The sequence below is a fragment of the Lacerta agilis genome, chromosome 8 (assembly GCF_009819535.1).
Source record: "Lacerta agilis isolate rLacAgi1 chromosome 8, rLacAgi1.pri, whole genome shotgun sequence".
In the NCBI taxonomy this organism is placed as follows: domain Eukaryota; kingdom Metazoa; phylum Chordata; class Lepidosauria; order Squamata; family Lacertidae; genus Lacerta; species Lacerta agilis.
This window is the reverse complement of record NC_046319.1, coordinates 77,752,694-77,820,805: the sequence shown is the minus strand read 5'-3', so window position 1 is coordinate 77,820,805 and position 68,112 is coordinate 77,752,694. Positions and strand designations below refer to the sequence as shown.

Sequence of the window (68,112 nt, the reverse complement as noted above, 5' to 3'; positions counted from 1 at the left end):
GATCAGTCCCAGCTCACGGGAGAAAATTTAAATTTGCCATGGGATGTGCCCCTGCCTGCTTTGCTTGCCACCCCCACCCCCTTACCAAAGCCACTAACATAGAACCAAAAAACTCAGGCGAAGATGATGGAATATGCGGAAATGGCTAAACTGACTTGCAGAATCCGAGACCAAGATGATTCGAAATTCCAGAGAGATTGGAGTAAAATTATTGTTTATTTAAAGGATAATTGTAAGAATTTGAAGACACCAGCAGGATTGAAATAAATCCTACAATGTGGACTATAGGTAAAGGTAAAGGGAGCCCTGACAATTAGGTCCAGTCGTGTCCGACTCTGGGGTTGCGGCGCTCATCTCCTGTTACCGGCCGAGGGAGCCGGCGTACAGTTTCCGGTTCATGTGGCCAGCATGACAAAGCCACTTCGGGCGAACCAGAGCAGTGTCACGGAAACGCCGTTTACCTTCCCGCCGGAGCGGTACCTATTTATCTACTTGCACTTTTGACGTGCTTTCGAACTGCTAGGTGGGCAGGAGCAGGGACCGAGCAACAGGAGCTCACCCCATCATGGGGATTTGAACCGCCGACCTTGATCAGCAAGCCCTAGGCTCTGTGGTTTAACCCACAGCACCACCCGCATCCCCGTGGACTATAGATAAAGATTAATGTGGACTATAGATAAAGATTAAATATTGCGCGATTGGATTGAAATAAATTACCTGTTGGGGGGGGTGGAGGGAAGTCAAAAGTTTGGCAGAGCTAATTGCTATATTGTTGGGCGTTGTTTGTTGAATGATGTAAAAGGAAGAAAATAATAAAAAATTATATATATATTAAAAAAAGAACCATAAAACTACAGAGCTGGAAGGGAGCCATCTAGGCCAACCCCCCTGCAAGGCAGGAAACACAGCCAGTTTTCTACCATTTAGGAATGAAGGAGAGCCGAAGGTGCCAAAAGCCACCCTCCCCCCCCCTTGACTTCATCAATCATCCACTCACTGGCCAGGGCTGCCTGTCCTGTCTCCGGTTCTCTTCTCCTATATAGCCTAGCAGCTGGGAGAGCCCAGCTTGCCATCACATTTCAGTTCACAGCACCATCTGCTGGCAGCCACAAAAACTGCATCATGGCGACTTCCTTAGGAATGTATGTACTGGGAGAGATATAAAGGTATCTTGCAGGGTGGAATAAACTAATAGGAGAGGCCTCCAGACTGTCAGTGTTTTGCAGGAGGGGTTCAAATGCATACAGGGTCTTTGGCTTTGCAAATTTAAGGTGGGTTGATGGGCACCCTGGAGCAACAAATCCACTTTTTTAAAAAAGCACTTTTGTGATTTGGAAGTGAAGGGTAAATACACCGAGAAGTATGGGATGAAACAAAGAATGATCAACAAAATGTAATTTGGTATAGGCTGGACATACAGCACATATATTTAAAGCACATCTCCCCCACCCCCAGAAAAAGAATCATGGGAACTGTAGTTGTTTTTTTTCTTTATATGGTGAGAGATGGTGAACGGAGTCCTAAAGAACAGGAGGGGGGGTGCCTTCACCCTCACCACCCCGACAAACAGTCTCCTTTGTTATGGAAATTACAATTAAATAGCCCACAAGGACTATAGCTGGAGACTGTAGAGACAGACAGCCGAGATGACTTCTGTAAATCCGAGACTGTCCCTGGAAAATAGGGACACTGGGGGGGGGCAGGGGGCGGTTCTGAGCTTGTTCTGGGATGCTGCCACGTTATTGCTGTCCGGAGAGGCCATAGCACAACGACAGCAGGACAAAAATAAACCGGAACGTTTGCGGTGTAAGACCTTGCGGAGTTTCGGGAGGAAGCTATGGGATATGCACCAACTGGGCATGTGGCAGTGGGAGTGCCCCAAAATGTTTGGAGGCACGAACAAGGTTGAAGGTGGGATTCCCACCCCAATAGCGCCGTGAGCATCAATAATCATGAATGCACAATAAAAGGGGTAATCTGGAGGCGAGACCTCCTCAGTATAAGGCAGCTTCCTATGTTCCTATAAAAGGCTAACGTTATTTACAGGCAGCCTCAAAATATCCTTAAGGGAAGGAGCTCCAACATATGGGCACACAGTTCCACGCTGCATCTTTCACCTCAGCTGTTTATGAAGTCCACACTTCCATAAAGTTCGCTCCAAAGATTCTAACTTTTAATGTGCGCAGGAGGTCGCAAACCACGTGTGTACAGTAGCACAGAACATGGCGGCTTCTCAACAGTATCTGGGCCCAGGCAAACGCCCAATCCTGCCTACCGCTGATGCCAGGTTTCGAGATAGTAGATTGCATTTGGGAAACTGTGTGCTGCTGCACCCGAGGAGTTGCAAGCGTTCTTGCCTGATGGCACTCTCCAGATTCGAGGCCAGAGTTTTCAGAGGGCCTTTCCCTCGCTACAGAGGAAAAAACACAACTAGACAATTGTTGATCCGGGACTGAGCGGCTAAGGCTTATCAGAGAAGCACACAACCAGGGAATAGATTCCTGGGAGTTGGGATGGCTCTCGGAGGGTCTTATAATCTACCCCCAGTCTGCAGTGCAATGACAGGTGACCATGAGCCCCTGTCTAAAGATCTCCAGTGAACAACAGTCTACTACCTCCCAAGGTCTGAAAGAATTGGCCCTCCTCTCTCTTTGGTCACAGCAGCAGTACCCAGAGGTAGACTACCTCTGCATGTGGAGGTTTGATTTCATTCTCATGGCTTGTAAGCATCGACACATCTCTCTTCGCCACATCTCTCCTCCCAGTTTGGGAATTTGAAGTTTGCGGCTCTGCTAAAAGGTCATCGGCACACCCGGTGGATGCAGCACAAGACATGAAGAGGGGGAACACACACACACAGCAGATCTTACCTTGCAGTGATGGGTGGGCAGCTTTAAGTTCCCTGTGCAGTGGGCCTCAGGTGGAGCAACAAGGGGGCAGACGAGGAACGTAGGCAGGCAGTGAGCGATGGAGGACTGCAGGCCCAGGAGACAAAGGCAGGGATGTGGTTTACACCTCCGTCAGCTGCCTTCACGTGGTCTCGGGGACCGATTGTTCACTTCAGAAGAAAAAAGTGTGCAAATACGAAAGCAAAAATGGGGCATAGAGAGAGGTGCACATTCCAGGTTCCAAGCACCAGGGTAGCTGCCTACAGATTCAGTAACTTGAATTTCAGGTTTGAAAAGCTTTTTTTTTTTTTTAATTGCACAAAGCAATTTAGAGCCAGGAGATTAAAAACATTTTTTCTCCTATTGACGCTACACACCCACGCCTCTGCACCGACAAAAGTGTGGCATGTCCTCTTCTAAGAGATGTTCTTTGCAGATGATGCAATTTTGGCAGCAAACTCCGAGGAAGCTGTAGAGAGGCTCATCAACCATTTTGCCTGCGGGGAGTTCAGCCTTACCATCACCTGACGAAGACAAACATCCTGGGGTCAGGGCGTCACCACGCTCCAAACATCAGCACTGGTAATCACACGCTTGAGATGATTTTGTCTGCCTGGGTTCCACCATAACCAGCAACCTCCCCATCGACCCCGAGCTGGACAAACGTACTGGTAAGGCAGCTACGGCCGTGGCTCACCTCTCACAAAGGGTATGGAAGAATGTGATGCTAACATCCGATCCAGAGATGAAGGTCTACCAGGCTGGTGTGTTGAGCACACCGCTTTATGGCAGTGAGTCATGGGCAACTTACAACCACCAAGAGCAATGCCCCCATGCCTTCCACATTAAACCTAAAAGACCCAAGCCCACAAAGGGCACGTCCAAATACGGTTTCATACAACTTTCAAAATAGATCCATTTGTATTTATTTCAATTGCGGGCTTCTGTTCTAGGACATGAAATTGCGATTGGGGAAGCGTCAGAGCTCAGTAGAAAGCCAGGTGGACTCTGTACAAGGGAGCTTCCTATGTTACCCAATTAATGGTTCTGTTTAATTTTTTTCTATAAACTGATTTGGGAAGCTGCTTATATCTGAAAGTGCTAAATGCTTATAAAACAAAATAGCGGCTTCTTAGCCTTTTTCAGGGGTGGGGAGAGGCATCTTGTTCTTGTCATGTGAAGAGGAAGGATGGAGGCCACACAAAGGTGATTAAGATCAGAAAGTGGAGCAGTAAACACCTGGGAACGGGCGAGGAGGAGGGGGTAGAAAGGAAACCAAGCACAGGTAGAAATTCCACCACCTTTGCAGTTTTATCTACTCCGCTTTCTGTTGCATGAACATTTGCTCAAAATTCTCTCTGCAACAGTTCCGGAGAGTCGTTCTTGCTTCTCAGGTGTCTGGACCCAACAACTTCCAACCAGATTTCTATTTTCCCAACCCTACACCATTCCAAAACATACCTATCTGTATCTCCAGATCTGGTCTCCTGGGGTCCCACACAGATCTGCCTACTTCGTGGCAGCTGAATGCCTGTTTAAATAACTTCAGACAAGTCTGCTCAATCAGGCCAAAGGGGACCCGTTTAGGCCAGCTTCCTGTTCTCATAGCAGCCGACCAGATGCCTAGAAGCCTGCAAGCCGGACATGGGCACAGCAGTGCTCTGCCCACCTGTGGCTCCCTGCACCTAGTATTCAGAGGCATAATGTTTTGTGTACGTTGCCACCCAAGAGATGCCAGCCCTTGAGCACGCAAGTCACTTCCTGCTCTTAAAGTTGTTCTTTGGCCCAACACAATACCACAAGCGCTTCTTACAGGGATTAAGAGGTCCTGAATGCAAAGAACAGGAAGGTGCTCGATTCTAAAAAATGAGGCGGGGATATGCCTACAGTGGAAAACACCAAACGGCCTTGGCTGTTCTTTTTGTTACATTTTTCATGTTTCCTAAGCACAGGAATAGGGATGCGGGTGGCGCTGTGGTCTAAACCACAGAGCCTAGGGCTTGCCGATCAGGTTGGCAGTTCAAATCCCCGTGATGGGGTGAGCTCCCGTTGCTTGGTCCCTGCTCCTGCCAACCTAGCAGTTCAAAAGCATGTCAAAGTGCAAGTAGATAAATAGGTACCGCTCTGGCAGGAAGGTAAACGGCATTTCCGTGCGCTGTTCTGGTTTGCCAGAAGCGGCTTAATCATGCTGGCCACATGACCCGGAAGCTGTCTGCAGACAAATGCCAGCTTCCTCGGCCTGTAAAGCGAGATGAGCGCTGCAACCCCAGAGTCGTCCGTGACTGGACTTAATGGTCAGGGGTCCCTTTACCTTTAAGCACAGGAATAATGGAGGGGTAGCAAGGTGGGAGTTGGAAGTAGGACGTTAAAGCTGGTTTTCACAGCCTCTGTCACATCACTGAATACCACTCTCTTCACATTTTGCACCAGAAGTCAGTTGGTAAAATTAAAGCTATACAAGGGAGCAGGTTTAATAGAACTTATTAAGAACATGAAAAGCCTGAAACACATACAGGTATCTCCTGGTTCCTGGCTTCTCTACAAGCACATCTGAGAAAGATACCTTCCATTTGTTCCCCCACCCACCCACCCAAACCTCTGGCAGGAGAACAGAGCAAGGGCAAGCAACCTTCGGGTGCTTAGCTTCTGGTTGACATCCGTTTGCCTTAGGAGACAAAGGAAGAGAGCACCTTCGGGGGGGGGGGTGAAGTCAAACTGCTGGAGTTACAGCGCCTGCTGTGGCTGTAGAGACTGATGCAGGAGAGACATGGGCAGATGAAGGTGTCCGCTTGTGCTGCTGGCATTTCTTCATTCTGCTCTCTCTCCCCCAGTGGTCATTCCTCCTCTGTTCACTGCTATGGATGCACGACCTGACTGACTGCCTCCAGGCACTGCGGTTGCCTGCAAAAGATTCCCAACATGGCGGGGTTGATGTTGCCAGCCTTCATGCCATTGTTGGCAGACATCTTTGTAATGCACATTTGGTCTGCTGGAAGCCAGCTCCCCACAGAGCGCCTCCTTGAGGATCCTGCCATCTTACATGCTGTAGATATGACCAAGCCAGCCTAGACGTCGCTGTAGGATTTGCGAATGTGAGTGGATTCCCATGAGAGATCAGAAAAAAAATCAGGGACTACAATACTGAGAACAAGGTATCGGAAGTTCTAAATCGATTCCTTAAATGTTTTGGAAGGAGAGGAGTTGAAGGGCTGCAAGTCTCTCCCCAGAGGGGTTCCTGTGAGCCGCAAACATAGTTGTTCCTAAGCTCCTTTTATTGTGGCAGTTTCACCTATACTGAATGTTTCTAAACCCCACCCCCGTTGTGTTGCTTTGTGCCGACTCTCCGTTTTAATGGTTTCATTGGGTGGTCGTACTCTATGTTACTATCTTTGTTGCTCAATTTATGATTTCAATGGATCTTCTGGCAAATAAATCACAGGTGTCTTTCAAGGAGGTTCTCACGTGGATCCTCAACACTGCAAGGATGCTGCCACTTTCACTGTAGGGGGAGCTGTTTCATCAGGGATACATCTCCACCCAGAAAGGATTTATGAAGCTGCAACATAGCACAAGGCATCTGACAATGGAAGCAGCCTCTGGCTCATTCATCACCTCATTGCGAGTCCTGCAAACCCTGCTCCCTGCCTTGCCTGGCCTATTTCCACCTGGCCTGGGAGGGCAGAGGCCTTGACTGACTCCAGCCACAAAGGCTGCTGCTTTTGCTGCTCACGATGCCTGGAGACTGTCAGGGTGGAGCCTTGTTCAGCGGTCACTGCTGGGAACAAGGCTTTGTTTTTGAGATGCATCATTTTTGCTACAGGTGGGTAGCCGTGTTGGTCTGCCATAGTCGAAACAAAATAGAAAATTCTTTCCAGTAGCACCTTAGAGACCAACTGAGTTTGTTCTTGGTATGAGCTTTTGTGTGCATGCACACTTCTTCAGATACACTGAAACAGAAGTCACCAGATCCTTAAATATAGAGAGGGAGTGGGAGTCATTTTTGCTGTTATCTGGATTATGTTCTTGAATTTTTATTGCTGGACCTTATTAAGAATTGATACTACTGTGATACTACTGTATATTTACTAACAAAAGATATTTTCATTAGCTTACTGTTTGTAACTATCTAAATTTTGTTATGTCCCGTAACTAAGCAAATTATGTAAACCTTCTGGTGTGGTGAGTTGCCTGGAGTATGGTCTGCTATGGAAAGGTGGCGTACAAATAAACAGCGATAATGGGGTCTATGCCAATACGCACCTTTGTTACCATCTGTGCCAAGGCTGTCCAGCAGGAAAAGGGAATGTTCTCCATAAGGAGTACTGGAAACTCAAGCATCTTTTGGAAATTATGGGCTGGGTCCTGTAAAGGGCTAGGATGGGTTTTTTTTAACATCACTCAGACATTTATCTTATTTTAATCCAATTTTAAATGGGCAATTTAATATTTGTTTTTTAATCTGCTGAGACCTACTCTAATTTTCCTTTGGAAAAGTTATATAACAAAAAGCAACCAAAGACACTTACAATCCAACAGCCCAACCAGAAAAGGCCCTGCATGTGAGGAAGTGCTTGAAGGAGCAGAGCAAAGAGACACAATATCCTGTCCTTAGATCAAGGTGCTTGAATTTAATTGCCACTTATAATAGCTTAATGCAAAACAATCAAGGCAAAAGCTTAAAAGTACTCTTGCAAAATTGCAACCTTCCAAAGGTCAAGAGGGTTATCAGATAACCCCCTTGGGACACCCACTCTCCCCAACTGCCTTTCTTGGCCACACTGGTGCCAAAGAAAGAATCTGTTCTCCAGGAAAAAAGAGAAAGAGGGCAGAGTTAAGACCAAGGCTGGTTTTGTTCACTCCCTCCATTGGCCTTCAGACATAGCACAGGTTAGTTGGAAGTTAACAAATGAAACAGAAGCATAAATGAATGGAATTCAACCCCAAAGAAATATTAATATTGCTAATTCAAGAATTCATCTTCTCGCTCATGATTTCAGCAATTTAGGGCTTCAATCAAACACCCCCAAAGTCAGCAGAAAGACTTTGTGCGTTGCTACCTGGGCATCTCCTCACTTCCATTCCACAACCCAGCTTGGATTCCCCACTGCATTATCTCCCAAGAAGAATATTTCTGTTGATCCCGGGCTTCCACATCCCTTAAACAAGTCAGGCAAGTCAACAAGCCACAAGGATCACTCAGCCTGTGGTCATGTTGATTTTTAATTCCTCCACAGCAAACGTCTCTCCTGTCCTGTCAAACCTCTTCACTCTTTGCTGCCAGGGGGCTTTTCCTTCTTTGGGGATGGCTTTTCCTTCTGCTCCTTGGTTAGAGGGTGGGAGGCACTCGCCCCGCCTGACTTGGCATCTATGGCGGCGTGCTCCTTTTCCACCAGTTCCTCCAGCTCCGTCTGAAAGAAAAGAAATCAAGCTAGGAATCTCACTGAGAGACAAGGTAGAACGGAGCTGCTGTAAGGATGGCAAGTCTAGGTAGGATATGAGACAAAACCCAAATGCAACCTGTTTATGCTTGATCTGGGCTGCACCCCAGTGGTCCCTTATCAGGATAGGTACCTTCCATCCCAGCAGCTCGGCCAAAGCCAGACAGCCCTCGTCACAGTCTCCAAGCCAGGCAACATCCCTACAAGAGAAGATGGGAGGCCCCCCACAAAAGAATTATGCTTTAGTGAACAACATACGGTGCTCTCCAAACACTCAAAACAGTACATTCTTTCAGGGTTCCTTGCAAGGTCAGTGTTATCAAGGAGTAAAAGAGAGTGTGGCCACCGGTGAGCTCAGCACCTGTGCCTCTAGGCCAGTGTTTTTCAACCTTTTTTGGGCAAAGGCACACTTGTTTCATGAAAAAAATCACGAGGCACACCACCATTAGAAAATGTTAAAAAATGTTAAAAAATTTAACTCTGTGCCTATATTGACTATATATAAAGTAATTTTTCAATTTTTCCCACGGCACACCAGGCAACATCTCGCGGCACACTAGTGTGCCGCGGAACAGTGGTTGAAAAACACTGCTCTAGGCTACTGTACTCATCTCACAAAGCATTAACAGTACAGATTCAAGAGAGGTACAACCCAAACACCATGTCCTCTTGCTAACTGCTCTGTTCTGAGCACCACACCATTAAACACCCTGGGCCCCACCATCCAGGGATAGCACCATCGGCTTGGCTTATGTTCCCAGCCCAGTCCCAAAGGTCACGTGCCTGTATGCCTTCTCTGAATCAAAGTCCATTCCACAGCCGTAGCCCATCAGGGACATGAAAGGATCACTCTGCAAAGAGACAGAAAGCATAAAAAGAGTCTCTCAATGGCTCCAAGATGGTACCTATCATTTGGAGGGAGAGGGAATGGCTGTTTCATGGATTCTTCACTGTCCTTATCGGTATCATCACACTGATTAAGTCCTAAGGTCAACTGTCTTCATGGAAGACTCCAATTCTGCCCCTACATATCACTTGCTCAAGAGACACTGTTGTTGATATCATGGGCAAGTTTTTGTGCAACTGTAAACAAGGTCCCAATTAGCACTCAACTATGAAAATAACGGTTACTGGAAACTTGCTGGACTTGCTGTGGTTCAGTGCTGTCCCAAATAAAGCACAGAGAGTTGATTTCATTAAAACCACAGCCTCTAAACCTTGCCTGCATGTCCCACCCTTCCTAATGAGAGCAGAGTAGAAGTTGGTGTCAGGAAAATGTTCTTCCTGCTCCAATTACAATAACAAAAGCAATTACTTCCGGTACCTGAGAAGCTTTTCAACCCAGAATACCAAATCACAGAGGGCCATTGTCTGTACCACACCTGATCTTACCTCTCCAGTCTTCTCCTTATTGATCAGGAGCCGTGGTGTGTTTGTTGGTACCCTTGAAAGGAGAAAGGAAAAAAATGGCTATGGTAGTGTTGCTTTAACAAGCAATAGTCACCCCTCAGCCACAGTGCCTACATGGCAGAAGTTCACCTACCTGCTGACGAGAGAGGCAAAGGGCTGGACCTGCAGGGAGGTGCCCATGATAATAAGCAAGTCCACGTTATGGAAATCCTGCAAGCAGGAGGGAAGGGGGGGCTGCTGTGAAGGATTGTGAGCACCATAGAAATACCGCCACGCACCGCAGGCTCTCTAGCCATGTTTCAATACCTCCCCTCTCCTCTCCAAAACCACAAGGAAGCTATTTGCACCCTTTGGGTGCATTGCCCTGAACCCAGTTATCGTCTACTCTTTGGGCTAGACAAGCCACACAATTCGAACATACAGTCATACCCCGGGTTGCGGCCGTTCCGAGTTAAGAACGCCCGCAACCCGGAAGCGTTTCCGGAGCGCGCGCGACCCGCAGAAGTGCTCAAATCATGCTACTTCCGGGTTTCAGGGGGGGGGGTTGGCGTTCCAGTTAGGCACGCCCGTGTTACGTAGCACGATCCGGAACAGATCGCATGTGTAACACGGGGTACCACTGTAGTTACATTCGTTCACGGGAGAACTCTGTGGTTCAAAGCCCATGAGGGTATAGGCAATTGCAGCTCTTCAGCAGAGAAGAAAACCACCGACTCCTGGAATGCATGAGCATTAAATGCTGGCATGCTGCACGCAGAGTGATTTCAGGCCACAAACTGAAGAGTGCTGAGCTAACAAGCCCACAGTGAACAATGTAAGAGTCGGTTATAACCTATTTACAGGGCTGCTCTGAATGCATTAATTCCTCACAAGCATCTTTGGTGCAGGGTTTTCCTTAACCCCCTCCATGAATACTTCTCATTTGTACCTATTTATTGCCCAATCTGCTGTTTCCATTTTCCCTACCCCTTGATAAATGTTTTACTAATCCTAGCCATCTTGAATGGTATAGTAGGCCTATCATAGCATTACACAGCCTACAGATTTGGCTCTGTGACAGCTTCACTGAGATCCAGCTGAGAGCAAGGACAACGCTTCCCGGGGTAGTCACTAAGGGGACTCCAAGCACTGAGATCACTGACTCTCCTCTCACTCCAAAGTGACTGAGCTGGTGACTGTGCACCTCTATGCACAGCTCTATGCTGCAGGCCTCCCCCATGCGAATTATGGAGGGCTGCAGTTCTGAAGCTACTCTGCACATTCACAAGGTGCACTGTGCTCCCATTTCTGGTCAACACTTCTTTTTTTTAAAAAATCCACATGTTCCCTCTTTACATAAACCCTGGGAGGCTTACAATATAGTAAACTCCTTCTAGTAGCACCTTAGAGACCAACCAAGTTTGTTCTTGGTATGAGCTTTCGTGTGCATGCACACTTCTTCAGATAAGAAGTATCGGATAAGAAGTATCTGAAGAAGTGTGCATGCACACGAAAGCTTATACCAAGAACAAACTTGGTTGGTCTCTAAGGTGCTACTGGAAGGAATTTTTTTTATTTTTTATTATGATTTGACTATGGCAGACCAACACGGCTACCTACCTGTAATATAGTAAACATAACCCAATCAAAATACATTTTAAAAGCCACAAAATTTACCACCGATTCAATATCTAGTGCATTTGTGCAAATTTCAGCAGTTAAGGATCCAGAGGTCATGGGGCTTTGCAGATCTGTGAATATGGGGCTACAAGAATCCTGACTCTGAGGGAAAAGCAACCAGGACACTTACTGACTGCATCAGAGAGAAGAAACGAGAGGGTAAGTTCTCCCCAAAGAACACGATATCTGAGTAGAGAAGGGGGAAAAGTCAGGACTGCATGAGTGGAGAGATTCTGTGAGAGAATAGACTGCAGCTCCTTGATAATCTCAGTTTTCATTAGAAACAAAAAACAGCTGCAGCAAATTTCTAACCCCTCTGCCCTTGTGTTTGAATCAAATCTACAACAAAGGATTTTGAGATGTGTTGGGGGGAGGTGACTTGGGATGGGACATTTCAGAAAATAAGCTCACCTGGCTTCACAACACTTTGGCATTTCTCACACTTTGGAATGAGAGATGAGAAGATCTTTTCTGAAAGGAAACAGACAGAGGTCTGTAACTGGACGCAGCCCACGGGCAGTAAGCCCATTTCCTGACACACCCACACCTGCCTCCATACTGGGCAAACAAGCAGCTACTCTTTTATACCTTGGGTGACCGAGTTGGCACGCTGAAATCACAGGCAGCAGTGGCTCCTTCAGCAGCAGCATTCACAGTTTGGAAACCACGGTTATCTCACCACCAAGAAGTGGCAACCTATCACACATTGCTTCCTCTCTACCAAAAGGTATCAAAGACATGTCCAAAAGATTTGGCAGGATTTCCCCAAAGGAAGTTCTATTTCTATTGTATACCCCTTCAGTCCTCCCTCTAGGACCCCATGATTGCCCTCCCCCCCCACCCCCGCAACACACACACACACACACACACACACACACACACACACACACTATGGAGCATCACCTTTCATCCACTCCAAGGTGTATGCCTTTTTGCAGCCAGAATGGATGCAGTGGGAAGTGAAGAAGGTGCCGTGAGCTTCCACGAGGTCATCTTGACCCAGGCCGGCCACCCGCTCCAAGGTGTCTATGTTCTGAGAAAGACAGAGAAAGTGTCCAGGACAAGTGAGCGGGAGAAATTCTCTAAGCTCAAATGGCTGCCCATATAAGAGCTAAAGCTGACTAGGGGCAGCAAGCAACAAGGAGCGCAATTCTAAGAGATGCTCCTCATGTGTCAAAGGCTCCTGCTCTGTAATAGGGCAAAGAACTGCAATGCCCATGCCCATGGGAACAGAGGTCAAACTACTGACTGAGGCAGGTGGTTCTGGCATTGGGGCTGCACATCCTTCCTGCTCACTGCATCCACAGCCTGAAGCATTTTTATTATTTGTATGCCATGCAATGAAGAAAGAACCAGGAATGGCTACAGGGCTGGTGGTCAGCTCTGCTTCCATGAGTTCTGGGATGCTGACCTCCAGTCTTCCCTTTTATCCATCTAGAGTGACTTCTGATGTTTCCAACATTTTAAGATAAAAAAACCCATAAGTCCTCTAGGCTGAAAGATTCACTTGCCCTCTTTTGTGATCCACGAGAAGGTTGGTTTTACCCACCTGTGTGTAGCAGCGCAAGAGCATCCCTTTCTCCTTCAGGAGGCGCATGAAGTAGTGGCAGACTGTGGGCTGAAAAAGAGCAGAGCCCCAGGCTAAGCAACTATTCTTGGAAACAGGTGTGGTGGGTGGTGGTTTACTGGAACTCAAGGAACAGGGCTGGCAACAGGATAGACATTGGCAGGCACTCCTGCAAGGGCCACACTGCTACTCTCTAGAGCTTCCTGGTCCTGCTGCTCCTGCTCTTTCCTGTTGCTGCCTATTTGCATGCAGGCAACAACAAGAGAAAGCAAATGGGGCAGCATTCTTCACTTCCCCCCGTGCTATCCCTATGAGACCCAGAGGTTATGGGCAAATGGGCAGCAGTGCCTTATAGAGGTAGAGGTGCGGGGGCTCAGAGAGAGGGGTCCTCCACTCCCCAAACCAAGAGCTAGTACTGCATAGCAGGGAACGAGGATTAATCAGAGAGTGGCAAAACAGACCCAGAATTCCAGGCCTCTTCCCACCAACAGGAGTCCTCTTCTGGATTCAACATCCACATCCCCTCAACTCATTTGAACTGGGAAGAAAACCCTGGAGAAATCAGCTCCCATCTTGCTCCACAAACCAGAGCTGCAAACAGCTTTACATGGCTTTGACACAAAGCTTCCTCCTACATATGCTTGAAAATGAGGAGGAGACAGTTTTCCATCTAGTTTTCCCTTCTTTAAATCCATGGCACCAAGTCCAAAAGAAGTGAACGCTTCCCTCAACAGTTAAAAGGGAACTGCTGGGGGGGGGGAAATCAAAATGTCTCAAACATCCCAAGAGACTTTAAAACATCAAGAAAATCCACAAACAAGTTAGAAGTTACAGTCCTGGCTGAAATCTGGGGACAGAACCTGGGAGTCCTGACCTCCCTAACGCCAAACCGTCCCAAAACATATGATATCCAATCCCCAATCCCTCAGCCATGTTTTAACTCAAAATTAGGGACAATGCAAAAGAAAGCTTACCTTGAATTGCCCTGGGTACAGTTCTCGCGCCAAGGCAAAGAATGGCTCCGGGTGTTGCTAAATCAAGGCAGAGAAATACAATCAGTTGCACAAAGAGAAAACAATAAAACATGGTGTTTTCAGCAGATGCCAGCTTGTAGGCAGATGACTAAGTGTGGTACCTTGAAATAGCTGATCTCAAAGATGGCTTCAGGGTATGGCAGGTTGTACTGCTGCAAGTTGGCGTAGAGCCCCGTGCCTGGTGAGCGGAAATCGGGGATCCCTGCAGCTGAGAGGCACAAAGTCACTTCGTTAAGAAATTCAGTAGTTGAAAAATTGTACCAGAGACTTGCCCTACCCCCTGGCCCCTGGTTAAGATTCATCTGATGTGCGCATGTATTGACAGCAGCATTAGTTAAGCTGGGAAGTGAGTTTGCTGCTTTATTGGTTCCAACCCCAGTTCACTTCACAGTACAACAGAAGAAGAAACTATGGATAGTTCAGTTGTTAGAGCATGAGACTCTTAATCTTGGGGCCGTGAGTTTGAGCCTCACATTGGGCAGAAGGTTTTTTGCACTGCAGGGGGTTGGCCCTTGGGGTCCCTTCCAACCCTATGATTCTATGATTCAGAGAACACAAGAAGAGCCCTGCTGGATCAGTCCAGCTTAATAATAGATAATAATAAACCGGTTATTTTGAAAGAATCACCATGAAGAACACTTTCTACATTGTCTTGTCTGTCAAGAAAATTCCTCGCGTTACAGAGGGTTCTGAGACAGGTTTCAACGTGTGCACATCTCACAGAGGACAATCAACAGACCTGTTGGGTTTCAGCATTGCCCTTGAATACACCTGATTCTTCCCTGGTAGGTGCACATTGGCGGGGAAGGTCAGGAAACTGCCTGGAAGGCTTTTTAAACAGGCAGCTTAAAAAGAGGCCAGACTGGTCACAAACAATATTTCAGGCAAGGGATATCTGTATCTAAAGTGCTGATCCAATTTAATAGACTTGATTATGAATACTGGGTAATGATTCATTGACATCAGAAAAATAGATATATCCACCCTCAATACTACAGAGTTTTAAAATATACATATGCTAGGTGTGCATCCTTTAGCTACTTTATCCTGGGAGGGGCCATGGCTCAGTAGCAGAACACATGATATGCATGCAGAATCTTTCAGGTACAATCACATCTCTTAGTTTATAAAACAAATGTCTGCCTTTGCTTAAGACCTTGGATAGCTGGTACTAGGCTGCAAGTGAACCAACAGACTCAGCAGAAGGCAACTCATTCTACGCTGACCCTCATCTCTGGAAAGACAGGTGAATGTTTCTATTTAAGAAGTGTCAGCGCCCCCATAGGTGGGATTATATATCACTGTTGTGACTAGAGAGGCCTCTGACACAAACACACACCTCATAGGCAAGTAAAAGATAGAAAAATGATGAAATACCTACGAAAGAACAATGGCAAGAAAAACTGATGGAATATGCTGAAATGGCGAAGCTAACTGGAAGACTTAAAGATAAGGACAATAGAGACTTTTTAAATGATTGGGAACCTTTTATGTTATATCTACAGAAACAATGTAAGGGTTTGATTAAACACTAATTACAATTAGTAAAACAAATAGCGAAAACATAAAAATGAGATTAAAATGTTAAGAACAAAATAAGACAATAAGCAAGAGAAATGAGTGTGTAAATAACCAGGAAGGAAGTTGGGGGAAGTCATGGGGAGCGGGTAATCAAGAATTTATTTTGGGTTTATATTGTTAGTTGTGATTATGTTAAGAAAGATGTAAAAACCAATAAAAATTATTAAAACACACACGTGCGCGTGCACACACACACACTTCATGCTGGCCAGAAACACATCCTGTTCTATTCCTTCCTTTTGACACAACCAATAATAATAAAAAAGCGCATGCTCAAAAAAGCCCTTGTGAAACTCACCAGTTGAGATTCCTGCTCCCACCATACATACTACCTTCTTGCCTACAACAGAAAAAGAGGGAAGCGCTTTTTAAATCTCCATTGTTTTGATGATAACAATCTTACACCTATCCCCAGCCCTGTAGCACCACTATGGGCTCCTCCATGTAGCATAGGTCTGTGGTTACTATGTGTGGTCTTTATTGACAATTTGTTTCAACTGGTTTACATGGCAGTTGTGGATGCTTTAGCTGAGATTCCTGCATTGCAGGGGGTTGGATTAAATGAACCTTCAGGTATCTTCCAACAGTACAATTCTATGATTTTATCTGTAAGCCACCTAGAGTCAGGGAAAGGGTAGGGTATAAAGAAATATATAATAATTATTAGTCTCTTTAGAAATGAACAGATGCTGAGCTTTGGCCTGGATTAATTTTTTAAAAGTAAGAAGTCTGTTTCAGCTTTATCTTAGCACTGCTTCATCTCAGTGTTTTTTGGTAGCTTGGCAAAGAGTGTTCAACCAAGAGGCTGCCAGAATTCCACCCAGCTCCAAGCCCACCTGAAAAGGAGTGCTGGCTTACATTTTTCAGACAGCATGAACCTGCTCACACCATCCAACGTCAGCTCATCCAGCACCTTCTCAGGCTTCTCACTGCCTAAGCCCAGTGTTCGGGACAAGAGGTTTCGTAGAAAATCCACTGGCAAGAGAAAGAGAGATCCATGAAGTTAGACACAATGAATCTCAAATGTCCAGAACCTTTTCAGCTTGCCTGCAGAAAAAAATTGTGTTGCTCAAAAGCCTGCTATTATGCACTGCTAATGATCTGCAGTCAAAACTAAACCTTTCATAACAACAGAAAGAGATACTGTAGAAGGAATCTGAGGGGCAAGGGGAAAGACCCGTGTTAGAAACTGGTTCTTCCCAATAACGGCTTTATTTTTCAACACAAAAGATCAATAATGGATGTGAGACTGCAGCTTCTCCACCCAGAGACTGACAAAAACATTTTGGCGACAAAGACAAAATTTTAAAAGTAGTAAAAATAGTAAAAAAAATGACCAATTTTCTGCCCAAGGTTGCCCAATGATTGCTTAATCATAGGGTCAGCCCCACAGCTTTTTGAAAAAAAGGTTTAAATACAGAAGGATTTTTAGGAACTTGAAAGGGTCTCCTTGGTAGCTGATTTAATTCATGAGTTATCAGATACGGGTAGGAATGTGCACTGCTAACCTGACGGCTGAAATTCCAAGTGCCTAAAAATACATTGCTCCCAGTCTGCAACCATAGTCAAAAGAATGAACCACTGGCTGCTCTGCAGGAAAAACTCATGTACTTAAGAAAAAATAGATATTACAGCACAACCCTAGTCAGGTCTACTCAGATGTAAGTGCTACTGAAGTCAATGGGGCTTACTCCCAGATAAGTAGGGTTAGACTGAAAGTTACACAAATCAAGTTACATTTTCATATTTATGCAGGTATCTGTGGCCTTTATTTTGTATACGTTGAGGTCAACTGCATCAGTGATTTAAACTTCCACCCGCACAGGCCCAAACCCATACGTAGGAACCCCTCAAACGGGACACCTACTTTCAGTTTCACCAGAAGCTCCGGCTTCGTTGTCAGAATCTGAATCCTGTATAAAAAATAGGAAGGAAAGGTGAATGAAGTTGGAAAAGGTTGTTTCTAAGCTACTGCGAAGTTAGTTTTACTGTTTAACCTAAATCTACCATTGCATAACTGAACCTCACTACTTATTGCTCCTCCACGGCAATTAACAGTTCACTTGCTCATTTCTTTCTGACACATGAAATCTCTTCACCATGGATCTACAGAGAGAACACAGTGGCCACAGACACCGAACAGTAATTAAAATTCTGTAAGGTGAAATTATGAGGACTTATCCACACCTGCCTTTCCTCCAATCTTTCCAGGCATGATCCTCTGTGCTTTAAATTTCTGTGTCCAAGTGCTTTTTTTCTTTTTCGCTCTGGCGCTTTCCCCGTGAAAACCCACTCTTTAAAACTGAATCAGAGCAAACAGTGACCTGCTGGAAACCCCAACTGACGTTTCCTCCGACCGAGCGCTGAAGAGAGGGCTTGGAGCCGTCTCCCTCAAGGAGGATGTGAATTCTCCTACCTTGGAGGTTTTTAAGCAGAGGTTGGGTGGCATCTGCCATGGATGCTTTAGCTGAGATTCCTGCATTGCAGGGGACTGGACAAGATGACCCTTGGTGATACCTTCCCAGCTCTTACAATTCTACGATTCCTTCCCCTACAATGTCATATATTAAATTTACAAACCAGACGTTCCTTCTTGGGATCTCCAACAGTCGAGGCATAACCCATCTTGGCTATGTAATTCTTAAAATGTGAACTGAATAAAGCAGAAAGCGTTGTGCTGGATCAAACCAAGTTCTTTCTTAGGGAAGTTTGTTTAGGGAAGCTTTTAATGTTTGATGTTTTGTCGTGTTTTTAGTATTCTGTTGGGAGCCGCCCAGAGTGGCCGGGGTCCCATCAACCGGCAGGTGCTCACCAGCTCACCATTGGCCCAGCTGTGGGAAAAGGCCTCCCTTGCACAACCCTAGATGACCCTTCCAACTCTATGAGTCTGAGTAATAATAATAGTAATTTTATTATTTATACTTCCACACACACCCATCTGGCTGGGTTTCCCCAGCCACTCTGGGCGTAACCAAAATTACCAAATGTCAAACATTTTAAAGCTTCCTGATATGGGGCTGCCTTCGAATGCCTCCTGGAAAATGCGTGGTTCTTTTGATCATCTTCAAAGTGCAGAAAAAGAGGGGCCAAAAAGAGACTTTGCCCCTCCCCCTCTTGCCTTGACAAGAGGCTTTGCCTGTTGAACTTCTGCCTGGCAGGCCCAGGGGGAGGGGGCAGCCCAGACCTTCCCACCACCAACACCCATGGGAGATACGAGAAGGGGGCCCCACCCCACCCCACCCCCCACCCAATTCCGTTTTCTTTTGCCAGCTTCTCACCGACGAGGCAGGGCCCTTCTCGGCCTCGACCTCTTTCTCGTCGTCCCCGGCGGCGGCGGAGGCGGCTCCGGGCTCTGTGACAAAAAAAGACACAACAAAGGGGGAGTGTGAGGAGGCGGCGGCGGTTACTTCAGCGGTGCGGGGCTCCGTCTCCCGCACCCCAATAAACCCCCTCACAACAGGCTACCTTCCGGGCTGGCCATGGAGCCGCTGTCTGGTCCCCTGACAGGAAAACTGCAACCCCCAGGAAACACCGCGGCACGGCAGCCAATCGCCAGCCAGGCTCCCAGCATGCACCGGGAAAGGGTGGTTGGTGTTTGTTTTTTTCAACCCGTCGCTGCCGAGGAGCGAGAGGTGGGGATCCCGGCATGCCTTGCGGCGCGGGCGAGTAACGTTAAAAATGTGTCGGGGGGAGGGATTGCTTTTTTGCGTCTTCAAACAACCACCCCGCGAATAGTGTCCTTGTGTGAAAGGGAAGAAGAATAGGAGGTTAAAAACAAAGCAAAGGAAGAGAAACTGCCCGTGGGAACTACCGCTCCCGACGTGCCTTGCGAGCGAGCCAACATGGTAGCCGGGCTCTTTGAATTGGGAGGAGTTACCCGGATGCTGAGAGGCCGGGACCACAGCTCCCGGCATGCTTCGCGGGAAGGGGAAAGAACTACGGCTCCCGGCATGCCTCTCTGCGACTGCGCCGTCCAGACGCCAGTCTGGGGATTCCCCAGGCCGCTGAAATCCCCCGTCTGAGGCAGGAGCAACGGCGGGGCACCGGGTCGCTCTGCCCGGACTCTCCCTATGGCCCTGCGGCCCTTCAAGCCTTTCCTGTAGGGTCTCTCCCCCCCTCCCGCCTCCGCCATGGCATCCGAGGCTGCTGCTCAGGGCGGCCTGCGGGAGCCCAAGCGGGTGGAAAGCGACGACTGGTGCGACAGTGGCCTGGGCTCCCTCAGCGAGGCCCAGCTGGGCCAGATCCAGGGAGACGCGGGCCTAATGGGCCCTGGCGAGGTGGAGGAGGGGCCTGGGCGCCGGGCCGTGACCCCTGACCCCGGCCCCTCGGGCCCCACTGGCCCTCAGAAGGCGCTCTTGGAGGAAGAGGGTGACCTGGAGCGGCTGGACTCTGCCCTCGGGGACTCCCTGAGGGGGGACGAGGACGTGGGTGCCATCGTGGATGGCGTGGGGGCCGTGCGCCTCGAGAACGGGGCTTCGGCGGTGGTGGCCCCCGAGGCCTGGCTGCACCACGTGCTGGGCTTCGTCACCGAGGATGGGGACACGTACGTACTGCACCTGAAGGCTTTCTCATAATAGGGGGATGGAGCTGCAGAGTTTCCCCGTCTGCCTTGGGTCCGCGGCAAGGTTTCGATCTGCCTGCTCGTGAATGAGGATTTGGGTTTTTTTTTGCTCAGGAGCCTCCCTGTGCCTGTATTGGCCACCGATTCCGACCACCACTACAGGCATCAGTGACCGATGAGGCTTCTTCCAGCTGTTGCAGTTCAGGAGCTGCCTTCTGGCCAGCTCTTTTTTGCTCTGTTGACGGAAACTATCCGCTGTGATCGATTCCTTCAACAGATCGTTTTCTAGCCACTTTTGCATTGGCACAGAGATGTCAGGGCATCTTGAAACATAAGCTCTGCGCTGGTAGGCTGGAACAGCTTTTTATATAAAAACACACCTGGTACGCCTAATCAGGTGACTAGGAATTCTGTGCAGGTGAATGGATGGGCCGGTGGAGGAATGGTCTCACTCTCTCCATTCTGTCTCTTGTTTGCTGGGTTTCTGTGCTTACTTTGGAATAAGCTCTGCCTCTTCCCCACAGCGTGTTTGGATAGTAAACTAATTAGCTGACTCAGAGCTGGATAGTAAACTAATTAGTTGACTACTACTTTTTGTTGGCTTATTTAAATCTCAAAATTAGAACAAAGACTCGACTAGGCCTGATCAGATCCCATGCAAGCCAGTAACTACTGTGTCCTCTTCTGGGTTTTTTTTGGGGGGGGGGTTTAACCGTGCAATGTGCCCTTTTATGAGCACTGACTTTTCTGTTGGCGGTACTCTGCCTATTTCTAAAATAACATAAGTGAGAACTCAAATACTAATCCTATGCACACATTTGGCCTTAATTCAAGCAACAACATCTAGGACAGAGCTGCAATTTATGTATTTTTTAAGTTTCTAAACATATTCTGAGTTGGAGAACAGTTTGTTCTAATACAGTCCACTTTTTGAAAATTCTGGACAGCTACAAAACGATGGAAGGCTGCGGCCACTTGAGGTCTCCTTGTGTTGTATTCCCCATCTGTGTTGGAAAATGTCCCCCCTCCCCCCAGTGATAAGAGACTTTTGCCCCTTTCAGCAGCCTTTGTTATTTCCTGTTGTTTCCAGAGCTCTCCACTTGGCCGTCATCCATGAGCACGAGGCCTTTCTGGATTCCATCCTGCAGTACACCCAAGGGACGGATTACCTGGATATTCAGAACGACCTCGGACAGGTTGGATTGAGATGCACTTTTGCTCTGCTCCGTTGTGAGCCTCAATTTTCCGAAGCTTGTAACGCACATCGGGAGGAGCACGAGGCCTCGCTGTAGAGAACAGCAGTCTAGTCTGCATAATTATGCAGACATAGAAACCTGCCTTGGAACTTTTAAGTTAAAAAAATTCCAAGGCGCTGTGCATTGAAAACAAGGTTGGAAATCGCAAAAAGAAGCAAAGGAATGCATTTTTTAAAATACGTCTTAAAGCACAGAGGAGCAGTAGAGCAGCAAATGAAATCAAAGTCTTCACCAGCAACCTAAAACTTAACAAAACAAAAGCAGCAGAACCACCTCTCCCAGGTTTCTCTCTGGGTAGCATTTGTTTCACCCTTAAAAGGAGAAATGCTTAGGAACATAAGAACTACCCTATACTGACTCAGAACTTTGGTCCATTTGGCTCAGACATAGGCAAACTCGGCCCTCCAGATGTTCTGGAACTACAACTCCCATCCTCCCTAGCTAACAGGACCAGTGGTCAAGGATGATGGGAATTGTACTCTCAAAACATCTTGAGGGCCGAGTGTGCCTATGGCTGATCTAGCTCAGTATTGTCAATGTGGTGTAACGGTTAGAGTGCTGGATTATGACCTTGGGAGGCCAGGGTTCAAATTCCCACTTAGCCAAGAAGCTCACTGCGTGTGACCTAGGGCCAGTCACCATCTCCTAGCCTACCTACCTCACAGGGTTGTTGTGAGGATGAAACAGATAGGAGAATCATGTACACCACCTTGAGATTCTTGGTATATAAATGTAAATAATAATAATAATTAATAGTACTATACTGGCTGGCAGCAACTCACCAGAATTTCAGGCAAGATTCTCTCCCAAACCTACCTGGAGATTAAACCTGGAACTGCCTGCTTGCAAGGCAGATGCTCTACCCCTGAGCTTATTGCCTTTTTACTCATGAGGAGGAAGGGCCACTGGAGCATGCACAGGTTCATAGGGGAGCCAGAGGTCCCTCCGATTCCTCTTCCCCGAGTCGTATAAGACCGTCAAGGTTAAAATCAACCCATTGTATAGTTCCTGAAAATACTTAACATGATGACATCTGGAAAGCCACAAGTTCCCCACCTCTGCCTTGTCATCCCAGGAGCGAGGGGCATGCAAGCGGCTCTTCTCGAACTCAGGCTCTTTCTCGTTTTCTCTTCCCCAGACAGCACTTCACATTGCGGTCATCCTCGGGGCTGCCGATTTCGTGAGCAAGCTCGTGTCGGCGGGAGCCAGTCTGTGCGTGCAGGAAAAGGGCGGCCACACCGCTTTGCACTTGGCGTGCCGAGAAGGGCAGCGGGAGTGCGTGCATGTGCTCCTGGCGCCGCAGGTTGCACAAAGGCCCTGCGAAGGAAGCAGCTTTCGGGCCCAACTGGACTGCACCAATTTCGATGGTACCTCTCCTGGGTCCTCGGGGGGCGGAAAATAGTTGCTTGGTCTCGTTGAAGTCCTCCATAATATGGAGACAGTAGGGTCTAGAGAAGAGCAGGTTTAAAATGCCAAAAGTTTCTAGTCCTTACAAAATCAAAAATTCTTTCCAGTAGCACCTTAGAGACCAACTGAGTTTGTTCTTGGTATGAGCTTTCGTGTGCATGCACACTTCTTTCTAGTCCTTGTGAGTATTGTGGGTGGGAGAATGAGATGGATCAGCATGGATCTTCCAAACTTTTAATATTTAAAATATCAGACTTAGAAGTTGGCGGGCAGTTAAAGAGGAATGGATTCGTTTCCACCACGTGGTTGAGGATTTGCGAGTTTTGCATACTTTCACGTTACACATTCCCCCCCCCCCCCGTTTTCCATCTCCACCCACCCCGTTTTTCCTCATCTTCTTTTGTTCCTTTTCAAGATTGTGCTGTTCCTTCCTCTTACTGCAGCGCCTACCTCAGTTTTTCCCCTTAGCTTGGAAACCAAACTCCGAATTTTGCAGTAGGAACAATCCAGTTTGGAGGAATGCAGATGTATTTGATCCGTATCATTTCTCAGTTTAGGATTTCCACATGCCATTTTGTTGTGGTGGTGGTTGTAAATCCTCATTACACAAGGTAGCTTCTCCACCTCAGTGCCTGGGCTGTCACAGAACTGTGTCCAATCTCTCTTTCCATAGGTTACACGCCCCTGCATGTTGCCATCTTGCGGAAAGACTTGGACGTGGTCAGTCTCTTAATCTCCGGGGGAGCTGATCTCAACAAACCGGTTAGTTTCAGAGGCGGTGGTGAAATAGAAACACATAGGTGATTATCCTGCATGAGGTATGCACACAGTTTTCCTGTACACTTGAAAAGGAACCTTCTGGGTAACAACACAAAGTCATCTTCCCCACCAGAGCCAATGTAGTGTAGTGGTTAAGAGCAGTGGACTTGTAATCTGGTGAATCGGGTTCGCGTCTCCGCTCCTCCACATGCAGCTGCTGGGTGACCTTGGGCTAGTCACACTTCTCTGAAGCTTCTCAGCCCCACTCACCTCACAGAGTGTTTGTTGTGGGGGAGGAAGGGAAAGGAGAATGTTAGCTGCTTTGAGACTCCTCAGGGTAGTGATAAAGCGGGATATCAAATCCAAACTTCTCTTCTTTAAGAAGCATGTTGAATTAATTCACCCTGTGAACGAGCAGCAGTGGGATAAGAAGAAACACTTTTAAAAGAGGCTTTAGAAGATTAGATAAATTCATGGAGGAGAGGGTTACCAGTGGCTATTACCTATGCTGGCTATGCTCTGGTTGGCCCCTGTGAGACTAGGTCTGATCCGACACGAGTGTCCTTACCTCTGATTTTTGTCGCTCTACTCCTCTGTGTGAGCTTCACCCCTTTAGTACCACCTCTTCCCCTTTGTGATTCTGCTCTTCCTTTCAAGAAGCGGTCAGTGACACTCCAGTGTCCCTTTTACCAGCCTGGTGCCTCCCAGCTGCCTCTGACTACAACTCCCAGCAGCCCCAGCAAAGGCTGGACTAGTTAGTGGCTCAGCTGGGGCAGATCCGTGGCTCCCGGCGTACCCGCCAACGCCAGAGCTCCCAACACGAGCCGCTTCGCGTCCCCTTCACCTTTTCCCGTCTCGCCGGCAGGAGCTGAGCTGTGGGCGGAGCCCTCTTCACCTGGCAGTGGAGTCTCAGAACCCGGAGGTGGTCGAGTACCTGCTGCGGGCTGGAGCGGATCCGGAGGCCCGCATGTATGTTGGCTACACCCCCATGTACAGCGCCCTGCACCGGCCCGACCAAAAGATTCCCCAGCTGTTGCGGGAGTTTGGCTCAGAGGAGCCAGACTGGGACTCGGAGGAGAGTCTGGACAGCAACAGCGAGGTGAGTTTGGGCCCCAGCTAGACCCCCCCAAGCTATGAGATTTGGAGCTACAGGTGTGTGTGTGAGTGTTTCACATTTCCTCCCCCCCCCCTCATTTTTTTTTAAAGTGACTTTTAATAACAAACAACTTACAGACAAATAAACTGAAGGGGAAACCAGCTGAAGGAAATTGTAAACTGTTGCAATTGCCAATAAAGAAATATAGGATATAGCTGTTCGATTTTCTGTCAGTAGCAATAATAAATTTATTACTTGTACCCCCGCCCATCTCACTGGGTTGCCCTAACCACTCTGGGTCCAAAATGAAACGTGCCGAGAGGAAAAGGATGTGTGGTCTCTAATTATGAAGGGCTTCGTAGTCTAAACTAGTGGTTTCCAAACTTTTTTTGGCCCACTGCCCCCTTGTTTCCGTAAACTCATCCCCAGTTCCCCCGACCATGCAAAAAGCATTATTCAGAATAGCGGTTTGCACAGCCCACTAAGCGAGATAATAACACAATAAAATTCCAAATAGTGACAATTGCACATTTTTTTCAAAATCCAAGTAAAACTATTTAATGTAAATTAACAAAATTGATCGAATTGATCCAGTGATACCAGCTTTTCCATTTCTGGTAGTCATTTAAACCTCCAGTGCCCCCCTCCACTACACCCTTGCCTCTTAGTGCCCCCTGTAGGTAATCCCAGTGCCCCCTGGGGCCAGTACCACCCACTCTGGGAACCGCAAGACTAAATTCTGTAGTCTTGTATAAATTTACCAAGGCCCTGAGCGACTTAGGGCCAGAATACCGCCAGGATGACTTGAACCCTTCCACTCCAGCTCGATGACTGAGATCATCTACAGGAGCGTTGTTGGTTGTTCCCCAAGTTACCGAGGCTCATTTGACAACAAGGAGGTACCCAAACTTTCGAGTCCTTGGCTCACTCCTGTGAACAGCCTGTCAAGGAAGATTCAGCAGGGCACCTTCCGTGTCAACTTTTAAACGCCAGCCAAAAACCTTTCTACTCTGGCACGAAAAGGGGCGAAAATGACCCTAAAAGCGTGCGAAAACATCAAAAATGGCGCAAAAACAGCGTCTGGCAATCTTGCAAGCCTTTGCAAGTGCAGTCCAAGGAGCCCTTGCGCCAACCTTTGTAGCCGGTGGAGAGTTGGAGTTTGAGCAAGGTGGTTCGGAGGGAGCGACTGTGGTGTTTGCAGGCCTTTTCGGCAGTGTTCCCAATATATGCGATTTCACTTAAACGTGCGGTTGCACAGAACAGAGCCCCCGCGTAAATGGGGAGTTGCCTGTGTTGCAAGTTCAAGGCGGCCAGGGATAGGGCCTTCTCTGTGGCAGCCCCTAAGTTGTGAAATTCCCTCTTCACAGAGATGTGCCTGGCACCTTCGGCCATTCAGCTTTTGGCAAATGCTGAACACTCTCCTCTTTAAACCCTGGCCTTTGACCCTTGAGCTGTGGGTTTTCAGCACCCGCCCCTATTCCTGTGACCGCACTCTGCTATAAATTCTGGATTTTAATTGCTGCAACCTGCCCTGGTGAAGGGCAGGCGATGAATTCAGTGGTGATAGTGACCTTTGCCCCCCACAGTCTGTGGGACTAAAATGGATGGTTTTTTGTTTTTTTGTTTTGGCTCTGTTTTGCTTTCCCAGGAGGAATATGATGACATCGTGATCAACCGCGGGCATTAGAAGACCAGGCGAGGGGTCCACTTCATCTCCCGGGCTGCGTTCCGTTAACCATGCCTCCGCCTCTGGCAGCCAGCTGTGGTTTCTGTAGCAACTGCATTCTTCACTGTGAGCTAGATCTGACTTATTTATAGGGGCTGCGGAAGGGGCTGGGGAGGGAGCTGCGTCGTCTGCCAAAGAGAGAGCTCCCTTAGGCTCCATTCCAATTTATGCTCCATTATTGGTTTTGTTTTCCTGTCTGTTCCCAAAGTTCTGATGGCTTCTGTTTTTTGTTTGATGTCCAGAATAAATAAAAAAGGTGTGTATTGGGGGCACCTGATCGTAGTTGCTTTGCCATCTCTGAAACAAGTACCTGTAGGTTTGAATTCTTCCCCCCTACCTCGATCCCTGCTAGCTTGAGAGATAGGAAGAGGCTAAACCACATCTTGGTGTCATCAAACGCACATCTGAGCTGGGTGGTGTGTGCGTCTCTGATTCCAGACCCAAAATTTGGATGTTCTACAATCTACATTGCCTTGAGTTCTGTTTTAAAACACCTCTTTTGTTGTGTTTGGGGATTTTTGGCAGGATTTTGGCCTGAGCCTCATTTAGGTTAGGAATGAGTGGGGCCAGAAGACAGGGGGTGAGAGTAAGAACGGATTGTGGCAACTTCCCTTTCCCCCTCCCTCCAATAGATGGACCAGGACTGTGCCTTTGCCGTATGTGAAGGAGAATGCCTCCAATCAGGTGGTGGTTGTATGTCCTTTGTCCCTCCTGCCACTGAGAAACCAGCCAGTCGCCTCCACTTCCAGGCTTACGGCCCACTTCCCTTTCTTTCCATCCCAAACATGAACTGCTATTGTGCCCTGAGCAATCTTCTGCAGCCTGTAAGAGCCTCCCTGCGCCCTCATTTGTCCCCCTTACCCCCTGCCCACATTTGCCCTCTTCAACCTCCCTCCCAAGGCTGCAGCTTGGGAACAGCAGTCTTTTCCATCCCTCTGCCCAGTGTGGTGTAGTGGTTAAGAGCGGTAGACTCGTAATCTGGGGAACCGGGTTCGTGTCTCCGCTCCTCCACATGCAGCTGCTGGGTGACCTTGGGCTAGTCACATTTCTTTGAAGTCTCTCAGCCCCACTCACCTCACAGAGTGTTTGTTGTGGGGGAGGAAGGGAAAGGAGAATGTTAGCCGCTTTGAGACTCCTTCAGGTAGTGAAAAGCGGGATATCAAATCCAAACTCTTCTTCTTCTTCTACTTCTCTGCCCAGCCCAATGCCTTGAATCATCTCTGGGCAGTGGGGAAGATGTGAGCAGGCTGCCCGGGCCATTGTGCTTTCCAAGAACTGGGTCACTAAGACCCAGGGACCCTGGACTCCTTCCTCTTTCTGGGTTTACTGCTTCTGCCTGCGCTGTAGTCCCGGTTCGTGCTATTGCGCCACCTCGCCCTGCCCCCTTTTGCCTTCTTCCGCCACATTTCGACTGCCAGCAGCTGAGTGCCACATTCAGGAGTGGGGAAGAAGAAACTCTCTTTAGTGGCCATGAGGTTGCCAGCCTCATTATAAGGCAAGGCCAGACTGATACTGCCGCAGCTTTTGGGTTCTGACTCCTGTGTGAAAGCTCCTTGTTTGTGATTTTCAGCTGGGGAGTGGGGGTCTTCTGTTTCTCTCCGTAGGAGAGGAAGCTTCTCCTGTTCCCTAGAACTGAAGCTGTGTCCTGGGTGGTACGTGGCAGCCCTGCATAGGGCAAGGGACACTTTCCTTCCCACAGGCAGCCAAAAGGGTCTGCCCTCTGGTATAGTCAGGTGCTGTAATAACACCCGGCTCTTCTAGCTGAGGTTCCCAAAGCTGATTGGACTCCAGCTCCCATCATCAGCAATGGGTGAGGATGGTGGGTGTTGTAGTCCAACGCTCTCCGGGCACCCAAGGCCTGAAGGCGGCTGCTCCAAGGCCAGACCAACATGTTTCAGATGAAATGCCCATCAGGAGGCAGGTGGTCCTGGAAGGATCTCCCCCAAGACCATGGTTTTCTCTTGATTTCTAGCTGCTCTCAAGTCAAAAAGGGGAGGCCGAGCAACTCTGGGCAGCTTCTGCCCAGCCGCCTTTGTGTCATTTGTGGCTTAGTTTTGCTAGCTCTAGCAGAGGTCTTGAGGTTCCACTTCCTCTTTCCAGCAGCGCTCCGTTTTGCTGCAGTGTCTCAGCAAGCGGTGGGCTCGGCCCCTTCTCTCTCTCTCTCTCTCCTCCCCCATATCTCTGCCTACATATGCAGAGCGTTGCATCACTTCTCGGTGAATGTCACAGGTTGCTTTCTCAATCTGCCCTGCTAGCGGCAATGGGGCCGGGGGGTAATGGCAGCGTGTGGCATTCTGCACCCCAGAAAGCAGCGAGGGGCGAAGCTCAGCTGCAAGGTGGGAAAGGAAGTTACAAGTAGTCCTGGATGAGTACTGGCTGTGTCAGTTTAGGAGGAGGTTGGGCTTTGCATCGTACCGAGAGGTTGGCTTTTGGATCTGGGTGAGGACTGAGTGAGAGCAGGTTGGTGGGGGGCGAGGTGGAGGTTTCGTGGAGGGTGCCGGTGTCTGGAGGTGGCAGCATGGCACACCGCAGCTGGTGGGTAGATTTTGCCCACATCTGATTTTTTTTTTTTTGCAGTCTCAGCACCCACTTTTCCTGTGGATCAGCAATGTGCCCTCTCATTGGAGCTACTATTTAAATACAAATATATATATATATAATACCATATGTGTCTTCAACGAAAGGAGGAAATCCAGTCCATCTTATGTACATACCTTTGATTTCTTCCACATGCAAACCCCGTCTGAAGGAATTGGTTGTTCTTCCCTTCCACGAGGCTGGGTGTTTCGTTTCGTAGCTACGGTGTGGTTTTCCTGTGATCTGTTTTAATCTGTGTCTGTGACCGAGTTCCGTCTCTCTGCCTTCCATGTGTCTGTTGTATTATGTAGGTCTCTCTGGCCCTGATCAGATTAAAAGCTATGGATTTCTGTGTGTCTTTTTATTCATTCGTTCTTTCTCACTCTCTCATTTGAGGAAGAAGGGCTCTGCGTGGATGGAGGAAGCTGATACTTGTTGCATGCAAAAACCCCTCGCCCAACAAGGACAAAATACTGTAGAGGGTGATTGTACATAGTACATCTTAATCAGTAATTGAGGCAAGGCTGGTTGTCTGCCATCATCATCAGATCAGGCTTCCTTAACCTCGGCCCTCCAGATGTTTTGAGACTACAATTCCCATCATCCCTGATCACTGGTCCTGCTAGCTAGGGATCATGGGAGTTGTAGGCCAAAAAACATTTGGGGGGGCCAAGGTTGAGGAAGCCTGATCTAGATCATGGTTTCCCAGACTTGGGTCTCCAGCTGTTTTTGGACTACAACTCCCATCATCCCTAGCCAGCAGGACCAGTGGTCAGGGATGATGGGAGTTGTAGTCCAAAAACAGCTGGAGACCCAAGTTTGGGGAACACTGATCTAGAGGGCCATTGGTTTCCTTCCCCCTCATTGCTTCCTGGATGAGGCATCAAGGACATTTTTCTAGTATTAGCAAAGTCTTCACCCTAAGGTGCCAGGGTGGGTTATGCAACATTAAAAACAGTTTAAAACAATTTACTATCGCAAAAATAAGGTGGGTCCTAAAAATATGCCTCTCAGGTGTCAAAAGCCAGAGTAAGGATTGTTAAAAAGCCAGGGTTAGAGATTATTTCTAACAGTAGGCAAGCTTTGTCGTATAAGTTAACCGAGTAAAGGAGATTCTCTGGCAAAGTAAAAGTGTTGCAATCTCCCCTTGGGGAATTCTGGCAGGTTGATTGTCTTTCTACCCAGCTGCAAAGGCCCGGGAGCCCTGCCTGAATGTGCGGCAGCCTCCGTCTCGGTCACATGCCAATTCAGTTGAAATCTGAAACCCCATTGTTGGGTCCTTGTTCAAGAGATCAAAGAGGGTCTGTATACGAGGGTGGCAACACGAGACCGGGGCCTTCTTTGCAGTGGCTCCCCGTCTGCGGAATGCTCTCCCCAGGGAAGTTCGCCTGGTGCCTTCACTATACACCTTTAGGCGCCAGGAAAAAGTGTTCCTTTTTAACCAGGACTTTGGTTGATCCGATTTATATCCTATGCCCTTTTAAAATGTGTCTTTTTGTGTTGGGAGGGAGCTATTGGAACACTTTTTCCGGGCGCCTAAAGGTGTATAGTGAAGGCGCCAGGAAAAAGTGTTCCTTTTTAACCAGGACTTTGGTTGATCCGATTTATATCCTATGCCCTTTTAAAATGTGTCTTTTTGTGTTGGGAGGGGGCTATTGGGTTGGTTTTTGTTTTTTTATTAGGTATTTTATGGTTTTATATCTTGGTTTTATTCTGTGAACTGCCCTGAGACCCCCGGGTATAGGTGGTATATAATAATAATAATAATAATAATAATAATAATAATAATAATAATAATAATAATAATACAGATTGGAGTCAGTTGGGGAATGTCAAGATCTGAAACAAAAGGCACAGCCCCCCCAAGGAGATCCAGACTTCCAGATTGCTTCTTTTGGACTTCGCTTTATTGAGTTGACTCCACACCCGTGCTTTAAAGCAAACCCCTCTCCCCAGTCATAGGAATATCCAAACACAACACTCCCCACACGGATCACGCCCCACCCACCCAAAAAACAAACGAAATTCACACCCTATGTATGGGCAACTTCTGAAAACTTGTGCCTCTCCACCACTAACCAAAGAGGCCAGTCCCAGGAGAGGGATAGAGTTGGAAGATTCCAATCCAAACAGTCGAAGCAGATTAATCAGAGGGGAAGGGGGAGCGAGAAAGGGTAGGGATGATTAGCTCAGTAGTACCTTGTGCCAGGGGTCAGATAAAATGGAGTAAAAAACGAATGGCCAATAAGACTTATTTGAGAGGGGGAGCTTATTTTTTAAAAGGACCCTGCTTTAATCATGGAGCTTAATTCCCTCCACCGGCGTGCGAGTATGTGGGTCTTGCAGTGCTGTACATTTGTGTCAGTGTCCCCAGAGAGCACTATGCCCACCACTTCCCAGGCTTCAGAGCATGGAAGATTCACTTGTCTCCCGTGAATCAAAACATCACTCTTGCACAAACAAGGTTTGGCTCCTGGAGGGTGTGAAAGGAAGAATGCCCCCTGCTTCTGCATGACTCACTGTTCCATGTGCTCCTCCTGCTGGGAAAGAAGAAAGCCCTGGCTTGGCAAACGATGGAGAGACACAACAGGCAGCCTCCTCCTCCTCCAGAGGTGGACAGTCCATTTCCGCAGCAGCTCTGCCCGCGATCCGCTGCAGAGGCCCCAGCAAAGCCACTTCGAAGGAGGCAAGGCCAGAGCCACAACTCACACAGAGCTGCAACAGGCAGCCTCCTCCAAGGATGGATAATGGTGTTATTTTTTTCCCAGCAGCGGGAGAGAGACAATTATGCAAATGTGTCCAGTGCGGTATGCCTGCCAAGACCGGCAGGAAGGAGGCAAGCCAAGAGCCGTGACTCATGCAAAGAAGCAACAGGCCACTTCCTGGGAGAAAGCTTAGGGTTCCTGGAGCTATGCACTAATGCAGAAGAGTGTAGGAGCCCTGCTGGATCTAGCCAATGGCTCATTAGGTCCAGCATCCTGTTCTCACAGTAGCTACCCAGATTAGGGCTGCCGTACGTCCGGGAATTGGGCAGTATTTTGGCGTCTGGGCGGATTTTCACAGAAACTGCAGAATGTCCGGGGGAACCCAGATTTCCAGTTTGGGGAATATGGCAGCCCTAACCCAGATGCCTGTGGGAAGCCCGCCAGCAGACGTTTTGGACTATATAACCTCCGGTCACCCCTGAGCACGCCAGCTCATGGGACTCGCTGTCCAAAACATCTGGCGGGTGCAAAACAAGACTGCATTGTGGACTTCCCACAGGGATCGGTGCAAGACCAGGGATGCTGAACTAGGGTGGGCTCTGGGATGGCTCAGTCGGTAGAGCATGAGGCTCCTAATCTCGGGGTTCTGGGTTTGAGCCCCACATTGGGCAGAAGATTCCTGCCCAGTTGGACTAGGTGACCGTTGTGGTCCCTTCCAGTTCTATGATTACTGAATCTGTTTGGCCATTGCCTTGATCCTGCAGAGGGCTGTAGTTCTGGTCTTGTCTATGTGTTTCCTGGTACGCAGCACAGGAATGGCAGGCCTCCTTTTATTTCATAATATTATAGAATTGTAGAGTTGGAAGGGACCACGAGGGTCATCCAGTGCAGCCCCCAGCAGTGCAGGAATCTGGCAAAGCGGACTCTCCTCGCTCTTCCGGGAGCAACAATGAGATGATGCTCTTGTGGAAGCGTGGAGGTGCTGTGCTATAAAGCGACCCTGAAGGTCCTGACTTGGGTGTACAGAATAGCCACAGCAGCATAGGGAGAACTTCAGATGCGGTCAGAGCTGGCCCTGCTGGTTTGCAAAAAGGACCCTGAAGCGCAGGTGTAGCTATAAAAGTGTAGCTATAAGAACAGAGCATTCTCGGAGCCTCAGGGCTGGGGACCTGCTAGTTCCTCGGGTGCAGTGGTCCAGAGTCAGGTGGTAGTAGTTGTGGTTGGAGACACCTTACTATTTCAGCAAAAGGATTCTCAGCCTCCAGCTGCCCCATCAGCATGAAAGGGGAGCTTCTTAGCCCCTGTGTGCTCCGAAGCTAAGCTTTCAGCAGCACTGGAAACACAAAAAAGTGTGCCGGTTTCGAGAGAAAGGTCTGCAGGTTCTGCCAAGGACAATGGGAAAACTTGTGAAGATACAGGAGCACTCCATATCATTTGTCGGTGCTTGTTAATGGGGAAATGGTGGGCCTGGCTGAAAGGAGGTCAACACTGATTGTTGCAATGCATCGCGGATTACTAATTCATTTTGAAATTTAATTGTATAAATCTAAGAAGGAGCGTGGTGGCCGTGTGACTATTGTGAAGGGACCCTGCGCTGCTCAGAGGTGGCCGCTCTCAGGACTCCGGTTCCCATCAGCCCCAGCCAGGCTGGCCCAATAGTCGGGGGGGGGGGGTTGGGGGGGGTAGTAGTCCAACAGCTGGAGGGGCAAGCAGGTCCCCCATCTCTGTGCTAAAGCCTGCCAGGGTGGAGGTTTGTGTGTGTGTGTGTGTGTGTGTGTTTTAAAAGCAAGGGAAAGCTCCTTTTAACAGTCGAAAGCCAAGCTGGAGGGAGAGAGATTATATATATACAGGGATTGCTTATTAGGAGATGGAGGAGAATTTGGTGGGCAGGTGGGTTCACAAAGAGGCCACCTCGCCTCCTCTTCTACCCTACCCATCTGCCCATAGGGTGGAAAGGGGCTACCCCCTCTTGAGCTCCTCCAGCTTCTCAGCTGCCCTCTTCAGCTCCCTCTCGATCTCTTCAAGCTTCTCCAGCTCCTGGACCTGGAAGGAGAGAGGATACAGTATGCATATGAGAGAGAGGAGAGGAGAGGCCTCCCCAGTACCTGCAGTGGCTGAAAGGTGATGCTGCGAAGGTAGGAGGGTGGATAACACCCTCCCTTCGATCTCTCCATGGATCTCAAGCCTTCAGGGTTTGGAAAGACAAAGTTTCTGGTTGGGATGCACTGCAGAATTAATTTTTTTTTTAAGCTACTGAGTTAGAATTCTCCTAGCTTTTACTTGCTTTCTGGAGGGCCTGCTCAGGTTGCAGATGAGATACTGAAGACCTATGCTACCCCAGGCCTCACACCAATTTTCACTCCCAAACTGATAAACTGCTTCTCTGCAAGGTTGGGGGAACCTTCCCATTATTTCGGGAATTAAAGTGAAAATCCTTGGCATCCTGATACCAGTGCCAGACAAAAGGGTGTGATTAACTTTGCTGGGAAGCGGGGAAATGTAAATATCTCCTTTGTTTTCACTTGATGGGTTTTGTGGAGGGCAAGAGGAGACATGGGGGGGGGGCAGGGTCCAGGATGCTCAGATTACTGCCACCAGACCTCCCCTTTCATGATGTGTCCATGATGTATGGAGCGGTGGTCTTGAGCTGGAGGGGGGCAATTTCAAAAGTCTATATAGGAGCGTGCGCTCCATTGTTCTAGGCCTTTTGCTCGCAAAACACCCTGCTGCAACTGTTTCTAATGAAACAAGGCCTTGCTTTGGGAGACTCGGTATTGCCTTTGTCTTTATGCTGCGTTGTTGGGAAGGGGCTCTTAAATTATAGCGCTCTTCCCGGGGTTACGGACTCCCTTCTGGAGACGGACCCAGTTACAGAATTTTTTTATAACACCCTGATGCTGTGTAAGTGTTCTCTCGTTCTCACAGTTCTGCGTTTCCAGACGGTCTCGGGTTTATCTCTTCAGATTCCACATCCCTGCAAACCTCTTCCAGATTTGAGTGCCTCTGGGGCCAGTTTGTCAGTTTGTGTTCTCCGTTCCCTTGCCCCAGAGAAGATAACTCAGGAGAACACAAGGAGAGCTTGCTGGATCAAGCCAGTGGCCCATCTAATCCAGCCTCCTGTTCTCACAGTAGCCTGTGGGGACCCATGAGCAGGATCCGAGCACAAGAGCCCTCTCCCCTCCTGCGGTTTCCAGGAACTGGTATTCAGCAGCATTTCCCTCCATATATTTGTCCAAACCTTTCAAAGCCATCCAGGTGGGTAGCTGTCACTGCCCCCTGCAGGGATGAGTTCCACAGTTCATCTGACTACTCGTTTAAAAGCGGCTGATGAACAAGATAAAAAGCACAGGTCCCAACAGTGACTCTTGGGAGACCTCCGCTTTCTAAACCTCTCCGTTGGGATAACTGTCCATCTGCTTCTCTCCCCCCCCCCCGCCTCTTGCTACCTAACCAACTCAAGCCTTATGATGGGAACGAGTGCAACATGGATACTGACCTCACTCGGAGAGGGCTCCCTTTCCTCCTCTTCACGGCCACGATACCTGCCGCCCTTCAAATAGACCTCGTCCTTCCGGTGCCTCTTCTTGAGGTCAAAGCCGGCTGGTTTGTGGTGATGTCCATGCCTCACCTTGCCTTCTTTCTCCTCATCCTTCTCCCCTCCTTCTCCCCATGGCTTCCAGCCTCCGTGGAGCTGGGCCTGGGAGTTGGAGATCTTCACGCCTTTCTCTTCCTCCTCAAACTGGGCGGTCTCCTCATCGCTGGCCTTCTCAGCCACCCTCTTCGCCAGATCAGATCTCTTCTTCTTTTCCTCCTCCTCCTCCTCCTCCCAGTCCTCGTGGTGATGGTGGCCATCGCTATACCTTCCGTGGTGGTATTTCTTTGGCTCCTCTTCAGAGCTCTCCTCTTCCTCCTCTGATCTGAAGTGTCTCTTGCTCAGCCCGTTCCTCTTCTCGTCTTCTTGACTTCCTCGAAGCATCACCTTCCTGATCTTTGGCGGCCCGGGGCCTCGCTTCTTGATGTGCCCAAAATATTCCTTAGAAGACCACGTCTCTGAGGAGCTTCTCTTCTTCTTCCTCGCTTCGTCCTCCTCGTCGCTCTCCTCACCCTCTTCTTCCTCCTCCATCCGCTCCTTGTCTTGTTCCTCCAAAGCCTCTCTGTTCTCCTCTCCTTGGGAGACTTTCTCTTCCTTCACCTTCTCCTCAGTCTTCTCCATCTTCTCAAACTCTTTCAGCTCCTGCTCCTCTTTACTTGCGTGCCCGTTTTGCTCCTCTGTCTTCTCCAAGGCAGCCTCTTCCTTCTGCTGGGCAGGCTTCACATCTCTCTTCTTCACTTCCTCTTGCTCCTCCTTCTCCCAAACATCATGGTTGCCTTCATGTCCCAGATGATGCTTCTCATTTTCTGCAGTGGGAATGAGATAATTTCAGGGAAAGCAACCGAAGGTAGGGGTATTTTTTGTTGTTGTTGGGTTTTTTTTGCCTAAAAAGTCCCAAACAATTCTGCCTTTTGCTCTCTTTTTTGTGTGTATGTCTGTTTCGCAGACATTTTCTCCCAGTCCTGCTGCAGTTTCACACCATCTCCGCTTCGATATTTGGGCCTCTCTCACCCCATGTTCCCTCCCCAACCAGGCCTGGCACCAACGTTGTCTAACTTTCTGGAGGCCATGTCATTTGTGGTGCCTGCAGGAGGCCACTGCGTCCTGAGCAACCCCACTCCAGGACCCTTGGCAGCCATATTTGCACCCGCCATCTTAATTTCCCCACAATGCCAAGTTCTAGGTCCAGCACACATGGTGGGTAAATTAAAATGGGAGCCACCACAAAAGTATGTAAGCTGTCATGGTTGTTGTTTTTTTGTGTGTGTGACAGTGGGTGATATTCACTTGAAGTCCTACCTGGGGTAGACCAGCTGAAATTAATGAATTCAAGTTAGTCATGTCTCTCTCAGTGGTTCTACTCTTGAGTAGGACCAGCAACCATCTTTTTTTTTATTTTACCTGCCACACAGAAACTTTTAGCTAGGGTTGCCATATTTCAAAAAGTTGTTGAGCTTTTTTTTAAGTTTTGGAGCTATTTTTAAGGAAAGATGCCAAAAAGTTTTGGGGCTATTTTTCAGGGAAATCGCCAAAAAAAACCACCGCTGACATGGGTTGCCATACACCCAGGTTTTCCCTGATTTTTTTTTTAGTGATTTTCACCCAAACACTGCTTCCTATTGTAGTATTATGACTATGTCAGGGAAATCCCGGGTATATGGCAACCCTACTTTTAGCTCCTTGATTTTGTGGGTGGGGGTGGGGGAGATGGCAGCTGCAACTTCTGCTGAAGTCTCTCTGTCCCCCCCCCCAAGTCTCCAGTTCAATCCCTAACATCTTCAGGTAGCACTGAGAGAGACTCCGTGTCTAAAACCCTCCTAATTGATGCCATCAATAGTTTGGGAGCCAGTGTGTTGTAGTGTTTAGTGTATTGGACGAAGACTTGGGAGACAGAGGTTCTAGTCCCCACCTGGCCACGAAGTTCACCGGGTGATCTTGAGAGAGACACTGTCTCTCATAGCCTAACCTACCTCCCAGGGGTTTTTTTTGAGAAGAAGAGAAGAAGAACAAGAGTTTGGATTTGATATCCCGCTTTATCCCTACCCGAAGGAGTCTCAAAGCGGCTCACATTCTCCTTTCCCTTCCTCCCCCACAACAAACCCTCTGTGAGGTGAGTGGGGCTGAGAAACTTCAGAGAAGTGTGACTAGCCCAAGGTCACCCAGCAGCTGCATGCGGAGGAGAGGAGACGCGAACCCGGTTCACCAGATTACGAGTCCACCGCTCTTAACCACTACACCACACTGGAGGATAAAATGGGGGGGAGGTGTGCCACCTTGAGCTATGTGGGGTAGTAAATAAATAAATAAATAAATAGAAACCAAGGTTCCCCAACACCCTGGAGCTGGCACTAATCTCAGCCCTTGCAAAACGGATTTCAAGGTTCAGAAGGACGTTTCCTCGAGGGAACGGGGAATGGCTGGATTTGGCCAGCCCGTTTACCTTGATGCGCGAGTTCCTCCAGCTCAGTGAGCAGGTGCTGGTGGTGAAGCAGCGCAAGGACTCTCTCGTCTGAAAAAAAAACCAGACACGGGGGCCAATTAAACTCGCAGCGAGTATCATGGATTCCAGACATCGCGCACATGGCGGGCGGCTTTGAAAGCCAGCAGTGCAAAGGAGTTGTTCCAGTTGTTCAACCTCAGAAAAGCACCTCGGCCTCTGCTAGGGGACTACCGCATTCGCACCATCCATTTATTTATTTTATTTTATTTTATTTTTATAAGAATTTATTGGTATTTTAACAAGAAAAAACCCCCACAAAAATACATACAAATACAAAATACAAAGCAAACACAATAAACAACACAGCTAAAAAAAACAAAACCAACCCATACATTTAGTTAACTATTCTAATCTTATTTATAACCTTACTTGGGGGACTTCCTCACGTCCTCTCTTCTGCGTTCATTTAAAATATATTGTAGTAACTTTATAACCACTTTAAATTCTTCTTTCACAACTTATCTTAATCCTTAATCTATTATCTTATATCAAATCTTTTTCTTAACAAAAATACACAAAATCACAATTCTAACTACTTACATCCTATTTTAAACTAACATTTTATCGCTATCGCCTATAATAGCCACTGATTTCAATTTCAAATGTCTTATCTTTTAACGCAGTTTCAAATATTCTTTAAATTTCTTCCAATCTTCTTGCACCTTCTCCTCCCTCTGATCTCGGAGTTCGCACCATCCATTTAAAGCACTAAGTGGTAACTTGAGACAGTCATGGCTTCCCCCAAAGCATTCTGGGAGATGTTGTTTGTTAAGGGTGCTGAGAGTTGAGAAAAAAACCACCCCCCATTCCCCTCACAGAGCTACAGAAGGGCTTAACAATCAATACCTTTTCAACATGTAATTCTGGGAACTGTAGCTCCATGAGGGGAATAGGGGTCTCTACGCTCAGCAGGGGATTACAGGCTGCCGCGTGGTGTGGTTTGAGATAAAAGTACAGGTGTATGCCTTTGTGTGTTTCACCGCCATCCATTGCAGCCTTCACCGGGCAGGTCTCCTCCAGATGTCTGGGACTACAGCTCCCATCAGCCCGGACCAGCAGGGCTGATGGGATTTGTAGTCCAGAATGTCTGAAGGGAAGCAGGTTAGAATCATAGAGGTTCGTATGTTTGTAAGCCATTGGGGTATAACCATCTGAATAATAAACGTTGAATAGTTTAGGCCTGTTGTCCCATGAGAAACAATTGCACAAAAGAGGCCCTGATAAAGCCTTGCCTGTTCTGTGGCAATTTACCACACAAACAGGGCCTCCTTCACGCTTGCCCCTGCCCAGAGGCTGTGGCACACAGTTCTCCCATCCTAGTGGTGGTAGCTAAGCAACAGAGAGGCTGTTGCCAGGCAACACTGTCGCAACAGCAGGCCTGCTTCTGATTTTCTGGTGGCTGTTGTTAGGCAGCAACAACCGAGAGCAGTGGCTCCCTCTGCTGGTGGTTGCCGGAAAAGATAAGGCTGCCCTGTCTCTTCTTCTTCCTGCTGCTGCTGCTGACGGTTGCTAGGCAACACAGATGCAGTGGGGCCTTGCCTCTTTCTGGCAACATTACACAAGTGGGGAGCCACCACTGAAAAGGCCTATTTTCACCTTACCTTGAGGATGTGGGTATTTGCAGACACTGCTTAAGGAGTTTGACCACACAGATTGTAACTTACCCTCTCTAAGTATCTTCGTGCATTCAGTGGTCACCGGAATTGGGCTGGGTCTGGAGAGGGTGTCTGCGAGGATTTCAGTGATGCACTTAGTAACCTGGCAAAAAACAAAACAAAGAAAAAACCACACAAACACCAAAATGAACTGGGGTCTCTCTCTCCCTTTTTCATGCGTTGATGTAACTATATTTCTCCTCCCGCCCTCCACAACTCAAGTGGGGCTCTTGTGCCTCGAACCGCTCTTTGACAGATGGTAGTTCAGTGATAAAGCAGAGAGGGGGGACACAGGATGGGAGAAAGCTTCGTCTGTTGAATTTCTGCCTTTCCCCACAGCCCTGCCCAAAAAGAGGTGGCAACCCGAAGTTTCTCCCAGACTTTCTTCAGCCATCATCAGTAGGTTCGCTTCTCACTTCCACCACCCGCACTGCTAATGCTGAGAAGAGGCACCCAACCAGGACTAGCTCCATATCTCTTCGCAAGCACACAGGAGTCCTGTCTCCCACCCTCCATCTTTTCATTGTACACCACGTTCCTCCAGGACTAGAAATCCCACCATTGTGACACGGACGGACCGTAATCAAACAGCCTTAGCCCTCTAAATCTGGGATGTGAGCAAGTCCAGGCTCTCAACCACCCATTCTCTGAATCACTGCAACATGGTGTTCCTCCGTCAAATCTCCCAGTTTAGCTTTCTCATCTCATCATAGCCCCATCTGCACTATCCGTTTAAAGCAGCGTCATATCACTTTAAGAAAAAGGTATGGCTTCCTGCAAATAATTCTGGGAGCTGTAGTTTTGTTAAGCATGCAGAGAGTTGCTAGGAACCCCCGTCCCGTCCCGTCATCCTAACACAGGTATATCCAAAGTCTGTTCCGGGGGCCTAATCCGGCCCGCTGGTTGGTTTAATCTGGCCCCCGTGGCCGTTTATTTCCTGGGGTAAAATCCTAAAAAAAAAAAAAGCTTCAGTTGGCCCTTCGGTCGGCCCTCACGCATGTTCACTTCATCAAATCTGGCCCTCTTTGAAAAAAGTTTGGACACCCCTGTAAACAACCAGTGCTTTTTTCTGGGGGAACGCAGGGGTGCGCATACCCCAAAACATATTGTGAATCTCAACTTTGGCCTCCTTGAGGGGCAGTATTTCAATATGAGTAGGAAAATGAGAGTACCCCTAAACATCTTTTTAGGAAAAAAAAAAAAGCCCTGAACAGAGCTATGAATCCCAGAGCTCCCTGGGAAGAGGAATTGATCACAAAAGCCCTTTATAGGGAAGTTTTTGATGTTTGATGTTTTATTGTGTTCTTATAGTTTTGCTAGAAGCCGATCAGTGACTGAGGCAACCCAGTCAGACGGGCAGCATCTAAATATTATTATTATTATTATTATTATTATTATTATTATTATTATTATTATTAAGCATTCTAAGAATTGCACCTGGGGGGGGGGAGGAATAGAAGTCTCCTGTCTGTGCACCACCCTGAGACTTGCAGGTATAGGTTAGTATGTAAATTTAATACATAATAACAACTCTCAGCACCTTTGACAAACTACACTTCCCATAATTCTTTGGGGGAAGCTTTAAAGGTATAGCACATATGGGGTCCAATATAGGTAACACGACCCCCCCCCCTTTCTCCTATTCTTACCTTTTCATCCTCCTCCGAGAGCTGGGTGGGTAACGGCAGCGCCAGGGCTGGAAAAAGAAGAGAGTACCTCTTGTTTGTTGGGTCAGAAATATTCACACGTCACTGGAGCTTTGGAACACAGAGGATGATCACCTCGCTACAAACACGGGGCGCACAATCACCCTGCGAGGTAGGTCGCTGTTAGCCTTAACTTCCCCTCTGTAAAATGGGAGGGACAATACCTTTTGCTCAAGGCCATGCGTCCGTAAGCAGAGATGGGGCTCCTGAACCCCACCCACCAACCCCCCAACCGTTCAAGCAGGCTGATCAAATATAAAAAGAAGGCAGGGTTTGTGTTTCAGCTAGCCCAGTGCGACGAACCCCACCCCTCAATTACTAAAATTACAAGGGTACAGGATGAAACCAACCCCCCTCCACTCGGTTCGCCTCAAAACAAACCCCTCTTACTTCAAGGACTTATTCGTAATGAGAGTCTTTTTTCCAGCTTTCGTGGCCTGGTATCCTCAATACTCTGGGTTACTTAAATGGACAACCTCTTGCCTATAGTAAAGGGCCTCCCTCAGCTCGGATCCCCACTGTATCGATTTGCCTCAACAACTTCGTGGCACTCTAGGTTTTCCCCATCTAACACTTTTCTGTGTGACTCTAGGACACAAACTATCACCTCCCTTTCCCTCAGGTAAGTTTTGCCCTTTCTCAAGTCCACACCTCTGTGAGATTTGATACCCTGCTGGACCAATAATGACGATTCCTCCTTGGCACCAAAAAGAACTGAACTTTATTTTCTTGAGGACATAGTTGTTTAAAAGATTCATGCTTTCGCAATCTTAGTTGTAGTAGCACAGAAACATCTTTCAAACTCTAGTTTCATGTTAAACTAATCCTAACCTAATCCGCCACTATCCTGGCCCCACACCCTTCTTCTTCCCTGTCTCCACACACACCCTCCCTCTTGGCTGTTCCCCCCTTTTAAAGGGGGGGCGCCCCGCCCCCAAAGGATGAGCTGTCAGTTAAGATGAAGGTGGATAAACTCCTTCTGAGCCGGGAGGTAATAACTCCCGCCACCCTAGGGCCAATCCGTCACACCCAGCACCCTGTTCTCACAGTGGTTGCCCATGGGAAACCCTTGAGCAGGACTTGAACACAAGTCCCCTCCCTCCTGCAGCCCCAACCGATACCCAGAAGCATTATTGCTCCCATCTGTAAAGGCTAGCAGCCATTGATGGTTTTCTCCTCTGTGAATTTGTCCAATGCTCTTTGAAAGGCTCTCTAGCTTGGCGGCCACCGCTGCCTCCTGTGGCTGTGAGTTCCATAGGCCAACGACGTGCTGAACTGTCGAGACATACAAGCGGCTGTTTCGGCAGAGGTTTCCCCACCAGCTCCGCCTCTGTCTGCACGTCAAAAGCTCTTGCCCAAGTTTTCCCTGCTGTTGAAAAACAACAGCACGTTTTAAACACACACACCCCTTGGCTCTTTGCAAACCTCGCCTCCAATTTGCTCCTCCGAACCCGTTTGTTATATAGCGCCGTCAGTGTGCAAAGCATTTTGCAGAATAAGGACAAGTGGAAAAGACAGCTCTCTGCCCCCAGGAGCTTGCAGTCTAAACGAGAAAGGGATTGAGGGAAAGGAAAGGAAAGGAAAACAGAGAGGCTAGGCTTTTGAAAAGCAGCCTTTATCCATTTTGCCTTTCTGTCCTCTCAGGTGCTGAAGGAGCGAGACAATGACAGAGCGAAAGAGACTCAGCGTGTCCAACCTGTGCAGGTGCCGGGGCACCGCATCTCTTTCTCGCTCTTAATTTTGCCCAGTAAGCCTAGCTTATTAAAATTGCATGGGGGACAGCTGTTCACAGATGTTTTTTTTAAAAATGACACTTATTATGCCCAGAAGGCACACAGCATTGTTAATCCTGGTACAGCTTGTTCCCAATTGTCTTGCAAAGAATGAGCGCGTTCCTGGCCCTAAGGTTGCCAAGAACCGGGGAAACGTTTTGTCATTATTATTATTATCTGCAAAAAAAAAGTTTAAAAGGAGCTCCTTTCTTCGCTTAGAAACGAGCGTGTATGATGTGAACAAAGTCTTCAGCTCTGCTCCAAGGCCAAAATGCCTGCTGCTGCTTAGGTTTTGGACCTCACTCTAAGGCTTTTGTAGCAGCAGCCAAAATGCAGAAATGTAGCAGTCATTTTTTATTTTATTTTTTAAAAAATCTCAAAAAAAAGTACTGTTCAGCACAGGAGGGGAAGTTGGCATTTTGTAGATGGAGTTTACTCCCCAAAACAAAACTGACAGCTTATTCTCCTATCTTTCTCTTTTAACCTCTTTTCTGTTCTTTTTAATTATTTATTTGTTCTTCCTTCTCTATTTCCCCCCCTCCTTCTGTGTTTTTATTGTATCTATATAAAAGTCTTGGTTTGGTTTTTAAAAAAAGGAAAGATATATGAACTTTTGTATTTTTATAAACCTTTTAATTATATAATTATATATAATGATAAACCTTGATATATAATTTTATATAATTATAAACCTTGATAAAATTTAGATTTATTTGTAGATGGAGCTTACTCCCCATTAGAACAAAACTGACAGCTTATTCTCCTATCTTTCTCTTTTAACCTCTTTTCTGTTCTTTTTAATTATTTATTTGTTCTTCCGTCTCTATTTCCCCCCTCCTTCTGTGTTTTTATTGTATCTATATAAAAGTCTTGGTTTGGTTTTTTAAAAAGGAAAGATATATGAACTTTTGTATTTTTATAAACCTTTTAATTATATAATTATATATAATTATAAACCTTGATATATAATTTTATATAATTATAAACCTTGATAAAATTTAGATTTATTAAATATAAATAAATCTAAATTTTATCAAGGTTTATAATTATATAAAATTATATATCAAGGTTTTACAAAAAAGAACAAAAACGATGGCTTTACAGGAAAATCGATGTTGCAGCTAGCCAACTTTGTTAGCTTTTTTCATTTTTAGAGGGAAAACCGTTCACTTTTAAAATAAATCTCGGCTGAATCCGAGCAGGTCCTGTGTTGAGAGTTCAAGGTGTGGACCTAAGAAGATGATGGGATTTAGCAGTCTTCGAGGGGTGATCTGGCAATCCTCTCTGCCCACCTGCAACAGGCTGGAGACAGAGAGAGCCCGAGGATTTAGGAAGATTGAATAGTGCTAAGTTGTTCAGGTGAGCTGATCTTTCATCTTGCATAAGACTATTACATAATCCTGGATGCAGCACAACAACAAGAAACGGGGGGGGGGGGAGATGCTGAACAAAGAGAGAGTGGAAATTGTTTAGTGCAAGGCTGTTAACACCAAAACACAGCTGGCAGCCACCTTCTCCCATTTCCTTTCCAAAAGACGAAAAATACATTATCTTTAACTCGGCTACCACTAGGTATTGTTGCAGACAAGGCTGGAATTGGTTCCCTGTTTGATTGACAGCTGCAGGCACAGCCTGAATGAGAACTGGGGAGTCAGACAGCTCTGCATGCACACCATACCCCCAAGGTAACCTTTGGAGTACCTTAACATCATTATTATTTATTAAATTTACACACACACACACACACACACACACACACACACACACCATGTTCTCCAATTGGAGAACAGCCTTTACCAAAGGTGTCATGGGCTTTGAAGACACTCGAACTCAGGACTCAAGGGAGAAACGTGCTAGGAGGAAGGCACGCTTGGCAAACCCTCACCGTGATCAGCTCCCATCTGGAAACCTATGTCCCCACTGTGGAAGGACGTGTGGGTCCAGAATTGGCCTCCACAGTCACTTACGGACTCATTGTTAAAACCGTCGAAACAAAATTTTAAAAAATTCCTTCCAGTAGCACCTTAGAGACCAACTAAGTTTGTTCTTGGTATGAGCTTTCGTGTGCATGCACACTTCTTCAGCACACGAAAGCTCATACCAAGAACAAACTTAGTTGGTCTCTAAGGTGCTACTGGAAGGAATTTTTTAAAATTTTGTTTCGACTATGGCAGACCAACACGGCTACCTACCTGTTAAAACCGTGTTTATGGAAGACAAATAAGAAGACGCCAAATAAGAAGACGACATACATACATACATATTTTTTAATCATACAGCCAGGGTGTGCCTGGGGGGGTTATGGTAAGATTGGAATCTGCTTCATGCAGAATCAATCTGTTGGTGAGCTGGCAACCATTCAGAATCTCTCTCCAAGCTCTTGAGATGTTTCTTGATGAAAGACCAACCTGAGAAACTCCTGCAAGCGAGTGAGGTGCTCTGAAGTTGTCCCAAGGGGGGGGGGCATAGCTGTCAACTTTCCCCTTTTTTAAAAGGGAAATTCCCTTATTCCGAATAGGATTCCTCGCAAGAAAAGGGAAACGTTGACTGATATGGGGCTGTTGCACAACAGAGTCTGATCCAGAGATCCCTACACGCCCAACATGCTCTGAGTCAAGGTGACATTGCAAATGAAACAGAGGGAATTGGAATTTTAACCCAGCTGCACTCCCAAAACAAACCTTAGATCACCCCAGTTGATAAGATGTAAGGGATGCTCCCTTTCAGCTAAGCTTAATTTGATGAAAGCCGCATGCTAGCCAGAGCAACCCAGCCACCGCTTAGAGATCTGCCGATCTCTTTATTGCTTGCATTTATATCCCACCTCTCTTTTGAGGAACTCAGGCTGTTGTGCGTGGTTCTCCCTCCTCCCCGTTTTTCTCCTCACAACAACCCTGCGAGGTAGGTCAGTCTGAGAGGCAGGGACTGCACCAAGGTCACCCAGTGTGCTTCGTGGCTGAGTCGGGATTCGAACTCTGGGCTCCCAGGTCCCGGTGCCAACCTCTAACCCACTACACCACCCTGCCTCTCTAACACAAATTGACCCGGAACCAGGCAGGAAAGTGGATCCTGTTACTGGGCTTTGAGCTTTCACCCATGCGTGCCCAACCTCCAAAATAAGATCCCCTTCAAAATTAGACAGGAGGCCCGGAGAGCCAGTGTGGTGTAGTGGTTAAGAGCGGTAGACTCGTAATCTGGGGAACCGGGTTCGTGTCTCCACTCCTCCACATGCAGCTGCTGGGTGACCTTGGGCTAGTCACACTTCTCTGAAGTCTCTCAGCCCCACTCACCTCACAGAGGGTTTGTTGTGGGGGAGGAAGGGAAAGGAGAATGTTAGCCGCTTTGAGACTCCTTCGGGTAGTGAAAAGTGGGATATCAAATCCAAACTCTTCTTCTTTCGCGTAGCCCAAGATCTCCCAGCATCTCCAGGTAGAGCTGGGGGAAAACCCTTCCTGAAATCCTGGAGAGTTGCTGCCAGTCAGTGTAGACAGCAATGAGCTAGATGGACCAAGAGTCTCGCTTAGAATAAGGCAGCTCCTTATGGATAGCTCAGTTGGTTAGAGCATGATCCTGATAACACCAAGGTTGCGGGTTCGATCCACATGTGGGACAGCTGCATATCCCTGCATTGCAGGGTCCCTTCCAACTCTACAATTCTATGATTCTATGAGAGGAGTGGTCTTGAAGTTGCCCATCAGCAAGGTAAAAAGGTAAAGGACCCCTGGACAGTTAAGTCCAGTCAAAGACGACTATGGGGTTGTGTTGCTCATCTCCAAGGGAGCCAGCATTTGTCCGCAGACAGCTTTCCAGGTCATGCGGCCAGCATGACTAAACCGCTTCTGGCGCAAAGGAGCACCGTGACGGAAACCAGAGCACACGGAAACGCCGTTTACCTTCCCGCCGCAGCGGTACCTATTTATCTACTTGCACTGGCGTGCTTTCAAACTGCTAGGTTGGCAGGAGCTGGGGCAGAGCAACGGGAGCTCACCCAGTCCCAGGGATTCGAACCGCCGACCTCCTGACCAGCAAGCCCAAGAGGCTCGGTGGTTTAGACCACAGCGCCACCTGCGTCCCTGTAGCACCATCAGCGCCAAGCACTTGGGACAGCAGGCTGAGCAGGGACCCGTGTACCAAGACCTCGGTCTGGTACAAGCCCTCCTAGGTAGAGTGGGGTGGTTGAGGCACCTGCCGGAGGACACGGGTATCAGACACACAGTTCCCCGGGCAACATGGACAGTGATTAACAGTTCCAGTTTCGAGCGGGCTTCACTCCCAAGCCAGTCTAGATCAGGGGCTGGCAAGGCTTACCTTGCCTGGGCCGGTTCACTGCCGCGGAACCCCCTCCATGGGTCGGATTGCGAGCGCATGTGAGTGCGCACGCCCACAATTTTCTGGCGTCTGCGCAGATGTGATTTCCGGCGTCTGTGTCTGTGCAAATGCGATTTCTGGCGTCTGCACATGTGCAGGTGTGATATCCAGCGCCACGGAAGCAAGTCCCCGCGCCCCGCTGTGCCAGTTTAGCGCAGTGTGCAGGGACTCGCTGAGTGGGCAGCTCGGTTCAGGGGGTGGCTCATGGGCCGGTAAAACAACCCCTGTGGCCCATGGGCCTTAGGTTGCTGACCCCGGTCTAGAGGGAGGAACTGAGCCAGGAAGAAAAGGGAGGGAGAAGGGAGCATTCCGAGTGGGGAAACTCAGCCAGATGGGCGGGGTTATTATTATTATTATTATTATTATTATTATTATTATTATTATTATTACCATCACCAGTCAGCTCAGTGGTAGAGCTCAGTGCCTTGCATGCTGCATGTCCTGGGTTCAACCCCAGGCATTCCTTGGTAATCAATCCCAGGGAATACAGGCTGGTGGGGAAGGGAACTTCTGGAGAGCAGCTGCCAGTCAGAGAAGTCATAATTTGGCTAGATTGACCAACGACATGACTTACCTGCTTTTTTCTGGGGGGGGGGGGACTCATACCTCTAAACATTTTGTGAATCTAAGTTTGGCCTCCCTGAGGGGCAGTATTTCAATATGAGTAGGAAAATGAGAGTAACCCCTAAACATTTTTTTAAAAACGAAAACAAAACAAAACACTTCTTATCTGTCTAAAGCAGCATTGTGGACTCATACAGCAGCTCCATGTTAAGGGAGCTACCAGAAGAAAAAGCTTTGAAAGGTTCCAAGAATCCCAGTTCCAGAGATCTTTGCTTTAAAGCTGCTAAGGTGGGCACGATGGTGAGATGATCAAGGGTCTGGAAACCAAGCCTGATGAGGAACGGTTGAAGGAGCTGGGTATGTTTAACCTGGAGGAGATGAGGCTGAGGGGAGATAGGATGGCCAAATATCTCAAGGGCTGTCACATGGAAGATGGAGCAAGCCTGTTTTCTCCTGCTCTGGAGGGTAGGACTCGAACCAATGGCTTCAAGTTACAAGAAAGGAGGTTCCGACTCGACATCAGGAAGAAGTTTCTGACAGCAAGAACTGTTTGACAGTGGAACGTTCTCCCTTTGAAGATGGTGGCCTCTACTTCCTTGGAGGTTTTTAAGCAGAGGTTGGATGGCCATCTGTCCTGGATGTTATAGCTGAGGTTCCTGCATTGCAGGGGGTTGGACTAGATGACCACAGGGGTCCCTTTCAGGTCCACAATTCTATGAACTCGGGGAACGACCAGCGATGTTCCTGCAGAAGATCTCAGTGATCGAGCTGGGATATAAGGTTCCAGACAGACCCTGGGCTACCTTAAGATCCCTTCCAATTCTATGATTCTATGATAGGAGACAAATTCAGAAAACTGACCAGCTTTGTATTAAGGGACACTTCTAGAAGAGCGAGTTTGTTCAATCTGTGGATTGAATAGGGGTGGAGAATCTGTGATGATGATGATGATGATAATGGTTTTGGTGGTGATAATTTATTTATACTCCACCCATCTGGCTGGGTTTCCCCAGCCACTCTGGGCAGCTTCCAGCAGAATATTAAAATACAATGATTCTGTATGCAGAAGGTCCCAAATTCAACCCCAGCAACTCCAAGTAGGGCCAGGAGAGGCCCTTGTCTGGAATGCTGGAGAGCTGCTGCCGGCCAGTGCAGACAATGCTGAGCAACATGGACCTATGGTGTGACTTGGAATAAGGCAGCTTCCCACGTTTCTGTGTCTTAAGGGAAGGGCAGTAGCTCAGCGACAGAGCATCTGTTTTGCCTGCAGAAGCTCAAACCCCAGTGGCCCCTCCAGGTAGGGAAAGTCTCCTGCCTGTTGAAACCCTGCCACTGCCAGTCAGTGTAGACAACACCGGTCTGGCTCATTAAAAAGCAGCTCTTCTTCAGTTTCTGTGTAACAGACCCGGGTTGCACAAATCCGGGCTGCAGCTTGTCCTGCGCAGGGAGCAGACGAGCTCTGCAGAAAGATGTTCTGCATAGCAGAGAGCTCCAAGAAACCAAAATCAAGTCAAATGGCTGGCAGGCAGGCAGGCAAGCAGACACACACACACACACACACACACAGAGAGAGAGAGAGAGAGAGAGAGAGAGAGAGAGAGAGAGAGAGAGAGAGAGAGTCCCTTGTGAGTCAGATGGGAATAAATAAAAACCTTGCCAGCTCTGCATGTGCTCATCAACCAGAGCCTGATCATGGGCAAAACTCTATCCATCAAGTTCTCTCCCAAGCAACCCTATTGAGAAACTCTACACCACTCAGCAGTAGCGTGACAGCCCAGGGAAAAGTAATCAAATTAAGAGTGATATATATCAGGGTAGAAATAGCAGGCGGGCACTTTCCTGGCCGCAGCTGGCCCCCAATTGCAGTATCGGAACAGAAATGTATTGGGGGGGGGGGGGTTGCAGAGGGGAAATGGTTTAGGAATTATGGTTGTCCAATATTATTTATATAACAAACCTTTATCAAAATAGGTAACTGTGCAGATGCAAAATAGAAACCCAAGGCAGTCATCTCTGTTTAGTTAGTGCCTGCCCCGTATGATAACACGGTCCGGTAGTGGTGTTGTGATATGGTAATCTCACAATTTCTTTGCCTGAAGGCAGCCCTGTTTAGGGAAGTTTTTAACCTGTGGTATTCTAATGTATTTTAATATTTGTTGGAAGCCGCCCAGAGTGGCCGGGGAGACCCAGCCAGATGGGTGGGGTACAAATAAATTATTATTATTATTATTATTATTATTATTATTATTATTATTATTATAATATTACCTAACACACACACACTGTATCCAGCTGTTGGGTGATCATTTGTACTCTATAATGTTTTCTTTCCTGGAAAACTTGACTTTTGCACAACACACCCACCCTCAGCCCCCCCCCCTCCCCAAAGAAGCTTTGTGGCAGAGCTGGGAGTGAATCCCCGGGATAGCTCTACCCAATACACCACGCTGCCCACCCCCTTGATCAAGCCTTTTGGCCGTTAACCAAAGCACAGCGCAGCTCGTTCCGCATGCCTAAGGGCTCTAGGGGACTTCTGTGTCTCAAACAAGCAATCGCCGTGCCACATGGGAAGCTCTTTTAGTGGTGTGTGTTTGAAACTTAAGCTCATGATTAGGGCACAGGGACGTGCTATTCAAAGTGTGTGTGGCGGGCGAGGTTCTTTTAAAATGCACTATTTTATCATAATGCTTTTGGAGCTAGCGCCTTGGGTCCCGGCCACGAATAACTGGAGCAAGAGGACAGCAGCCGATGAATTGCTGTCCAAGGTTCTGAAATCATTAGACGGCAGAAATGCCGTCCAAGTGCCTAAGAGCGTTTTTTTTTACCTTTTGTTTCGAGAGGTGATTCTGCCCTCAAATAGGAGGGAGAAAAACATCTCATTGAAAAAAAAAACAAAAAAAAACAACGAGTGGGAAACTAAATATGAACACCAGCTTGTATCTGTCATATTCCAGATGGCACTGCGAAGGCACATCTTTGAAAAGGCTGAGCTGAGAAATAGGAGAGGAGGGATCCAAATCAGAAAGGGGAAAATATGACAAGATCACCCAGGATCTCTTGGAGAGAATGGTTACAGATAAATGGAGAGGGTCCAAATCATGTTTGGGGGGGGGAAGTCCAGCTAACTTTTCCATCCTGTCTGCGGTAATACGGAATTTAGTAGCATTTAGTACATTGTCTCTAAACCCTTTTTTTGCACGGAGCATTTGAAGGTTGCAGAAGTACCTTTTGAGTTGCTTCGGCCAAGAACAAAAACTAGGCTGCAAAGATATCGGCGGAATTCTGAATGCCAAGCAGCTTGCGAGCAATCTTGTCTGGTTTGCTAAATACTGGGTGGGGGGGCGTGAGGTTTCTCTGGACACACAGTATGCAAGAGGGAGATATTTAAAGTCGAAAGGATGAGAGGTGGTGCAGTGAGGATGAGCTCAGCTGAGCATAAATAAACCCCTCCAAATAATAATAATAATAATAATAATAATAATAATAATAGGGGGGACTTTGGCCAATCAAAACAGAAGGGGAGAGAATTTAGTTCCTTCTTTTGCTTTAAGAGATGCCAGTGTTGGGAGCGAGAGAAAGAAGCAGAACATCACTTTCCCGGCTAAGCTATACAGAGGCTTTTGGGGTGTATACTCAATGCTTTTGAATTATGGTGCTGGAATTGATGCTTTTGAATTATGGTGCTGGATTGATGCTTTTGAATTATGGTGCTGGAGGAGACTCTTGAGAGTCCCATGGACTGCAAGAAGATCAAACCTATCCATTCTCAAAGAAATCAGTCCTGAGTGCTCACTAGAAGGACAGATCCTGAAGTTGAGGCTCCAGTACTTTGGCCACCTCATGAGAAGAGAAGACTCCCTGGAAAAGACCCTGATGTTGGGAAAGATGGAGGGCACAAGGAGAAGGGGACGACAGAGGATGAGATGGTTGGACAGTGTTCTCGAAGCTACTAACATGAGTTTGGCCAAACTGCGAGAGGCAGTGAAGGATAGGCGTGCCTGGCGTGCTCTGGTCCATGGGGTCACGAAGAGTCGGACACGACTGAACGACTGAACAACAACAACAACAACTCAATGCTCGTCCTGAAATCAATGAACAGCGTGTGGGTTTGAGTGGTTCTGCTCCAAGCAAGGCTGGCATCAGATGCAACCCTCCGTCCCCAAGGCACTTTCGAGCCCTTGCCAGACTTACCTTGGCAGGAGAAGAGGAACAGGAGCGAGATCCTGTTGGAAAGCATCGCCGAGGTCCTGGAGAGATGGCTCTTTCTCTCTCTCTCTGCTGGTCCTTTTTTTCAGAGGAGAGGGGAGGAGATCAGAGATGCAGGGAAGAGTTTGAAGCAGCCGCAGATGGGAAGGAGAACGGGGAGAGAGAAGAGGAGGAGGAGGAAGGAGAAGCAGAAGAGGGTGGATGTCCTTGGACGCTGAAGGGTGAAGGACTTTCTTTGTGCACCAGAGCAGAAAACGAGCGGAGGTGCCTCTTAAGGCAGCCAGGAGGGGGGATTTTAAATAGGGGGCAGGACGGGAGGAAGTGATGTCACGCCTGCTCCCGACAGAAAAGAGGGGAGGAATTGTTTCCTTACCTCTCTGGACAGGCGTTGTTCCAAACACGCAAAAAACAATATTTAAATTAATATTTAAATATTAAAGCAATATTTGTGCAGGGTTTTCCTTTGTGCTCCTGAGCTGCTGTGGGTTCTCTCCTGCCTGCTCTGTCTGCAGCTGGAGAGTCAAAGAGGTGCATTTGAGTGGAAAATCGCAACCCACCCCTGTGTGCAACTAACAATGCAGCTAAAAAACCCGAATAGGAAATATTAAAGGGAGGCTTGCAGTTTTCTAGGATTCTTCACACACATAGCACCCTTATTCCCCACGCACTGACTATGTGCATTAGCCTTCCCCCAACCCGGTGCCCTCTTCCAGGAGTTTCTGTACTACAATTCCCATCAGCCCTCAGCCAGTTAGGGGCTGGTGGGAGTTGTAGTCCAACCCCCCCAACCCGGAGAAGTGCTTCCTCAGTTGAGGGGAGACCAATTCATCCTCAAAAGGGTGGCACGGAGAAAGGGGTTTGCAGGAGTAAATAGTTTATTTTCTCCCTTTCAAGACAGGTAAAAGGAAGGAGCTCTTCACGGAGATAGTTAAAACTGTGGAACTCACTGCCACAGGAGGCAATAATGGCCACCAACCTGGATGGCTTTAAAAGAGGGTTAGACAATGCTTCTGAATACTATTTGCTGGAAACCACGAGGGGAGAGTACCACTGTATTCCGCTCTGGTCAGACCTCACCTGGAATACTGTGTCCAGTTCTGGGCACCCCAGTTCAAGAAGGATACTGACAAGCTGGAAGGTGTCCAGAGGAGGGCAACCAAAATGGTCAAAGGCCTGGAAACGATGCCTTATGAGGAACGGCTTAGGGAGCTGGGTATGTTTAGCCTGGAGAAGAGAAGCTTAAGGGGTGATATGATAGCCATGTTCAAATATATAAAAGGATGTCATATAGAGGAGGCAGAAAGGTGGTTTTCTGCTGCTCCAGAGAAGCGGACATGGGGCAATGGATTCAAACTACAAGAAGGAAGATTCCACCTAAACATTAGGAAGAACTTCCTGACAGTGAGAGCTGTTGGACAGTGGAATTTGCTGCCAAGGAGTGTGGTGGTGTCTCCTTCTTTGGAGGTCTTTAAGCGGAGGCTTGACAGCCATCTGCCAGGAATGCTTTGATGGTGTTTCCTGCTTGGCAGGGGGTTGGACTGGATGGCCCTTGTGGTCTCTTCCAACTCTAGGATTCTATTCTATTCTATTCTATTCTATTCTATTCTATTCTATTCTATTCTATCCTATCCTGCTTGCGGGTTTCCCACAGGCATCTGGTTGGCCACTGGGAGAACAGGATGCTGGACTAGATGGGCCATTGGCCTCATCCAGCAGGTCACTTCTTGTATTCTTATGTTCTTGGGACAAACTTGGATTCTCGCTATTTGTTTTATTTAAAAAAGGGTGAAAGGATGACCTGGCTGGAAGTCAGATCCTATGCGTATTTACTTTGAAATGCATTGCACTAAGTGCAATGCGGGTGGCGCTGTGGGTTAAACCACAGAGCCTAGGGCATGCTGATTGGAAGGTCGGCAGTTCAAATCCCCATGACGGGGTGAGCTCCCGTTGCCCGGTCCCAGCTCCTGCCAACCTAGCAGTTCGAAAGCATGTCAAAGTGCAAGTAGATAAATAGGTACCGCTCCGGCGGGAAGGTAAACGGCGTTTCCGTGCGCTGCTCTGGTTTCGCCAGAAAGCGGCTTAGTCATGCTGGCCACATGACCCGGAAGCTGTACGCCGGCTCCCTCGGCCAGTAAAGCGAGATGAGCGCCGCAACCCCAGTCGTCCGCGACTGGACCTAACGGTCAGGGGTCCATTTACCTTTTTTTTAGTGCAATGGGGCCTACCCTGCAAGTAAGTGGACAGAGAATGCAGTCTATGGCTGCAACTCAACAACCACTTACCTGGAAACAGGGTTCACGTAGCTCAACTCAAAAGGAGCTCAACTGCCAAGCAAATCTGTTACCCAGTGAGCTTCTTGGCTTGAGTGGGGATTCGAACCCTGTTCTCCGAGGTCACAGTCCAGCACTCTAACCACTGCGCAACCCTGGCTTTCTCCTCTTGGTATATCCTCATCATCCATCTTTCAGTTGTAAGTTCTGCAGGGCAAGGGCTTGTGCTTTCTGGTTGCTATGGGCCAAGATACCTCAGTATTATGCCACAGATTCAACATGGCAGCCCTATAGAAACTGCAGGTTGCGCCCAACCAAATTCTTCTCTAGACCCGCTGAAATTAATCAGGTTAATCGTGTTAATTTCAGTGGGTCAACCTCGAATACAACTAGCATTGGAAACAGCCCTAAATAGAAAATATTCCAGGAAGTATATAAAGGGCAGAGCTCGAATGACTGTTTAAAAATATATATATATGACATTTTTTTATTTCTTATACAAATATTGAGGCACATGGTCATTCCATGTCATCGGTATATGCAAATGTCTGGCTCATTGAAGAACCTTTACTCTCAAGAACGATGGAACTCACAGCTGGAGAAAGCTTTCATTGGAATAATTTTTTATTATTTGTGAAGGGAATATTTCACAAATATGAGTTAATACGTCGTATGTATCTTCGTACTTTTGTCCTTCCGGGCCGTGACACTTTACGGTTTTGTTTTTTCAATTCTTTGTTTTCTTCCTCTTTGCTAACGTTTGTTAACAAACCAATAAAAAAAAAATGAAAGAAAAATTTAACCACTCGTGACTTCCGCAAGTCCGAAGTCCGCAACTCTTTTCAGCAGCTGGTCCACCTTTCAATGTGTTGCCTCGCTTCTTGCTCTGTAGGATCTGGAATGGGAAGAGAGTTTGCACAACAAGCCGGATTACGCCTAACTCCAGCTGCTGCCTCCGACGCCCTTTCTTTTCCCCTGCGGGCTCAGCTTTTGTGCGAAGACAATTTTTCAAAGCCACACCCGAGGGAGCCATTGTGGTTTGCGGCCTCTTTGCAGAGGAGGGGAGACGGCAGCTGCGAGGCAGGTGCGTCTGAGTCCTGTAAAGAGCGTTTGGGGAGGAGGGTGGAGTTGGGTCAAATCACAAAAGGATTCTCTCTCTCTCTTTCAAACACACGTGACTCCCTTTCGGGTCCCCACTCCGTATCAACCCGCTCTCACTGCCACCCTAGCGACAATATTTATTTAAACTCTCCAAGTCGGGAAACGGTTTCATGCATTGAACCCAGAGTCTCACCTAGGGGACTTCGTGCTAGGCCAAGACCCAAGAGCCACAGCCACACTTTGTTGCTAAAGCACCACGATACCACTTTAAAGAAAAAGGGACCCCTGACCGTTAGGTCCAGTCGCGGACGACTCTGGGGTTGCGGCGCTCATCTCGCTTTACTGGCCGAGGGAGCCGGCGTACAGCTTCCGGGTCATGTGGCCAGCATGACTAAGCCGCTTTCTGGCGAAACCAGAGCAGTGCACGGAAACGCCGTTTACCTTCCCGCCAGAGTGGTACCTATTTATCTACTTGCACTTTGACGTGCTTTCGAACTGCTAGGTGGGCAGGAGCTTGGACCAAACAATGGGAGCTCACCCCGTCACGGGGATTCGAACCGCCGACCTTCTGATTGGCAAGCCCTAGGCTCAGCCATCCAAATTGGGGGCCGTCACCGTCTCCCGTGGGAATGATTTCCATAGTTGAACTGTGCACTGTGCTCTCTTGAGTTACAAGAAAGGAGATTCCAACTAAACATCAGGGGGGGAAACTTTTTGATAGTAAGAGCTGTTCAACAGTGGATTGGTCTCCCTTTGGAGGTGGTAGACTCTCCTTCCTTAGAGGTTTTTAAGCAGAGGTTGTGTGACCATCTGTCAGGGATGATTTAGCAGTTTCCTGCATTGCAAGGGGGTTGGACTGGATGACCTTTGAGGTTCCCTCCCCGCACTACAGTTCTACGATTCTATCTGCCCTGAATCTCCACAGGGCGTCCACACGTTCTACGAGTTCTAAGAGGGAGAGAAACTTATTTCTATCCATTTTTTCTCCACGCCATGCAACATTTTATAAGCGCCCATCGTATTTATAAGCGCCCATCGTATCACCTCTTGCTCTTTGTCTAAACTAAGGAGTCCCAAATGCTGCTACCTTTCCTCATAAGGTTCCTTATGGTTCCTTGCTTCTCTCTCTAGCTGGGATAGCTCAGTCGGTAGAGCAGGAGACTCTTCATCTCAGGGTTGTGAGTTCGAGCCCCACATTGGGTCAAAAGATTCCTGCATTGCGGGGGGGTTGGACTAGATGACCCTCAGGGTCCCTCCCAGTTCTAGGATTCTACGATATTCCTCAAGTATACAGAATTTTGGGCTGGGAATTTCAACAGGGGGAGGCTGTGCAGAAGCCGCCTTTGAACTATCTGGAGCAACTTTGGGGGGAACAGGAAGCTGGGCGGCTTATGGCTTGAGAATTGCTGGGGAAACCGCTGGGCTGTCCAAAAGCTCGGCCTCCTGCAACACCCCAGGGCAGCAGCATGCTAAACCACCACTGCTAGAAGCAAACAGACGTTTTCATTAGCGATTTTTATTGGGCGAATGTCTTCTCTCCTCCGTCGATGGTTCTGATGAACGTACCCTGTTTCCCCACCAACAAAATACAATAGAGGTTAAGAAAAGAGAGGAAGCCGCTAACTGGAGTCTGGCTGATGGGGAAATGGCAAGAACTCCAGGGAAGGGCAAAAGGGATCTCCGTCCCAAGTCACATGTTGGGACTTCACAGCCAGCCTTTTCTGGAACCGCTCTGGGTCCACGAAGATCACCTTGGGAAGGACGGCTCATATTCCCCTCTACCCTGAAGAAGTGAGCTCTCTCTCCCCACAGTGCCTAATTGGGGGTGAAGGTCACCTTGCTGGCATTTCAGCCCCCCCCCCCAATCCAAAGTCACCCACCCCACCCGCAAGGCAGCGTCACTATTCAAGCGTCCAATCTTCCTTCCTTTTCTGGGTCTCTGGACTTCTTAACCCTCTCAGATTTTTCCAAGGCACCCCAGGATTTGGGAAGGGTGTTCAGCGTTTTTTGGGCCGGTTTGGGCCTATGTATTTCAACGGAGTGTAGCTGGGCTTGCCGATGATCTCTGTGCCCATCAGCGGCTGCAGAACCTCTGGTACCCGAACGCTGCCATCCTACAGAGGAGGGACAAAGGCAGAGGAGGGGGTTTGAGGACCCTGTGCCGGCCACCCTCTGTGCAACATTCAGTGAACCGCCCTGGTTATTCTGTGAACCGCCCTGAGACCTCTGGGCATAGGGCGGTCAATAAATTCAATAAATAACAAGAATAACAACACAGCGTCAAACGAAACCCACGCCAAACTTGTTTCTGACAGGGTATGCCAGCTCCTAGCCCCTAAAATCCCAATCAGCCCTGGAGTGGATGGGAGCTATATAGGTGAAACTCGAAAAATTAGAATATCGTGGAAAAGTCCCAGTTACAGGTGGGTAGCCGTGTTGGTCTGCCATAGTCGAAACAAAGTAGAAAATTCTTTCCAGTAGCACCTAAGAGACCAACTGAGTTTGTTCTTGGTATGAGCTTTCGTGTGCATGCACACTTCTTCAGATACGGAAAAGTGGAAAAAGTCCATTTATGTAAGCAATTGTGTTCATTAGCTACTGGAGTTTAATATACGAGATAGACTCATGACATGCAAAGCGAGATATGTCTAGCCTTTATTTGTTATAGTTGTGATGATTATGGCATTCAGCTGATGAAAACCCCAAAGTTGAGATTGTGAATTTGCGTTTCTCATCAGCTGTACGCCATAACCATCACAATTATAACAAATAAAGGCTCGACCTATCTCGCTTTGCATGTCGGGAGTCTATCTCATATATTAGTTTCACCTTTTAAGTTGAATTACTGAAAGAAATGAACCTTTCCACAATATTCTAATTTTTCGAGTTTCACCTCTCTTGGAACAATCCACAGGAGCCAGCTGCTAGGGGCTGAGGTTCCTCTGACCCCTGCAATAAAATATTTGAGGGGTCCGCGCCCCCCCCCCCCAAGCTGATGGACATTGCCATTCAAATGGCATACATGTGCCGTACCTTGTGGTTGATTATGCAGGCCTTACCTGCCCCTCAAAAAAAAAAAAACCAAATAACTATTCGAGCTGGGCACCCCTGGAACAATCTAACACACTTTACAATGCTCTGTAAGGCAGATCGGTCCCGGGCCCAGACTTGCAAGGAACGAGGCCGAGAGATGGGAGAGCTGTCCAGAGGCCAGCTGTCAAGGCAAGGCTTCTGCCGGGGAGTCCCTGGCTGCCTGTTCACGCTCAGAGCTGTGCTAAAGTCGAAAAGGGGCAGAAAGGAATGCAAGAACAGCCTCGCTAGATCCGGCCATTGGCCCATCTAGTCCAGCATCCTCACAGTGGCCACAAGCAGGATCCGAGCGCAGGAGCTCTCTACCCTCCTGGGGTTTCCAGCAACTGCGATTCAGAAGCCCTTCCGCCTTTGGCTGAGGAGGCAGACTACAGACGTTGGGGCCAGCAGCCACCGGCAGCCCTCCCCCTCCCTGAATTTGTCTCCTCTTTTAATGTCATCCAAGTTGTTAGAATGGTGTTATGTTTAATTTGTTAGGAATAAGTTTATGGATATATGATGATAGATAAGGATTAAGAATATGGGAGGAAGAGGAATTTAAATAAGTTATAAAGTTACTACAGTATATCTGAAATGAACACAGAAGGGAGGACGTGAGGAAGTCCTAAAATAAGATTATAAATTATATTTGTTGTTGTTGTTCAGTCGTTCAGTCGTGTCCGACTCTTCGTGACCCCATGGACCAGAGCACGCCAGGCACGCCTATCCTTCACTGCCTCCCACAGTTTGGCCAAACTCATGCTAGTCGCTTCGAGAACACTGTCCAACCATCTCATCCTCTGTCGTCCCCTTCTCCTTTTGCCCTCCATCTTTCCCAACATCAGGGTCTAAGTATAGTTAAATAAATGTTTTTTCTGTTTTTGCTAGGTTTTGTTTTTGTATTTTGTATTCTAGTTTTGTAGTGTTTTGTTTTGTATTTTGTAAGCTTATTTTTTCTTGTATTTTTTCAAAAATTAATAAATTCCTATTAAAAAAAAATATAATGTCATCCAAGTTGGCGGCCCTCCCTGCATCTTGTGTCAGAAAATCCCGTAATTTAAACATGCTCTGGGCTAAGAGGTCCTTGCTTTTGGGGGGGAGGGGGGGTCCTGCCCCTGGGCTGGAGGTGGGCCCTCCCTGACATTTACAGAGCCCAGCTTGAAGTGCTGCATGTTCTGGTTATCTCCCGCTTGGACTACTGCAATGCGCTCTACGTGGGGCTACCTTTGAAGGTGACCCGGAAACTACAAATAATCCAGAATGCGGCAGCTAGACTGGTGACTGGGAGCGGCCCCCGAGACCATATAACATTGGAACCTGCATTGGCTCCCTCATAATTAAGATCTCATTTATTCTTGTTTTAATTGTGCCGAATCCCGATTCAGTTCATTTTATTGGTTATATATGGTTTTTATCAGTATCTGTAATATGTGTCTTTCTGATGCAACGGCCTGTGGGCTATGCAAATAAATAAAGTTTGTTTGTTTGTTTTTTGCATTGGCTCCCAGTACGTTTCCAAGCACAATTCAAAGTGTTGGTGCTGACCTTTAAAGCCCTAAACGGCCTCAAAGGCCCAGTATACCTGAAGGAGCGTCTCCACCCCCATCATTCAGCCCGAACACTGAGGTCCAGCTCTGAGGGCCTTCTGGCGGTTCCCTCCCTGCGAGGAGTCAGGTTACAGGGAACCAGGCAGAGAGGGCCTTCTCAGTACAGTGGTATCTCTGGATAAGAACTTAATTCATTCTGCAGGTCCATTCTTAACCTGAAACTGTTCTTAACCTGAAGCACCACTTTAGCTAATGGGGCCTCCCGCTGCCGCTGCGCCGCCAGAGCACGATTTCTGTTCTTATCCTGAAGCAAAGTTCTTAACCTGAAGCGTTATTTCTGGGTTAGCGGAGTATGTAACCTGAAGCGTATGTAACCCGAGGTACCACTGTAGCGGCGCCTGCACCGTGGAACGCCCTCCCATCGGATGTCAAGGAAATAAACAGTTCTCTGACTTTTAGAAGGCATCTGAAGGCAGCCCTGATTAGGGAAGTTTTAATGTCTGATGTTTTATCGTGTTTTTAATATTCTGTTGAGAGCCACCCAGAGTGGCTGGGGAAACCCAGCCAGATGGTATTACTGTATATTCTGGCGTATAAGACTACTTTTTAATCCAAGAAAATCTTCTCAAAAGTCGGGGGTCGTCTTATACGCCGGGTGGAGAATCTGCGGTTGAGCATATCTCAAACTCTATATTTTAACTTGGAAAGTTGGGCGTCGTCTTATACGCCCAGTTGTCTTATACGCCGGAAAATATGGTATTAGAAGAAAAAGAAGAAGAGTTTGGATTTGATATCCTGCTTTATCACTACCCGAAGGAGTCTCAAAGCGGCTAACATTCTCCTTTCCCTTCCTCCCCCACAACAAACCCTCTGTGAGGTGAGTGGGGCTGAGAGACTTCAGAGAAGTGTGACTAGCCCAAGGTCACCCAGCAGCTGCATGTGGAGGAGCGGAGACGCGAACCCGGTTCACCAGATTACGAGTCTACCGCTCTTAACCACTACACCACACTGGCTTATTATTATTATTATTATTATTATTATTATTACTATTATGCCAGCAACAAACCTTGCGCTGGTTGGATTCCAGGAGGGCAATGAGCATCCGGGGGACAGCGCAGGCCGTGCCGTTGACCTGCAAAGAACAGACAGTTGTGCTGAGACGCTGGAGGCCCCCAGTGTGGCATTGGGTTAAGGAGCAAAAAAAGCACAGGTTATCGACACATGGGGCCTCCTTCTCCCCACCCATCCCTGTATCTCAGGCCACAGGCCAGCTTACCGTGTGCGCATAAGACAGGTGGCCTTCCTGGTTGTAGTACATGATGTTCAGCCGGCGGCTCTGGTAGTCTGTGCAATTGGAGGCGCTGGAGATCTAGCAGGGGAAACGAAGTGCAGTAACGTAACTGGCCAAGGCGGAAGTGGCGTTGGGGGCCCTTGGGGCAGATCTCAGAAATGATTGTAGATATGGGAGTCAGATTTTGTCATCATCAAACGATATATAATGAATTGAAAAGGGTGTTCAAAGTAACCAGAAAAACTGGAAGCTTTCCTTTTGGTAGTTATAGGGACAGAACTACCTAAATTGTATAGAAATCTATTTATGTATGAGAGAATGCTACTCGCCAAAAAATGAAAAGAAGCAGAAGTGCAAGCAAAGTAAGAATGGATTAAAAAAAACAACTTATGGAATATGCAGAAATGGCGAAACTTACCGGAAGAATAAGAAATCAATCATAGAATCCTAGAGTTGGAAGAGACCACAAGGGCCATCCAGTCCAACCCCCTGCCAAGCAGGAAACACCATCAAAGCATTCCTGACAGATGGCTGTCAAGCCTCCGCTTAAAGACCTCCAAAGAAGGAGACTCCACCACACTCCTTGGCAGCAAATTCCACTGTCCAACAGCTCTTACTGTCAGGAAGTTCTTCCTAATGTTTAGGTGGAATCTTCTTTCTTGCAGTTTGAATCCATTGCCCCGTGTCCGCTTCTCTGGAGCAGCAGAAAACAACCTTTCTCCCTCCTCTATATGACATCCTTTTATATATTTGAACATGGCTATCATATCACCCCTTAACCTTCTCTTCTCCAGGCTAAACATACCCAGCTCCCTAAGCCGTTCCTCATAAGGCATCGTTTCTAGGCCTTTGACCAATTTGGTTGCCCTCCTCTGGACACGTTCCAGCTTGTCAGTATCATTCTTGAACTGTGGTTCAAGATAACAAACTTTTTATAAAAGAGTGGAAATGGTCCATTGAATATTTACAGATAAATTGTAAGCAGATAAAAAAACATTAGCAGGATAATTGCAACAACCTGCAGTTTTATAAGAGTATATATTTATAGTAGATAATTAAATTTGCAAGTTAAATGAATTTGGATATGCAGAAGATATGAAAAAGTAAATTTAAGGAACCGCAAGAGGAGAGGGAAGTTTTGAAATGTGAAATGGGTTGTAAAATTAATGAAATGTATAAATTTGAAAAGTATAAATAAAAAACTAAAAGAAGAAGAAGAAGAAGAAGAATTTGGATTTGATATCCCGCTTTTCACTACCCAAAGGAGTCTCAAAGCAGCTCACATTCTCCTTTCCCTTCCTCCCCCACAACAAATACTCTGTGAGGTGAGTGGGGCTGAGAGACTTCAAAGAAGTGTGACTAGCCCAAGGTCACCCAGCAGCTGCATGTGGAGGAGCGGAGACGCGAACCCGGTTCACCAGATTACGTGTCTACCGCTCTTAGCCACTACACCACACTGGCGGAGAGAGAGAGAGAGAGAGAGAGTCGGATTTTGGTATGGTCAAAGTGGGGGTGGGGACAGGACACGACCCTCTTGGTGGCCCCACCACCCTCAGCATTAAAGGGGGAGAGTTTCGCAGGAGAGGGAGGGAGCGGAAAGACTGTGAAGACAATACTAAGCTAGACGGACCCACAGTCCGATTTTCTACATTCCCATGTTCTTCTTATCCTTCTGTGCTGCTTCTCTGCAGAAGGAGATTGAGAAGGATCTACTGGACTCTCTCCAGGGCTTCTTCCATCTTGGGGTTGGGCTGGCCCTTGGACTAGAGATTCACTCACCTCTCCATACTTGTCCCGGCCTGGCATCCAGGCCTCAATGTCGAATTTCCTGTATGCAGGTAGGCCCAGTTCCTGTGTGGGCATATCCAAGACCCTATCGGTAAAGAGAAATCGAGATCAGATGCGTAACGGCGGCCATGAAAGTTGGGCACGCCCTGCCGCCACCTTGGCCGGAAGACCTTGGCTCAGGAACCTGATTGGCCTTCTCTATCTGGGTCTTGCTGCCTGAGGATTGCTAAGTAAAAAAGTAAGATTACCTTTTTGGTCTTTTTTTCGTAAAATTCATACACCACTGGACTGAAAACAAACAAACAGGCAAGCAAGCAAGCAAACCAACAAACCCTCAAAGCCATTTACAAAAGATAAAACAGTAAACTAAAGAAAAAGTTGCAATAGTTAAAAGGACACAAAAGTTAAAATACAGAAACAGGTTAAAATGACCTCAGCTTTCTAGGCATATTGTAGGTAAACTGTAAAGGTAAAGGGACCCCTGACCATTAGGTCCAGTCGCGGATGACTCTGGGGTTGCGGTGCTCATCTCGCTTTATTGGCCGAGGGAGCTGGCGTACAGCTTCTGGGTCATGTGGCCAGCATGACTAAGCTGCTTCTGGCGAACCAGAGCAGCGCCCGGAAACACCGTTTACCTTTCCGCCGAAGCGGTCCCTATTTATCTACTTGCACTTTGACGTGCTTTCGAACTGCTAGGTTGGCAGGAGCTGGGACCGAACAACGGGAGCTCACCCCGTCGCGGGGATTCGAACCGCCGACCTTCCGATCGGCAAGCCCTAGGCTCAGTGGTTTAGACCACAGCGCCACCCGCGCCCCTAGGTAAACTGTACTGAGCTGTTAAAAGCTTTATGCGCTAATAGTAACACCTTGAATTGGGCCTGGCAGCAAATTGGCAACCAGCGCAGCTCTCTTGAGCACAGCTGTGACAGGCTGGCGATTTCTCACTGTCAGCAATTGTGCTGCAGCATTCTGATGTTCCCTTGATGTTGCTTTGCTTTGTTAGTACTGTATTTTAAATGTTGCCTAAACATACCCTCTAAGGTGGGTTCAGGATGCAACCAGACATGTCTCTGCTGGCTGGCCTAGCAGCCTTCCTTCCCCCTCCTCAATGATCACCCACCCACGTCCCCTGCAGCCAACGCGACTCCTTACTTGTAGTGCAGTCCCAGCTCAGAGAAGATCTCTTTCTGCACGGCCAGGAATTCATCCAGCAAGGCCTCGCTTTCGAACCCAGTCTCGTTGGCAGTAACCCCAAACATTTCCACCTGGATTGTGGGGAGAGAGTGAATGTGTATAGAGATTTGTTAGCCAGAGGGAGAGGAAGGAGTAACTGCAGGAGAAGAGGGAAGGGAGAGGAAGAGGTGGACACGGTTCCCCCCCTCCCCATTTAAATCCTCGCGACAGCCCTGCGAGGTAGGTTAGGCTGAGAGTGAGTGACTGGCTCAAGGACTCACCCACTGAGCTCCGGGGCAAGTGGGGATTCGAACTCTAGTCTCTCCCAGGTCCTAGTCCAGCACTCTAACCACTACACAACACCACCTCTCCACTTTCTGTGCTGAAGCAGTGGGGGGGGGGAGCCCTACTCCAACATAACCCAAATCCTGCAGGAGTCATTCCAAGGTCCCATGTAAACGTTGCATGCCTTTTACAATGCACCTCTTACAAATGCCAGCGCTGAAGCCCACACATCCCTGCAGGGAAGCTAAGATCACCTGCGCCCCCTGGCCTTCTGCTTCTTCAATGAGAACGGGCTATCTGCAGCGCTGAGGACTAGAAACCTGCATCGTTTGAAGCGAAAAGCAAGAGAGCCTCGGGATGAGTCGGATTAACCGATCCCATGCATTTGCTGTGCTTGCGTCGAACTGAACCAGACGCTCGATGTGGCATTAGCATCTGTTAAGATCTCAAATTCCTCTTCGAGCTCCACCCCACCCCACAAAATCTCAGGATGCACTAATAATAATAATAATAATAATAATAATGATAATAATAATAATAATTTATTATTTATACCCCACCCATCTGGCTGGGTTTCCCCAGCCACTCTGGGCGGCTCCCAACCGAATATTAAAAACACAATACAGCATTAAACATTAAAAACTTCCCTGTACAGGGCTGCCTTCAGATGTCTTCTAAAAGTCAGATAGTTGTTTATTTCCTTGACATCTGATGGGAGGGCGTTCCACAGGGCAGGCGCCACTACCGAGAAGGCCCTCTGCCTGGTTCCCTTTAACTTCGCTTCTCGCAGTGAGGGAACCGCCAGAAGGCCCTCGGAGCTGGACCTCAGTGTCTGGGCTGGACGATGGGGGTGGAGACGCTCCTTCAGGTATACCGGGCCTTAGAGGCCTATGCTGCAGACCCTGTCCCTTCTCCCCACCTCCAACGGCGCCACACCTCGAGCGCATGTCACCCTCACCTTGGTGAACTGGTGCACTCGATACAGTCCCCACGACTCATGGCGAGTTTCTGTTTCCGCCCTGTAGCACGTGCTGACACACACTGTCCTGGCCAAGGTGGAAGAAGAGACAGGAGGGTTGATGAGCTCAGCGGTCAAGAGGAATTGGGCAGAGGAGGGCAGAAGGGTCTGTTGGGTGGGTGCACATGGCAATTCCACGGGAGGGCAGAAAACCTTATGAGGATGGAACAAATAGTTGGCTCCCTGGGGTGGGAGGAGCGAACCCTTCAACTTTCTTTTAAATGATCCAGCTTGCAGCTTTCAAGGCTGTGAGGATGGGCCGCCTTAGACTTCTAAAGCACGCACCCGGGGAGTGCGACGAACCTCCACTTCAGACTCCCCCCTCGTTACTAAGTGAATTTTTAATTAGGTGTTCTGGGACAAATTACAATGCACCCCACCTGTCCCTCTGAGGTCCGTCTGTTATTTCACTTCCCTTTGATTAATAATCTGGGAATTTCTTAGTAACGGGAGTTTTCCTGTCCAGCGGCCGTGGCTAGTTATATCTTCTGCTCTGGGTTTCAGGGGTTAACCTCTCCTTTGCCTACAGTTCGGGGTCTCTCTTTCATTAGATCCCTCACTATATCAGTTAGCTAAGCCCTCTTAGCAACTCTGTGGCAATACCAGGGTTTCCGCCTGCTAGCCCCTCCTGAGGGAACTCCAAGGCACAAACTATCACCCTGCAGGTCAGTTTTGTCCTTTCCCTGAGTTCACTTCCTCATGAGCATACATAGCTCGCTGGACCAAATGAATGACGGTATTTTCTTAGCTCAACAATAAGAGGTCTTTATTTCTTACAGAGCATAGCGGTTTCAGTGATGGTTCATAAGCTTAGTTTCATAACAGTGTAAACTCTTTCTTTCAGCGACATATACACATCTTCAATGATCCTAACCTAACCTAAACCTAACCTGGCCCCACACCCTCCTTCTTCCAGTCACCACTCTCCCTTCACCAAAGGCTGCTCCCTCCTTTTAAAGAGCAGAAGGTCCCGCCTCCCAAGGGGTATCTGCCACTCAAACTGGGGTGCCCATTAACTCCTAAAACACCGTGGGTTTCTAAACATCCCCTAACTTAGATCTGATGTTCCCAGCAGCCCGTTCCCCCTGCAGAAAACCCTATGATGCAAAGGAGAACATCAGAATCAGGCCGATGGCCCATTTAGTCTAGCATCCTGTTCTCAGAGGGGCCGACCAGCTGACAGTGGGAAAAAGCAGGGTTCTCCAATGCCGTAAACAAAAGCTGGGGCTCTGTCTGGAATTGGAGGGGGGTGTATCCAGGCTCAGAGTAGACCCACGGACTCCAAGAATTACTAACGTTAGACTCTAGAATTCCACAGCCCGTATTTCATCATGCGTTAACGTTTTGAACATGTGCACAGCGGCACCTGAACGCATCCACAAGGTGGGCAGAAAGTTTCTCACCTGACAGGGGTGTCTTTCAGATTCACCGCATGATCCATGAAGTATCCTAGTAGGAAGAGAAGGCGGTGGGAATGGATCTGAGTGAATAAATAGGGGCACGATTCCTTAATTCCTTTGCCCTGGTTGCTCTTGCCAATCCCACCCGGCTAACGTACATTTTCCAACCAGGGATGAAGAAGGAACTATCAATAATGTTTCAAAAGAGTTTTGTTTCTACATTTTACCGTATTTTTCGCTCCATAAGACACACTTTTCCCCTCCTAATAAGTAAGGGGAAATACCTGTGCATCTTATGGAGCGAATGGTGGTCCCCGGAGCTGAATTGCCCAGGGACCAAAAGCAGATCCTGCTTTTTATTTTACAAAGAGAAAAGAGGGTGTTGAAAGGACCCCGCTCAGCAGCTGATCAGCAAGAGATCGGGAGAGAGATAAGAGTCCCGGCTCCCTTTCAGCCCCGCCCTCCTTTGTTGAATGTGCTGCAGAGGGAGGTTGTTTGTTTCCCCAGCGACATGTGACTGGCTGATTAGATTATCTGTCTGGAAACAGTAGAAACGGCTCCCTTTCCTTAAGATTTTTCAGAAATGTGAGTTAAACCCCATAAAAATGGGGCTTTTCCTCTTTGCTTTTCCCCCTTTGCAAAAGGAGCTTTGCTTTTCCCCCTTTGCAAAAAAAAGCTGCAAAACCTTTAGCTGATCCTCAAAAAAAAAAGCCCCCAAAACCCAGGGCTTTTCCCTTTGCAAAAAAGCTGCAAAACGTTTAGCTGATCCTCAAAAAAAAACAGGGCCTTTAGAGAAGGAAAACCAGAAAAAAAAAATCTTGTTTCCTCCTCTAAAAATGAGGTGTGCCCTATGGTCCGGTGCGTCCTATGGAGCGAAAAATGTGGTATGTGCAGCCTCTCTCTCTCTCTCTCTCTCTGGGATAAGAGCAGAGTTTTGTTAATACAGGTGTCTCCCACTAGGGCTGGGCGATACCTGGTCTTCAACATCACGATATATCACCAGCTAAACATTGTGATAGACTGAGATATTGTGATGTCTGAAAGGATGGAGCTATGCAGAGGCACTGGCTGGCTTCACGGTTTTTCCCCCATTGTGATTTTTGCATAACACACACCTGCACACCCCATGATTCACAACATGAT

At 47.9% G+C, this 68,112-nt stretch overlaps 4 protein-coding genes and 1 long non-coding RNA gene across 6 annotated transcripts in view; 2 read left to right on the top strand and 3 right to left on the bottom strand.

Moving 5' to 3' along the window:
• Nucleotides 1–7,496: 7,496 nt before the first annotated feature.
• On the bottom strand, nucleotides 7,497–19,073 carry SIRT2 (sirtuin 2). Of its 2 annotated transcripts, XM_033158455.1 has the most exons (16): nucleotides 19,043–19,073; nucleotides 18,856–18,929; nucleotides 17,445–17,490; nucleotides 16,436–16,552; nucleotides 15,876–15,917; nucleotides 14,098–14,204; nucleotides 13,937–13,993; nucleotides 12,945–13,013; nucleotides 12,299–12,428; nucleotides 11,807–11,866; nucleotides 11,526–11,581; nucleotides 9,870–9,946; nucleotides 9,719–9,770; nucleotides 9,110–9,177; nucleotides 8,460–8,526; nucleotides 7,497–8,296 (listed from the first exon to the last, which is right to left on the bottom strand). In XM_033158455.1, the coding sequence occupies exons 1-16, from the start codon at nucleotides 19,056–19,058 to the stop codon at nucleotides 8,153–8,155; spliced, it is 1,182 nt and encodes a 393-aa protein (XP_033014346.1). In that variant the 5' UTR covers nucleotides 19,059–19,073; the 3' UTR covers nucleotides 7,497–8,152. The 2 variants fall into 2 exon arrangements, with proteins under 2 accessions (XP_033014346.1, XP_033014347.1); XM_033158456.1 differs by lacking the exons at nucleotides 18,856–18,929; nucleotides 19,043–19,073 and adding an exon at nucleotides 17,994–18,074.
• A 392-nt stretch (nucleotides 19,074–19,465) lies between these two features.
• NFKBIB (NFKB inhibitor beta) lies at nucleotides 19,466–26,630 on the top strand. Its single transcript, XM_033158454.1, has 6 exons — nucleotides 19,466–20,120; nucleotides 21,229–21,334; nucleotides 22,533–22,761; nucleotides 23,475–23,563; nucleotides 24,426–24,659; nucleotides 26,305–26,630. The coding sequence occupies exons 1-6, from the start codon at nucleotides 19,708–19,710 to the stop codon at nucleotides 26,341–26,343; spliced, it is 1,110 nt and encodes a 369-aa protein (XP_033014345.1). The 5' UTR covers nucleotides 19,466–19,707; the 3' UTR covers nucleotides 26,344–26,630.
• Nucleotides 26,631–26,850: 220 nt separating this feature from the next.
• Nucleotides 26,851–29,315, top strand: LOC117051789. Its single transcript, XR_004427208.1, has 2 exons — nucleotides 26,851–27,324; nucleotides 27,583–29,315. It is a non-coding gene; the product is annotated as an uncharacterized LOC117051789 (long non-coding RNA).
• A 4,093-nt stretch (nucleotides 29,316–33,408) lies between these two features.
• On the bottom strand, nucleotides 33,409–52,301 carry CCER2 (coiled-coil glutamate rich protein 2). Its single transcript, XM_033158453.1, has 6 exons — nucleotides 52,013–52,301; nucleotides 41,061–41,107; nucleotides 39,421–39,514; nucleotides 37,697–37,765; nucleotides 35,161–36,062; nucleotides 33,409–33,707 (listed from the first exon to the last, which is right to left on the bottom strand). The coding sequence occupies exons 1-6, from the start codon at nucleotides 52,056–52,058 to the stop codon at nucleotides 33,624–33,626; spliced, it is 1,242 nt and encodes a 413-aa protein (XP_033014344.1). The 5' UTR covers nucleotides 52,059–52,301; the 3' UTR covers nucleotides 33,409–33,623.
• Nucleotides 52,302–57,296: 4,995 nt separating this feature from the next.
• The window catches only part of SARS2 (seryl-tRNA synthetase 2, mitochondrial), a 22,979-nt gene continuing 12,163 nt past the window's right edge, over nucleotides 57,297–68,112 (bottom strand). Inside the window, exons 10-16 of the mRNA XM_033158789.1 lie at nucleotides 66,973–67,018; nucleotides 65,510–65,597; nucleotides 64,246–64,358; nucleotides 63,085–63,178; nucleotides 61,291–61,383; nucleotides 61,081–61,146; nucleotides 57,297–57,512 (exon numbers count right to left, since the gene is read on the bottom strand). Coding sequence (XP_033014680.1) covers nucleotides 57,396–57,512; nucleotides 61,081–61,146; nucleotides 61,291–61,383; nucleotides 63,085–63,178; nucleotides 64,246–64,358; nucleotides 65,510–65,597; nucleotides 66,973–67,018 — 617 coding nt within the window. The 3' untranslated portion in view covers nucleotides 57,297–57,395. The remainder of the gene's footprint in view (nucleotides 57,513–61,080; nucleotides 61,147–61,290; nucleotides 61,384–63,084; nucleotides 63,179–64,245; nucleotides 64,359–65,509; nucleotides 65,598–66,972; nucleotides 67,019–68,112) is intronic.

Excerpts from the sequence above, each read along its gene's own strand:
- SIRT2 (XM_033158455.1), bottom strand. Across the intron at positions 8,527-9,109 it reads GATTCAGAGAAGGCATACAG|GGATGTTGCCTGGCTTGGAG; the intron begins GCACGTGACCTT and ends CTTCTCTTGTAG. Across the intron at positions 8,297-8,459 it reads CCGAGCTGCTGGGATGGAAG|ACGGAGCTGGAGGAACTGGT; the intron begins GTACCTATCCTG and ends CTTTTCTTTCAG.
- NFKBIB (XM_033158454.1), top strand. The coding sequence starts at position 19,708 with ATGGCATCCGAGGCTGCTGCTCAGGGCGGCCTGCGGGAGCCCAAGCGG. Across the intron at positions 20,121-21,228 it reads GTCACCGAGGATGGGGACAC|AGCTCTCCACTTGGCCGTCA; the intron begins GTACGTACTGCA and ends TGTTGTTTCCAG. Across the intron at positions 23,564-24,425 it reads GAGCTGATCTCAACAAACCG|GAGCTGAGCTGTGGGCGGAG; the intron begins GTTAGTTTCAGA and ends TCTCGCCGGCAG.
- CCER2 (XM_033158453.1), bottom strand. The coding sequence starts at position 52,058 with ATGCTTTCCAACAGGATCTCGCTCCTGTTCCTCTTCTCCTGCCAAG. Across the intron at positions 37,766-39,420 it reads CACGAAGATACTTAGAGAGG|ACGAGAGAGTCCTTGCGCTG; the intron begins GTAAGTTACAAT and ends TTTTTTTTTCAG. Across the intron at positions 33,708-35,160 it reads GGGAGCCCTCTCCGAGTGAG|GTCCAGGAGCTGGAGAAGCT; the intron begins GTCAGTATCCAT and ends CTCTCCTTCCAG.